General features: G+C 35.3%; 5 protein-coding genes and 1 long non-coding RNA gene across 13 annotated transcripts in view; 4 read left to right on the forward strand and 2 right to left on the reverse strand.

Moving 5' to 3' along the window:
• Positions 1–838: 838 nt before the first annotated feature.
• On the forward strand, positions 839–8850 carry LOC105221170 (uncharacterized). Its single transcript, XM_054229513.1, has one exon. The coding sequence runs from the start codon at positions 1575–1577 to the stop codon at positions 2343–2345; it is 771 nt and encodes a 256-aa protein (XP_054085488.1). The 5' UTR covers positions 839–1574; the 3' UTR covers positions 2346–8850.
• A 15040-nt stretch (positions 8851–23890) lies between these two features.
• Positions 23891–25123, forward strand: Hsp27_0 (heat shock protein 27). Its single transcript, XM_011197636.3, has one exon. It carries the CDS (start codon positions 24223–24225, stop codon positions 24685–24687), a length of 465 nt encoding a protein of 154 aa, XP_011195938.1. The 5' UTR covers positions 23891–24222; the 3' UTR covers positions 24688–25123.
• Positions 25124–32708: 7585 nt separating this feature from the next.
• LOC105221009 (fibrillin-1) lies at positions 32709–44050 on the forward strand. Its single transcript, XM_029046108.2, has 12 exons — positions 32709–32866; positions 33232–33419; positions 36454–36648; positions 37443–37781; positions 37848–38312; positions 38382–38507; positions 39165–40562; positions 41307–42413; positions 42477–43198; positions 43268–43370; positions 43429–43628; positions 43806–44050. The coding sequence occupies exons 2-12, from the start codon at positions 33368–33370 to the stop codon at positions 43914–43916; spliced, it is 4818 nt and encodes a 1605-aa protein (XP_028901941.2). The 5' UTR covers positions 32709–32866; positions 33232–33367; the 3' UTR covers positions 43917–44050.
• On the reverse strand, positions 43942–45033 carry LOC128921462 (uncharacterized). The gene is made up of 2 exons (XR_008470904.1): positions 44577–45033; positions 43942–44463 (listed from the first exon to the last, which is right to left on the reverse strand). It is a non-coding gene; the product is annotated as an uncharacterized LOC128921462 (long non-coding RNA).
• A 5326-nt stretch (positions 45034–50359) lies between these two features.
• Positions 50360–55178, forward strand: LOC105221008 (protein henna). Its single transcript, XM_011197634.3, has 6 exons — positions 50360–50683; positions 53434–53867; positions 53934–54166; positions 54222–54484; positions 54548–54777; positions 54845–55178. Exons 1-6 carry the CDS (start codon positions 50651–50653, stop codon positions 55005–55007), a joined length of 1356 nt encoding a protein of 451 aa, XP_011195936.1. The 5' UTR covers positions 50360–50650; the 3' UTR covers positions 55008–55178.
• Positions 55179–56237: 1059 nt separating this feature from the next.
• Positions 56238–72089, reverse strand: part of LOC105221007 (circadian locomoter output cycles protein kaput) — a 40214-nt gene continuing 24362 nt past the window's right edge. For 4 of the 8 annotated variants that reach the window (XM_029046225.2, XM_029046224.2, XM_054228511.1 and 1 more), the window contains 7 exons: positions 70387–70918; positions 62728–62876; positions 62181–62362; positions 61903–62119; positions 61505–61837; positions 60866–61446; positions 56238–60766 (listed from right to left, as the gene is read on the reverse strand). In XM_029046225.2, coding sequence (XP_028902058.2) covers positions 59045–60766; positions 60866–61446; positions 61505–61837; positions 61903–62119; positions 62181–62362; positions 62728–62876; positions 70387–70424 — 3222 coding nt within the window. In that variant the 5' untranslated portion in view covers positions 70425–70918 and the 3' untranslated portion in view covers positions 56238–59044. The remainder of the gene's footprint in view (positions 60767–60865; positions 61447–61504; positions 61838–61902; positions 62120–62180; positions 62363–62727; positions 62877–70386; positions 70919–72089) is intronic. The other 4 variants (XM_054228512.1, XM_011197633.3, XM_054228510.1 and 1 more) reach the window with 2 other exon arrangements.

Here is a 72089-nt window from a genome sequence, read left to right on the forward strand (position 1 = left end):
TCGATCATGTTGAAAATGAAGACGAAGCTGTGAATTATCCAGTGAAATTTCTAAATTCTTTGCCATTATAATACTTTGTCATTTATTATGCTTCACTATCTTCAAGCAGCTATCGAAAAATGTAATGGTTGACAATCTTTAAAAAGTATGAGAGTAAATTTTTTAGTATATATGGATCATATGTAGTAATCTGTCAAATCTGACATACTTCATTCCAGAATCAGCAAAAAGTCTAAGTATACTATTGTAGAATCCCTTATACTTTCGAAGCATATTTCTATATTAATTTGAGTTTTATTCTTACTAAAAGTTATATAGTACGTCTGGTTTATAAACCTTCGAAATATATTATCTATGAATTGCAGGAGGGATGTATTGTGTGACCTCAATAATGAAAGTCTTTAATGATAATTATTTCTAGATTTATGAGCCATTTAACGAACTTAGATTTGACCCAAACAGGGTTTCAGCTCCTAAGATTTTGAACAGATCAAAGCTTAGTAGATGCTATAGATAAACCTCTTCGAAATCTGTATTAGTTCTCATGAGCGACAATCATATATCATATGTACATTCTATAACACATTTGATTATACTTTTGTACATATTACATTGTTATTGTGTTGTATTTGACAGTTATTCTCTCTGTTCTCTTATTATTATTGACAAAGGCAACTAAAACTGTTGTTGCAACAGCGGTTGCCTCACAGGAATATCCGCAATGCCAAACGAACACACTACAAATATACACGCGAGTAGTAGTTCTGTGCATGGATTGTCCGTTCACTCACGAAGGAGTTTCGTGTGTCGCATGCACATTTTCCCAAGCCAACAGCTTGTGGCAACTTTCAGTTTGTGGCAACCAACGAACGAGAGCAGTTCGCAGCAGCGGGTAGAACAAACGGCATTATAACGGTTCAACAACAACGCACTGGGGCAAACAGCACTTGCTGCAAGCAAGCAAGCAGAAGTGCAGGCCGAGAGCGCAAATTGGGAGCATCAAGGCAACGGAGCTGAAGTAAAACGCTGATAATAATTAAATGTAATAAAGTTAAAGAAAGTGTGCAATAAAATCAAATAGTTTCGTGAAAGTAGTGTAAACAACGAGCATGTTGAGCATGCAGTGCAAATTCGAGCAATAAGCAGAAGCGAATTTGGTGCAAAATAAAAACAGAACAAATTTGACTACAGATACAGACAAAATTTTTGGATTACGACCGAAAAAGTCGCGAAAATCTACCAAACAACATGTGTGAAAAGTATTAAAATAGTTGTGGGAAATATTTAAGTAAGTCACTAAGTGAGCGCTGGGGATTGCGTGCAACGCTTCTGTGAAATTGTTTTCATATCCTTAACGGATGTTTGTGTCTTTGCTGGTTTTCTTGGGAAATTGCCTTCGCTAGTAAATATTTGTGAGACAACGTAAACACAACAAATAGCAGAATCATTGTCAACGCAACCATTGTGGCGGCAGCGGCAGCACAGCCAGCAACACCATAAGCAGCAGGAAAGGCGCCTACAATCCCAACGCAGGCAACAACGACGGCAGCGACGATAACAACCGACGCTTGAAAATGTCAACACTTCCGTTCTTGTTGAGCGTCGCCGATGAGCTCGATAACCTCAACTCACAGTCCTACATGGACGACTTCGGGCTGGGCTTCCATCCGCATCGTCAGTACTATCGCACGCCCACCATACAGCTGTCCTTGCCCGCCAGCACCGACTGGATGGAGAACGAACGTTCGCAACGCTATCGTTCACACAAATTCGTCTTCGACACAAAAAACAATCTAACCGCCACAGCGGAGGGTGATGAGACGGACGCCACCGATGAGGCTGGCAATGGTGGTGGTGGCGCACTCGATGCTGGTGCCGGTGGTATGGGCGGCACAGAGAATGCGTACACAGATCGCTATGGCAGCGGTGCGAGCACGTCAGCGGCCAGTCGCCAGAAGTATACGTCGTTGCTGAATTCCACTGATGAGGATGGCAACAAAAGCGGCGGCGGCATTGGTAAGGGCATGGGTAAGCGTGGTGATGAAGCTGACACCATCGACAATACGGTGCAAATGTATAACTTGTCGAAGAAATGTTGCAAGAATTATTATCGACGCGGTGACGAACCGACGTCAGCCGCTTTGGCGGCCAAAGGAAAATCCGCAGAGGGCAGCTATCGTTTGCATGCCAAGTGCATGGAGGGCGCCAACTCGTCGTCGGACGAGAGTTTGCAGAAGCCCACATCATCTATTGAGTTTTTGACGTGCTTCCTGGTGAAAAAGTCGCGTACACCCAAAGGTGCGGGCATCAGCGGCGGCAGCGGTAGTGGCAAGAAATCGTCGTAGGACACGGTTTCAAAAAGACGCAGCCATTGTTTCTGAATGTGTTGTTGGGGGGTGGAGGATGTGGAGCCGGACGCCGATGTGCGACGCAGTTGCGGGGGTTGGTTGGGTTGTTGGCGCAGTCATTGCTGCGGTGAGCTCGAAAGTCAGTGAAGTAATGGCAGCTGAGGCCAGGCGAAGGCGAGGCGATCGACGATTGACGATTGGCGTTAGACGACGACTGACGTTTTACGCAGTCAGACGGTTTGTAATGCACCACAGCAACAATGCACGGTACCGACAACAAAATGCTACGTTTTCACACTTTGTTTGGCAATGAGTTTGCGAAGCTGTCAAGGGCGAAGCAGCAAGGACTTCGAGTTGCAGGCGTGCTTAGTGGGATTATTACAACAAAATGTTAATGTTGTTGTGGTTGATGAAGGAAATGCGTCGTTATAAAGTGCAATAGGAAGATTTTCATATACTTGTTATGAAAGCAAAGTGTAACATGCAGTCGCATCTAATTTATAAAGCTTGCAAGATAAACATACATATAAGCCTCTTCTGGACATGCAAATGTATCACATATAGCATGTTAAAAAGCAAATTAGTTGTAAGTGAAATAATTAATAAAAGAAAATTTATGTTAAAATAAATGAATTAAACATAAAAAACAACAATAACAATAAAGTTAGTGCGTGTTAAGTGAGTGGTGAAGTATAATATTCAATTGGTGCCTAAATGTTAGTTTCGTAGCGTAAAAAAAACCCAAATTGGCCACAATGCAAATGAACAGTTAGTCAATGGCTGAGCAGTTTTTTGTAAACCTCGTTAGCTTTAGGTGAACATATTTGTAAGAGTCCTTTGCAGTAGTAATTATTAAGAAGCGTTGCATGTTTTGCGTTATATCTATCAAGTCAAGGATTGCTGACTCATCATAGGCCAAGTTAAGGATTTTTTATGCGAATGATAACTTTTTTTTTGAGCAAACGTAATTACAATAAATTAAATTTTTTCTAATAAATACTAAAATTTGAACGTTTAACGTATACAATTAAGACCACTTATAAATTGCATTTGATTTATAATTATATGAGCTTTCAATACTTTATAAATTGTTTTCATTTTTTATGTGGGTTTATCGAGGTCCGATATAATATTCAGGGAATACCTTGACTTCAATATTACGTATATAAATATGCTCTACTCCAAAACACTTTAATAATTCATTCTTAAGCATGGAACATGCTAATTTTCCTGCGACAAAGTCGAAATCCAATAGATCCGTTTATGTTTTTAAACATGTTAGAAAATTTAGTTTAAGTATTATATATATATAAAAAGTCGTATCAGTTTATCTACAGACATTTCAAGGAAAATATTGTATTTACTATACCAGATTTTGTTTGATTTAGGGTCGAGAAATAAGATAATAGAATAAATTAGTTAAAATAGGGATTCTGTAAACCCAAACTGTCAAGACATTCGTGGACCTTTAAACTCACTACTAAATACATCACGGTTCAAAGCGGAATGGGAATTGGAAAATTTAATTTTTAATTTTTAGAGAGTCCAATTGTCAAAATGTGAATTAATTTTTTTTGATATACATGCCCCTGAAGTAGGACTGTGGCAGCCGCTTAGGTTCGAGGGGTTTTTATGAGCTTGGCGATTTTCGTTTGTTAAAAGCTCACACTTCGTTCCTTACTCTTGAATTCTTGGCCAAAAACAATAAAAGATTCCAAAGTCTCCATATTCGCCAGACATGATAAGGTGTGATTTTTTCCACTTTCCAAAAAATAAAGAGAACCTTGAAGGCCGTCGTCTTCCAAGCATACAGAAATCGCTGAAACAGCCACAGATATCCAAAAAAATCGAGTTGGAGAAGTGTTTCGACAATTGGAAGAAGTGCTGACTTAAGTGCATTATATGGGGACTATTTTAAAGATGACAACATTAATGCAGACGAATGATGAAATATTAAAAAAAAGATATAATTCCCGGTATTATTTGAACATATATACTATAGATGTTTCTAAAAATAAAATGTAGTCGCTCAATAGATCAGCAGTGGAGCATATCGTTGACACTATGACTCTTGTTATTACCTTTAATGTTGACTTTCGAAATAATTTGGTTATATCTATCGTAAATACGTTCTCGCAATGTTAAGTCACAGAGTTTTCAGGCCATGTGCTACATTAAATATTCTAATATTTTCAATATTTCCATTGGAAAAGACGCCTTTCTTAAAATAATGTACGAAGAATTGAGAGCTCACTCCCTATCACTTTGGGTGTAAGTGAATTTGATTTAATAACGCTTTAATAGAAAAATTCCTTTTTAATTTTCATACTTTTCAAGCAGTGCATAGAAGGCGTAGTTTTTTCTTATACCTACTTATATAGTATAAGTGTCTAATGTCAATCAACTATATTTAAAGTTTTATCGTGGGTTTTTATGTTTGTTCAATATTTGTATAAGAAGGAACCTTTAAAGCATATTTATTTCCACAAGTTGAACAGTCTTCTTGGTTCTCCTTCAAATATTGTTTTTAATAGCAATATACATATGAAACATTTCCATATATTCCCATGTAATATGTTTGGCCAACTGAAAGGGAAGGTAACATTATTTATATTCTAGCTGATATCATACCTACAAAGTATTTTGGGGATGTGTTGTGCTACGGATAGTTCATTTTCTTCTGTATCCTATGCAGTATTATTAAATATTTCAAAGGCAACCGCCAGCATTGTTAAGGATCCTCTGATTTAAGATCTAAGTTGTTCAGAAGAAGGTTTCAAGTTATGATAAATTCACGATTTTTTCTCGATATTCATACCGAAAAGTCATTTATGGCAAAGGATTCCAGTTCTATTGCTGTACTAACTGGATCTTATACAGTTCCTCCACTTATTCCTATTTAATTTATTTTAACGTTAAGGAGCACAAATGAAATTTTCTCGCTAAATTTTTTATTATATTCGCTGCTGAATAATTAAAAACATTTCCAATAAATACATATATTCTAAAATTAACTGGAGAATTGTTGAAATTGTTAAATTGTGCTTATTCGGAAGGTAATTAAAAACGCCTCAAATAAAGAGATTACAAAGTGCAAGATAAATAATAAACCAAAAGATAAGCATATTTGATATGCGACATTTTTTAAAATAAATCAAACAACTAAAATAAAAACAAAAAAAAATAAAATAATTACAATAAAAAATAATAATTTTTGTACCTTCTTTTATACCAAGAACCAGACACATGTGTTTTTATACTAACAAATAGTAGAATTTAGTGATAAACAATTGCATAGATTTAATTTAAGTCAAGTTTAAGTGCACTCAATGAGAGAAATCTTAGTACTATAAGGAAATATAATAATATAAGGCATATATAATCAAAATGTTGCAGTAGTTGAAATGCCTAGAAATTAGGGTCAATGTAATGCGAGCATTAACATTTAGATAAATTTGCAAGGAAGACAACTTTGTAAGTACACTTGTGTGCAAAAAAAAAAAAAAATATAAATACAAAAGGATTTAAACAATGAAGATCTTAATGGAACATTGCATTGCTTTGAAGGTTGAGGTGTATGTGTGTGGACAGGCAGTTGAAGGAAAGGCAACGGGCTTAACCTTGTTCCCCTTAAGGGACTTTAGTAGATATATATATGTGCATATGTACATATATTGGAATATATATGGATATGTGTATAGGGTCTAATGGGTAATGAGTAATACTGCAACGAGTGTTGTAGCGGTAATTTTATGACTCAATGAAAGCTATGTCAGTACTTTACAGTTGTTCAAAAGCAACAACAAATACAAATGTTAAGCAAATCGCTGTCGCGAAGTGGTCTAGCGCTCGAAAAGTCTATACGTCAGAGAGTCAAGCGTTTGACATTTGTTCGATTTAATGCCAGTAAAATTGCGATTTGACGAAATCAATTTCAAGCACTCAAGCGAAAATATTGTCGTTGTTGTTGTTTTTATTAGTGAATGCAGTGAAGCGCTGCAACTCAGCAAGCGAATCAAACGAAATGCAATCGAGCACTCGGCGGTGACATGGAATCGGTGTCACTATTTTGTAAACAAACGCATACATACATACACACATACACATATACAATGTTATACATATATCTATTTATAGACGCATGTATTGGCATGTATAGTAATTTATGAACTGAAGCAATGCATAAATAATAAATAAATGCTCTAAATAAAGTGAATTAAGTAAATAGAGTAAATCAAAGTGAAATTGCAAACCAATAATGAACAAAAGCAAAAGCAAAGAAAATGCTGATGAATAATATTTATATAGCAAATAGCAAAGCAAAACGATATATACACACACATAGACATGCATTTCAGACAGACAGACACACATATACACTTGCATGGTAGGCTTTCATGCTAACAAGTCAGTGGTAAACCAAAACAAAAGCGCTTAAAGCCGGCTTATCACGGCAACAAATACACACATATTTATAGCAAAAGAGACAAAGAATAATAAAAGAAGAAAAACCAAAAACAAAAACAAAAGTAAACAAGTAAATAAAAGCAATACAGACAATGTTGGGGAAAATGCTTTGGAGCCTATTGAAATATTTAAGCAAATAAAGTGGATTAATGGTAAAGCAAAATGAAGTAAAGCAAAAGCGCAAAACCCGAAATAAAACAAAAGAAAGACATAGACTAAACAAAAACAAAATAAAAAAGAAAAATAAATAGTAAATAAAACATAGACAAAATAATGTTTTTGAAAGATTTTCCATGAAGCTTTGCCTTTTTGTTAAAATGGCATTAAAGCAATTAGCAAAATAAAGAGATAAATATTATTGAAAAATTGCAAAGAAATGCAAAAAGTTAAAGATTAATGGTGAAACACGTATATAAAAATATATGGACATATGTATCTAATACATATAATTTTAGGTGCAATAACCTATTAATTTTTGGGCACAGTGACAACTGAAATTGTGGTTGTTTGTGTTGTAATAAGTTTCATATGAAAAGTTAATGTTAACAGAATTTTTGAAAAAAATTTAACCATACATTTATAAGAAGATAAAATAGAATGATTTAGTAGAATATATCTAATATATACAAATATATCAATGCTTCTACTTTTGAAGGTCACAAACAATTTTTCATGGTAAACATACAAACTAATCATAAAATATTTATATTAGTTTATTTAAATTTTTTCACATATTTTTTTGTTATAATGAGCAAATATTAAAACGTTCTACAGATGATTATCGGACGCATGCGGTTATAAACAATAGGACGACGAAATAAGATCTTACGAAAGCTTTGTGAATAATAAAATTCCATATTTCATTTGAAATACGTGATCTGTTAGAAAAATCCTCATAAGTGTTTTGTTAATCGTTGTGGGCCTCGGTATTAGTTCGAGTTTTGGCGAGCAATTATTCTTTAATTTATGTTAGTAGTTATTAGCAAACAATTTTGAGCGAAAAAATTGTTTTCTTTCGACCATCTTGTCTGTCTGTTAACATGTTATCCGGAGTTACACCTATGTGTATAATAAATACAAATAGGTTCAAGTGATTAATAATTTATTTATTAATTAATTTTTAATTTGAATTTTAGAGTCCTCAATGTGGTAGAGCAAATCATATTCCCTTAAACATAAGACGAAAGTTTCAAAAATGGACAGTTAGATTAGATTAAGAGTTGAGGAACACACTGCGACTTAGAATCTATTGTGCTCTCCTAAAATACCATCCAACCAGTGGCGTTAAGAAAACTTAAAATGTTACAGGGCTGATGGACGCGATTATGTCTCTTTGTGAATATAGAGCCCCATCACTTGACTCCTTTACCTCGCAATCGCCGGGCAGTCAAGGAGTAGATGCTCATCTCTGCTACTAGATCACAGAACCTGCACTGATCCGACTCTCAGTTTGTTTCTTGGGAGCGCTATTAGTTGCTTTAATCTTTTCCGGTTGTACCTCCTAGAAACAGTTTGTAGTGGCGAAGTCCATGCAAGTGCAGCCTGCAGCGGTTTCTAGTTGCGCATTCATCTTCATATGACGACCAACAGTAATGAAGGGCAAAAAAAATCAACAGTTAAAGCTTTCGCTAGTAATCTACCCCTTTTTTTTCTTTTTTCTATAACACTAGCATGTCTTGCTCTATTCAATAACCACATCGACGAAAGAGATATTTATTATACAACAAAAAAGTTATACCGCATAGTTGAGAGCTGCTTTCAGTATAATGATTCACAAGGTGTTTTAGATTAACATAAACTAAATGAAAATCGATTAACGATTTTTGAACATTTACGATTCAAATCTAATAGTAATTATGTTTGACATTGAATGAGAAACCAATGAGAAACATAGTTTTTTATTATTTAATCAACATTTAAGTATATAGTTTGGTTATTAGGGCAAGATAAAATGTATTTACTGAAGATGACAAAAGATTTTAATCTTTGAAACATTGAAAATTAGTAAAGAAATTCAAAGGTGAGCTCTTGATCATAGTGAATATACCACATTCACATATGCCAACATTAACCCTTTCATGCACAATGCTGCCTATAGACAACATGTACTTACCGGCTTCTAATTCTCGTTATTTAAATATTTTTGACCACCGGTTTTTTCAATTATGTAGACTTTTTCTAGGATTCCTTTTTCTGATATGGCAAAAATCGTTTTGCGAAAAAAGTTATTCAAAAGTGGTTATAGAAAAGGTGTTCAAAAACATATAAATAATTATTTTATTTTAAAACAAAGTAAACTATATAAATAAATAAATATAAGAGAAATATTTAAAAAATTCATGAGAAAAGTGTTTAGTTTATTTGTAATAATTTAATTTGTGTCTATAAGCAACATCCTGTAACTAATGAACCCGGATACATAGGACTTTGAAATTTTTATCACCTTATATTTGAGTTAAGACTAATATTATATTTAATTCGGGCATGAGAGGATTAAGGACCGTTTTAAAAAATGTAACTGTTATATTGTTTGGCAGATATTGATGAAATTGGATAAAAATTATGCAATTTTCGAATTGTAATCAAGTAGGAAATGTTGGCAATGTTCTCTTCAGCGGGCACTGTTAAAGCTTAAACTCTACAATAAGTATAGTAATTTAGCGTGGTAACCATTATAAATTTCGTTTAATTTTTGAATTTTGAATTACACAGTGTTCTCATAAATATGAGAATCCCTGCCTTCAGTATTTATCTATATTGACACACAGGAAACTCACAGAAATCAATTTGCTACATCTTTTGTAAATTAATATTTAGTTAAAAACAACCAAGAAGTAGTTCATTAATCTTGGATCAACCACTCATATCATGTTTCAAAATACGTATCATATACATCATATATCATATATTATCATACAGAGAGAGACCATCCATACATACAAACATTAAAAAAAAAACATTTTGTGAAATAAACAAAAAAGAAATATATAACGAATAGTTTTCTTGAAAAATTGTTAACAAATCTTAGTAAATAATGTATCAAACATTATTAATAATAAATATTTAGTGAAATTTAATTACAACCTAGAGTAAATTTTTTAGTGCGTAATTTAGTAAATATTTACATATAATAAATATTAAGAACAGTAACAAGTGTCTATAAAGTAAAACTTCATTTTAGTATTCTAAAGTACATTCTAAATGTTTAATCACATTTATAGAGTATGTGTATGTGTTTGTGTAACGATTTTACTCTTTACAAAGAAAAAAAAAACCAAAAACTAAATAAATTGCTGCGTTTGAAACTTACGATAGTAGATGATTTTCCAAATAGTTTATTAAACTTAACATACATATATACACGCTCAGGCATACTAACTTGAGTATATAGTGTTAATATATATTGTAATGATTTGTATGTTGGCTTGTTGCATAAATTGTATTGGTTGGTATGTGTAAAGCAAGTAAAGTACTTAACGGTATTAGAAGCTTAGAAGTGTTTGACATGCAAGTAAGTATTACATAATTATTATAAAATAAGCAGCTAATTGCTTGAAAAATTAGCATTAAAAAAATAAAACTTAAGTCTTTACTCAAACATAACCTAACAAAATATGTTCTAGTATTTAGCACGAAAGTTAGATATTTATTGTAACAATGTCGGCAATTCTATTTGAGAGTAAAAATATGCATATCAATTAGACACATACTTACGAAACTTCCAAGCGGAAGCTGAAGCGAAGCGCTAAGTTCATTTTTAAATAGAGAGTTAAACTCATATTTAAGCTCATGCCATATACATACCGACATATATACATATATTATATTATAATCCCCACTTTACTCATGTGCACACAAACATACATATTTAAAGCTAGTGTTAAGCTACTAGAAATAACGGTGCACACATCTACTTATGTATATCATATACTATATGTTATCAATGTATGTGTTAAGTGACTACAAAGTCGAAAAAAAATATTAAAATAAAAATCAAAAAAATAACAGCAAAAATATGAAAAAGCCAGAGAATTTGTGATTATTGCGCTGAAAATACACTGAAGAGAAAAAAACGCTGGCAATTGTGCTGACGACAGGCATTTACTAGCTGAATTTCCTTGTCATTTCCGGCCAAAAATTCAAGTGCACCTAAGACTGCAGTTGACGGACGCACGAACAGACTGGCATACACCAACGCGCCACTTGGCGCACACTCACGCTGCAGAAGCTGCCGCTGGCCACAAACACTCACACACACACACACACACACACAAACGCTTACTTGCATATAAATGTCACTTCTTGTTGCAGTTGCAATGTTTACATTTATCATTGGTTTGACTGCAGTCCTTGTGGTGACCGCCAAAAAGCACTTTAAACAATATAAATGGAGACGTGTGTGTCCTTTCGACTTTATGCGAGTAATGAGTAGTAACACTCAATGACACTTGCAAACGAAATTTCGCCTTCTGCAGCATTACATATCTACTCATATGTTCAAAAATGCTTTTAGATCAGGGTTTTGCCGTAACGGTATGCTTCAAGTGTGTGCGTGCTTGGGACAAGTGCAAGTGTCCAGCACTGTTAGTGTAAGTGCCCTAGTGAGTGCCTGCAAACAAGCGTCCGTGCAAGGATGTGTAACTGGCAAGGATGTGCCAATTATGGTGAATATTTTGCACACAAAATTAAAATATGTGGTTGTGAAGAATTTGTTAGAAAGTTTGGAAATATAGTGTGACCTTAAGAATAGCTTGAAGGATGCTCGTTACTAAATTTCTGAATTAATTTTAACATTAATTTAGTTAATTAATTTTAACAATTTAGTACTTTTAATAAATTCTGAAATTTTATTTTTTTTATTTATTTAATTTTAATTTTACTAGTCATTTTTTTAATTTTAATTTTAATTTTAATTTTAATTTTAATTTTAATTTTAATTTTAATTTTAATTTTAATTTTAATTTTAATTTTAATTTTAATTTTAATTTTAATTTTAATTTTAATTTTAATTTTAATTTTAATTTTAATTTTAATTTTAATTTTAATTTTAATTTTAATTTTAATTTTAATTTTAATTTTAATTTTAATTTTAATTTTAATTTTAATTTTAATTTTAATTTTAATTTTAATTTTAATTTTAATTTTAATTTTAATTTTAATTTTAATTTTAATTTTAATTTTAATTTTAATTTTAATTTTAATTTTAATTTTAATTTTAATTTTAATTTTAATTTTAATTTTAATTTTAATTTTAATTTTAATTTTAATTTTAATTTTAATTTTAATTTTAATTTTAATTTTAATTTTAATTTTAATTTTAATTTTAATTTTAATTTTAATTTTAATTTTAATTTTAATTTTAATTTTAATTTTAATTTTAATTTTAATTTTAATTTTAATTTTAAACCTAGGTGGGTTTAGATATCATATTATAAAGTAACATATGCATAATTCTAAAATATCCTCAAAACGAGTTCCATTAGCAAAAGCTTGTCCTTACATGTGCCCACTTCCATGCATATATACAAAGCAACACATATGTATGTGTATAAATATATAAAATAATATATGGATCTAAATGTGTTCCGATTTCCAAATGGGCTAAAAATAACTGCGCTACAATTAGGCACTGCGACAGCTTGGTGCCGATTCCATGCACTCCTAAATAAAGTTGCTGCTGTTACTCACAGCCATTCACGTGTGCAACATGCGCGTATGTGCCGTTGTGCATTGGCGCCTGCAGTTTTATAAATAAGTTCAACTCATATGCAAATTAGACACGTTTGGCACTCAGTGGCCCATTATTCTTAGTAGGCAGTTGTATTGCTTTCACTAGCTGTTGCAGCTGACTCGATGCGGCGGGTTCGGTGCCGACCCAATCGACAGGCATATGACCTCTTTCCTTGCTAAAGACTATGCTAAGCACCGTTAGGCTCCTTTCACTTTGCTGCAATGCAGAGCTGCATCGATGAATCAGCAAAATTTATTGACTACCCAAAAATCGAAAAGGTAAGCGTTCAGTAGTAAGTGCTAATGAAGTCACACAAGTCACTATTGGGAGCGATAAATTGTTGCTTCTGTCAATTGTAGTTAATATTATTATATATTAAAGAACTGAGGATGGTCCGACCCAAGTTCATTGGAACTGTTAATACATAAATCTAAACAAGGGCAGTCTCGATTACGAATCTCGTTGGTGGCTATACTAAAAGTTAATAAATATTAACAATTCGATTCGCTTTTTTCTTGTCATCACTAACAGAAGCGTTTAATGCAATCCGAAGTAGTTTATTTGTCGATTCGACTACGCTGTCGTAACAAGGATTCTACACATGTATACCGGAGACTACGAAACACACGAAAAAATGGACTTCACCCGGCAAACCTATGCTCTAATACAGGTAATTGGGACGATTCAGAAAAGAAGGCCTCTTTGACGAGGCGAAATGTGCTAGTTCGCCATGGTATCAAACCGACTCATATCTCAGTCGTCGGTATGGCCAATCGGAATAGATATTTCACTGATTCTTGAATGAGATGTGACTTAGTGCCAGCCTATTTCATTAATTTCCATATTTCACTCAACTTCTGTCGATTTTCATCGAATGCTTAGAAAACTCTCACTAACTGATTGTCCGTATAGTTTATGATAAATGATTCTCTAGGTTGTATCTTTAAATTAAACAAGGCTCAAACATATTAGTAAACGCTAAATGTATTATGATATACAATAAGGCTTGCCTTCTTACAATATTTGTTGCTATAATTAATCATGGGTATTAAGGTTTTGTCCGAATGTTTTATACAAATACGAAAAATTGCATCCACACGTTCGCTAAACGATTTAATTACTTAACTTCGTTAGTTAAATGAAGTTCAAAATTCATTTTGCATAATTTTAGGCGTAAAGTTTTAAAGCTTGGATTCTAATCTATAAGTAAGCAAGCCTCGTTCGCTTTATGGCTGTTATAAAAGTTTTGTATTACTCATGAATTAAGAATTCTTAAGATTTGGTATAATTTTGTAGCCAAATAAAGTTGAAATTTTTTACAAAGTAATATACAAAATGTGAATTATGGAAGCTATGGAAATATTAAAATATGTTTATTTTTTAATGAATATTTTTTTAATACATTCTTCAGATTGCTGAAGATTGCTTCACATAGATTTCAGAGAACAACGCATCAGTTTATTGTTCTTTATTGAATAACGCAGTTTTAATTTTGTATTTGTGAGTATATTAAAGAGTTTTTAAAATAAAACAGAAACGGTTTGGGTTATCAATGAAATTCCTGTGAAAGTACATTCGATGCCATTTCGTATGGAACTCGATTTCTTTTCCACCACGGACACGCTTGTAGAAGTCCAGACGCTGGATCCAATTTCCGACGGTTTTCAAACATAAATCGGTCGATACGGTCGACAATTTCACCTTCGATATTCGTACGAAGTACGAACAAAACCAAACTTGGTTTTCAATAAATCAATTGTGACATTCGCTGTGTGGCTTGTTGCGCCGTCATGTTGGAACCACACATTGTCCAAGTCCAAATCACATCTCTTCCCAGAACCAGCGAAAGGCCAATGACCCATAAAGCGAACCACTGACTCATGCAGTACGTGTGGATTGCTGCCTGATCAATAACGCATATTTTGCTTATTGGTAAAGCTATTCAGCCAGAAATTAGCCTAATCGCTGAAGATGATTTTTCGATGAAATACCGGATCATTTTCAAGTTGTTGCTCAGCCCTATTCATGTACATACGACGATACTGGTGGTCAAGCGGTTTAAGTTCTTGCGTTAATTTGATCTTGTAAGTATGTCGGCCATGATCTTTTTGCAAAATTCGACGTGTGAGAGACTGATTTCGGTCTTTCTCAATTGATGCGCTAGCGGCAGCAATATTCTGTAGTGTAGAGGCACTTCTTTGTCGCACTGGCACGGGAACATCTTGTACTGTATACCACTTGACGTTCAATTGATGATCTGACATGACGATTATGACAACCGTAAATTGCACACAGCGGTCTTAAAGTTGAGGCCACTGACTCAGAATTTCTGTAGTAAATTTCAATAATTTCGACTCGTTGTTGTATCGTATATCTTTCCATGACAAAATGGCAAACCTTACTGAAGTGAAATGTCAAAAGAGCGGGAAGAAACAAGGCGTCGTTTGCAGTCACTATCGGTCTACTATTGAAAATTCCTATATTTCCCTTTAATTAATTAAAATATTTCAAATATTTTCTCTTTTCTAATCCAAAAAAAAAAAAAAAAAATGTTGAGACACATTGATCGATAATTTGTTTAAGCTAATTTGGTAAAAAAATTGAAGTGGACCTTATCCATATATTTAAATACTTATCTGATTTTATATATTTCAGTAGAGTGAGAGTGTAGAGTGATTTTATATATTTTATAAGTTCAGTAACATAATAAAATTGATTTAAATTAAAACAACATTGCCTGATTATTTAAAAAAATAAAATTGGTCGAATAAAATATTAAGCAATAGTACTTTTTTTTTTGATAGATAAACTGTGGGTTTATGCGGTTGTGGACAGACTATAGCACCCAAGGCAACTTGAAATAAAGTCAACGTTGGGAAATATGTACCAAGGAGATTAATAAGTATATACAACTCTTTATGAATAAATTTGTAAAATAAATATTTTTAATAGTACAAAACTCAAAGGATATTTCAACGACATGGCGTATGAGTAACCTTTCCATTATATGTATATAACATTCTGCAAATAACACGACATTTAAAATCTATTAAAAATTTTAGAAAAAGACACAGTTATTAACAAAAGTTAATACAACAACATGATTAAAGACTTGGTAGTACCTTGAAACTAAACTTCCTACAGGTCTGATTTCATTTCCTGTTTGTGTTTGCTTCCTTCAGCTATGATTCAATTCTCTGTTTGTCAAAGCAACGACACTTTTTGACATTTTTGGCGCAATAATAATTATGTGAAAACGGTTTTAAATGGAAAAACATAATATTAAATGAAATCCATTTATTTTATGTGACAGCATAATGGTGTCTGTGTTATTCACACCCACACATGCGACATGTATGTAGGTGCATGGCTTCGTGTGACATGTTGAGAAAAATGTGAAAAACTAAAGCAATAAATACTGCAAAAAAACAAAAAAAAAAAAAAACAAATTGTTCAACAGTCATAAATTGCCAACAACATACAACTGCACACAACGAAAAGACGCGCAAACTAACAACAACAAAAAAACCACAAGGTGTCAATAACTTATTACGCGCGACAAATCTGTGCTCAAATAAATATGTATAAAGCGACAACAACAACAACTACAACAATTTGAATGGATATTTATATATATAACGTTTCATAGTTTTTCCACCGCGAATTTCTGCCGCTGCCACTAACTTTAGGTGCCTATGGGTGCCTTAAGTACGCAGCATATTTCCATTTTATTTTATATTCGATTTTTTTTTTGTTTTCAATTTTCTTTGGTGGCCAATTTTTGAATGCCGTGACATCCCACCTTCCGTTTTATTAGCTGCCACTTTGGCAGGCTGCCCAAAGCACCACCAGTAGTCGCTCACAATCATGCAGCTAGTCAGCGAGACAATCGCTCTTGTCGCATGTCATTGCATATGTGTATGTGTGTGTGTGTCTGCGAGTGTTTGCCATTGATATGACTAATTTGCGGCGGTGACAACAGGGGCTGTAGCAAATAAAAACGATCTGTTGCCATTTAAATGGAACAAACAGCACATCAGCAAGGCACGTTGGCTCCAAAATATACACGTACTACAACAACAATAACAAATTGGTTGCAACAATTGGAGCAATGAAAGCAATGCTAAGGAATTCGACAAGCAAAGGAACAGGCAATAAACAAAAGTTACATGTGCTACATATGTATTATTTTAGACTCATGTGGTGAGTAATCGTTTTCTAAATTTGTTGCTGCGTTTAATGTGTCGTTGTTTGCGGTTTAATTGCTGTTGTGAGTATTTCTTAAATAAATTATAAACGGCCAGTTTGTTGTACAAATCTTTAGAGAGTGGCGCTGGACAACACAATGACGGAAAACATGTGCAGCTGTCTAGTTGACGAAATAAAAATTATTTAAATTCGTTCGTTTTTGAGGCAAACAAGCAAATTTGTTAAAAATAAAATGTTTGTATTGTTGTTGTGACAGCATACAACTTTCTCCAAATAATATTTAGAGATTTCTCTGAGTTGGCAGCCCTTAGACCATTATAAATCTAAGTTTTTTCTAAATATGTGGACCCGATTTTCGTGGGAAAGTTGTTTTAAAGAGTACATATGCTCAGATCAATTTGGAGCCTCTGACAATGAATATAACAAAAAATAGTGTAAAACAATCGTCTGGGTATTTGACCAAACTATTTTTTCCGGGATATTGAGTCATAAGTAATAAACTAAACTCAATTTTTCGATGTTACCAACCGGACATTTTAAACTCTCGCAATTTATTGATGTAAATTTATTAAGATAACACACAATTTGACCCATATATTCGGCATAAAGTCCAACAGAATAACGAAATCAGCATATAAAGCATATGAGGACTGAGGTAATTCCTTAACCGATTTCTCTAGTATGCACCACCAAGGTAGACTATATTGAAGACTATGCGCTTACTTAATTTTGCTAAGATATCTCACATATTAACCGATACATGCGGGATAACCCACCCCATTTTTGAAAAACCTATAATTAGGTATATGGGAGCTAGGGGAAGTTATGACCCGATTTTAATAATTTTAGAAAAAAAATTTCATCCGAATTGAATTAAAATATCTGAATATTTAACGATATTTTCGCTGACATTACCCTTATGCGCTGAGTTCTTCATGTTTGATATACGGGGCCTTGAAAAAATATAGTCCGATTTTGACAATTTTTCCACAAGTGAAGCCACAGATGATTTGTATAAAATTTTATTCCTCTATCTTCATCGGTTCCTTATGTATAGATTATAAAGTGAACGCCGCGAAGCCACGCCCATTTTCCATTTTGAGAAAAAAAAAATCTGAGTGCAGCTCTCCTCTGCCATTTTTTCTGTAAAATTTTGGGTTTCTGACGTTTTCTTTTAGTAATTTTCAACATAATCTTTGTATGGAAGGGTACGTAAGGGAAATGGTTGCAGAAAGTTTGGTTTATATAGCTTTACTGGTTTGCGAGATATTCACAAAAAACGTTATAAAAAATAACATCCAGATATGCTTCTTCCTAGTGCGATCCTTTATACCAAATTTTACTTTTATAGCTTTATTTAAGCCATAAATGTAATATGTTATGATACTTTATAGGTTTTCGCCATTTTGTAGGCATGGCAATAGTCCCATTTTCCATAACAACCCTCCTATGGTCCCAAGGAACATGTGTACCAAGTTTCGTCAATATACAGAGGTAGTCAAAATTATTTACACATCAGACGTTTTTTTACTCTTTTAATATAGATCTGACACTTCTTAAAAAAGATTATAAAATTGTAATATAACAGCCATACATTGAGAGAAAATTTCTGAATGATATTAACCCAAACTACTTAGTTATACTACCTAACAGAGAATACCTTATGCCACAATTCAACTTTGTTGTACCGTATATAAAGTAATTATAATAAAATTGTATATAATAAAAATTTCACTTAAATTCCATTGACTCTAGTTCGTTTGGCGCGTGCAGTTGCCACATCGAGTAGCTGGGCGTTGTTTTGCATTTTATTATTAACAGTGGGTGTTGTTATTGTTGCCGCAAAGGAATTTTCATTGAGCACTTGATTATGAATTAGATAAAAGTAGAGAATGCAATGCGCTTTTATGAATATAAATAAATGCATTTTCTTTCACCATTTTTGGATTATTCATATTTTAGTTTGTTTCAAATTGCGCTGCAGGAAAATATTCATATGTACACATACAATACTAGTACATATGTATGTATAGATAATTACAAGTATACTATGTATATGTAGAAAATATCTCTTCAGTAAATTTATATTCAGGTCTTATGAGAATAGATTGCAATCGTGAAAGTAGGAAGACAGCTGCCCTGACTTAACTTAGTTATATTATTAATAGTGGATAATTTCCCTGTGGACCACTTGTGTTTATACTCGTGTATACTGGATGTAAGCTTATATTCATCTGAGGGTCATAAAAATATTTCTGTGACTGTTAATTGGTTTGAATATTAATTTTAAATAGCAACATATATGTATAGAAGAAAAATATGGGAAATGGTAATAAAATACTATTTAGTTAAATTTTTGTGAGTGTGAGGTTAAATTATCAGGAGAGTAAAAAGCTTATTTGACTTGAAATTTCGTTAACTCATTACACTATAAAAAACTCGGATATTGGACCAAACTATTTTTCCGGAAGATTGAGTCATAAGAAAAAAAGCCTCCAAAATCGAAATATTTGCCTTCGAAGTTCGAAAAAGCCTTGTTGAAAAGTATTAATACTAATTACAGGATATAGTTACTAAATAATCAAAGATATGGATATAAACTAATTTTATCTGTTATTTTGATGGTTTATAACATTTGTCGATCAATCTTATATGACAGATGCTAAAAAGGGTCAGAGTTGGATGTTCAAAAAATAAAACCTTTGTATTTCGAATACTGGACCAATTTAGAAGATTTCATGCATCTTGAGCAGACCCGGATTTTATGTTCATTTCAGGACTGTCAACTTGGAAACATTTCTCAAAACTATTTGGGTAACTTTTACTACCGATACAACAACAACGTCAGGAGATTTAGTAGAAGAATAGATTGGAATCTTTGGAATATATATTTCCCTATCCTTACAAAATATATTTCGCGCGATTATCGTGATTAGAAAATTAAGCTCTTAATGTGTAGAGAATCCATATCAAACGAAAGCAAACTACCGATTTTTTTTCACATTTTCTCATATTTAAATTGGAATATCTCGAACAATAATAAAGATAATCTGAGCAAATGATAGAATCTATAGATTATATAGAGTCTCTCACTCGATTAACTTTGGTATGCTTTTCTCGAACAAATATAGCATAATGATGCCACCTAGTTATGTTTTAAATATTTTGTAAATTAGTTTTAAATTTATCGGTGCAACTGATGTTCGGTCCCAAGCAATTGAATACATTACATTTAATAAATACTATGAAAATATTATTTTGAAATAAAGGGTGATTTTTTAAGAGCTTGATAACTTTAAAAAAAAAAAAAACGCATAAAATTTGCAAAATCTCATCGGTTCTTTATTTGAAACGTTAGATTGGTTCATGACATTTACTTTTTGAAGATAATTTCATTTAAATGTTGACCGCGGCTGCGTCTTAGGTGGTCCATTCGGAAAGTCCAATTTTGGGCAACTTTTTCGAGCATTTCGGCCGGAATAGCCCGAATTTCTTCGGAAATGTTGTCTTCCAAAGCTGGAATAGTTGCTGGCTTATTTCTGTAGACTTTAGACTTGACGTAGCCCCACAAAAAATAGTCTAAAGGCGTTAAATCGCATGATCTTGGTGGCCAACTTACGGGTCCATTTCTTGAGATGAATTGTTCTCCGAAGTTTTCCCTCAAAATGGCCATAGAATCGCGAGCTGTGTGGCATGTAGCGCCATCTTGTTGAAACCACATGTCAACCAAGTTCAGTTCTTCCATTTTTGGCAACAAAAAGTTTGTTAGCATCGAACGATAGCGATCGCCATTCACCGTAACGTTGCGTCCAACAGCATCTTTGAAAAAATACGGTCCAATAATTCCACCAGCGTACAAACCACACCAAACAGTGCATTTTTCGGGATGCATGGGCAGTTCTTGAACGGCTTCTGGTTGCTCTTCACCCCAAATGCGGCAATTTTGCTTATTTACGTAGCCATTCAACCAGAAATGAGCCTCATCGCTGAACAAAATTTGTCGATAAAAAAGCGGATTTTCTGCCAACTTTTCTAGGGCCCATTCACTGAAAATTCGACGTTGTGGCAGATCGTTCGGCTTCAGTTCTTGCACGAGCTGTATTTTATACGGTTTTACACCAAGATCTTTGCGTAAAATCTTCCATGTGGTCGAATAACACAAACCCAATTGCTGCGAACGGCGACGAATCGACATTTCACGGTCTTCAGCCACACTCTCAGAAACAGACGCAATATTCTCTTCTGTACGCACTGTACGCATTCGTGTGGTTGGTTTAATGTCCAATAAAGTAAACTGAGTGCGAAACTTGGTCACAATCGCATTAATTGTTTGCTCACTTGGTCGATTATGTAGACCATAAATCGGACGTAAAGCGCGAAACACATTTCGAACCGAACACTGATTTTGGTAATAAAATTCAATGATTTGCAAGCGTTGCTCGTTAGTAAGTCTATTCATGATGAAATGTCAAAGCATACTGAGCATCTTTCTCTTTGACACCATGTCTGAAATCCCACGTGATCTGTCAAATACTAATGCATGAAAATCCTAACCTCAAAAAAATCACCCGTTATATCTACATTCATAAAACTTACGTATGTATGTATCTCCAAGCGCCTTTGAAATATTTCAAGGCAGATGCAATGCTTAGCAATAAAAAAATTCTAAACGTTTAAAGCGCAATATCTCAGGTAATTACAATAAAGAAATATTTAATCAGCGCAACCTATATGGCAATGCCAACCCTAATATGTCAAGCGGGGCAACAACACATAACCACTGACAAGTGTCGTCACAACTTTGTTGTGGGCGGGTCACAACCATAAATGTGTAGCTGCCATGAATGGCGATTGACAAACGCTACCGACTTGGCTGGGCGAAATGAGAATGTAAATTAGAATTTTACAATAAATAAATATAAACAAATCCGGTAATAGAAATCACAACAAGCCACTTACAAGTCAGTAATCTCACTGCCGCTCTATATGCATATTAAATAAATTCGCTTTGAAATTTGAAATTGAGTAGTAGGTTTGTTTTCAAATTTATTCGAGCATGTGCGAATGTGCATGCTTAGGAAAATATTTACAACACAGGTAATGCTATGGCTATATTTGTACTATGTACAAATTGCTTTCAATCTGGTTGTGAGAGTTTTTATGACAATGAAGCCACACTCACGTGCAAACCTACAGTTATACAAGAATTCTGGTTTGCTTTGCAATGAATTCTCTCGAAATGACAATGGCTACATAAAATTTCCCTTTTAGCATTGTCTCTTAATTTGCCTAAAATTCGTGTTTCCGCTTAGCTTTATCCAATTTTGGGTTTTACGATGTCTCATTAGCCCTAAATATTGTAATTTGTATAGTTTATATGTTTAGGACTTTTTAAAATGAAATAAGTTTATAAAGAGTAGAATCTCTAGGACCCTCAAAACCGTCTGAATTGATTTATTAAACATATATACAAAATGGCGGCTACTGTGCCAATCTTTGGAATAAAATTTGATGAAAAACTTAGACTAAGCCACTCTTGTGATATTATTACTCTGAAAATTTAAACATATAAATTGAGAAGAAAACTGTTTTTAAGATAATTTTGGTTCCACCGAGGTTTCCAGTCCTAAAAGACCTCCTTATAGATTGTATAGTATAGATAGATAGATTTTATTTCAGGATCGCACTGCTATCTACGGTCTAGGGTGCTCCCTCCTGTTTATCCCAGAATACCATCCAGTCCTGTAGCTCTAAGAAATCTTGGTAATCAGGTGTTGTCGCTGCCAGATCACAGAATCTGCACAGGTACGTTGAGCAGATTCTGAGTTTGTTCAGTTGACGCCTTAGGCTATTGTATAGTATACGAAGATAATCTCTGAGATGAGAGGTGGAAAAACGATATAAAAAAAAAGAAATTATCATACAAATATCAGAACATTCTAGTTTTTCAGAAAAATTTATGAAAGTTAAGTTGGTCTAACTAATCTTAGAAGCCCCAAAGAGACGATTTCATTTTACTTTTCTTCGAGATTCTCGGCGTAAATCTATCATTGTAGACATGTTGGTATGTTGCACATTCTCCGCCTCATGGTATGTGACTTGTCGGTCCAATACCTGAGTTTTGACAATCATAATGGAACTCATAGCTGTCGTCCACATATTTTAACACATACACTATTCTAATCAACCAAGTGCGATGGTATCTGTCCCAAGCAGATTTTATACCCTCGCAACCTATTGCATAGAGAGTATAATACTAAAGTATAATTGTTCACATAACGGTTATTTTTAAGTCCTAAAACTGAAAGACGTTATATATACCAAAGTGATCAGGGTGACGAGTGGAGTATGTCTGTCATCAGGTACAAGCGATGACTTGAGTAAAACTTAAAATATCTTAATGAAATTTGGTACATATATTCCTTGGCACAATGAGAGTGTTGGTATTGCAGATGGGCGAAATCGGACCACAAAATTACGTTAAAGGAATTGCTATAAAGAGCTGTAACTAGCCACAAATATAGCTATGAAATAAAAATTTTGTACAGAGAATCACAATGTTTGCATGTAATTAAAAAAAATGTGCGTGGTCCTACCTGCAAATATGTTTTTTATATATATCTCGAAAACTAAATAAGCTATATAAACCAAACTGCCTGGAAACACCAGAAGCACTAAATTTTACGAAAGAAGTGGCGGAAATAAGCTGCATTAAGATTAAACGAAATTGGAAAATGGGCGTGGCATTGGGACGAATTGTGTTTTAACTGCGAGAGTATAAAGAATGTTTACAGTAATTCCATATGAAGCGAACTTTCTTAAATATTTCATCTATAAATTTTACTAATTTGTATAGAAAATGGAAAGTATCTCTGGTTGTTGTAACTAATACTAATAAGTTTGCTTATTTAAATACAGCTCTATCGAAAGCAACAAAAAATGTATATAAATATATTAAAATGTCCATAATAGAGCCAGAGCAACTTAATTTACGCGCATTTAATTGACATTGAAATAACGAAAAGCGAACACCAATTATATACAACCACAGAGAATTCGTTTTACACATAGCGAAGACCGCACAGCTTCAGCCATTACACAGATAATTGCTTGGTATGTCTATAAAAGCTTGCGCCCAACCTAAGCTGAGTTTATTTGCACAGAGCGGAAATCGTGTTCGGACGTAATCAGCCGTATCCCCGGGAGTCGGAGTGAACGAACGCCATCGAGCGTGAAATTATCGACAGTGAAAAGTGTGTAATTTATTTCAATTAAATCGAAAAGAAGAACTCAAAGAAAGAAGCACATTTTAGCAAGAATATTCGAAGCAACAAGTACGAAATTACAGTGCAAAAGATTTATTTGAGTTAAAGTAGTGAAAAAATAGAAATATCCTTTAAACACATCCTTGTGCAGGGTTCTGTGTGAGAGAAAAGAAAAGAATTTGCTACTTTTTCTGCCTAAGCAATGGCCGTTGTACCGTCGTCTACGAATCTTAACGATTGGGATTATTGGGATTATCGGCGACGCCTTTGGCGTGACTTGGATCTCGTCGACTGGGATCTGCCGTACTGGAAGCGTTTGGCGCGCTTCAACTCATCGCCCGATCTCAGCCGTGTGATTGTGGGCAAGGATGGCTTTGAGGCGAACGTCGATGTGCATCCTTTTAAGCCTTACGAAATACAGGTGAAGACAGTGGGCGACACCGTGGTGGTGGAGGCGAAACACGACAAGCGGCGAGACGGTGACAATTATGTGGGACGGCATATAGTGAAACGTTTCGTCCTGCCACGTGGCTTCTATCCGAATGATGTGCGTTCGGAACTTTCCTCTGATGGCATCTTGACCATCAAGTGTCCACCGCCAGCGCAGGTTGAACGCAGTGTTTATGTGCGACAGGTGGGCCTGCCATATTTGAGCATTAAGAACTGATGTGTGGCTCGAAGTGAAGACGAAAGGATGCTTCTCTATTTCGCAGTTGTTGTAATTAACACCAGCAGACGCGTGTTGCAAATTTTTGTGTTTGCCTGCACAGAAGTTGCGTACAAGGAGCAGCGATAAGCCGTTGCTGTTGTTAATTCTTAATCTTATTTGTACTATGTGCTCGTATTTATATATATGTATACTCGTTTGTATGTATGTCTTATAAGTTAGTGCACTACTAAATTGCGAAGAGTTCTTTGTTGAATTTAATTTTTGATTTCCTTTTTGTGAGCTAAAAAAACACTTCTGTTAAGTTAAGTATTTGTTGTAATACAACAACACGAACGCACCCGATATATTTGCCATTGCTCGACATTTTTGTAATTAACAAATGCAAAATAATATTAAATGTAATTGTAGTTAAATAAAATTAATGTTCCATTGATTTGAAAAACACTATTATTTAATAAGGCTATTTAAAAGGTAAGCAAGGGAATTACGAATTATTATTTACATCGGACATTATATACAAAAAATACGTTTTAGAGGTTATATAAGTTCAAAGATTTCCTGGGACCTTAAGGGGTTACATGGGTTTCGTGGGTTCAAAAAATAGATTTTTTGTTTTTTGGCTTATTAATTTCTACAACTTCTCAAGAATATTATCCTACATTTTCCATTCGAATAATAGTTTCGGAGATACAGCCTTTGGAAGGTGTGCGCTCCAAGTCGGGTATTATTGTTACTCAAAACTTTATACGCGTTAAAAAAAAAAAACAAAATGTCAGGTAAATTTGACCGAAATTTTTATTTTTTTGGAAAAATGTCTGCCAAAATTCCAAAATTCCAAATTTCACTTTTTTGTCTTTCCTTCGTTCAAGCACGAGATTATGGTCTTACCTAAAACACCTAATTTTGTTTTTTTTTTTTTTAATTTTGGATGATCCTGTTAGGAGTTATGCTGACAACGCGGTCGCACCTTTTTTCCGAGGGGTCACTGGAAATGACGTCACAATGGAGGAGTTTTCAATTTCAGAAATTATTCTTTAAATATGTATCTATAAGACAGAAAAAAATTTGAATTAAATAAAAAATTGTTTACATAGAAAAAAAAATATTGAAAATAGGCCACGCGACAAAACCCATTTAACCTTTTAATTTAAAAGTCAATAACTCGTGATTTATTATTAAATCGTATGTGATATCCTAAGCCTGGGTATATCAGCTGTTGGTCGGTCGTTTTCATAGAGACGACTAATCCATCTTATATCTATGGTAAATATGTGATTTCTTTAAATTGTTTTTTTTTTAACTATCAATTCTCCCTTCGAATATATTATATGTATATTGAGTTATCGAAAAAATTCTAACAAAATAAGCTTCTGCCTCAAGCATAGTAATATTACTATGCTATAACTCGCCACTGTTTTAAATGTCTTTTCTCTTATCCATTCATACATTTCATATTCAAAAAGTTCTCAAACTGATTTTCACATTTCAATGCAGAATTCCAAATTTTATTCGATTAATATTATTCTATCTCCATTGTATGCGTACATATTTCGGGAATGTAATTTCCAAAATATTAAGCTTCTCAAATAGATTGTTAAACCTCTATGAATAAGTCGTTCTGTCGTCTGTTGTATTTTTAAGAACATGAAGAATACTACGATTACTTTTTGATAGTGATGCTGGGGTGCCATTATTGAACCGGACAGAAATTTGGATATGGCAATTTGACTTCTGCCGACAGTAGATGGATAATAAAAGAATAGAGGATTATTATTCAAATTATTGGATTCCTTTATAGATAGACATACTTACATACATATGTAAATAGCCGGAAGTAATCAAGACTATTTTCTGTTCTATTAAAGCAGAACGAAACTGCGGGACAATAAAATAGCCTTCATAAAAGGTAACATATCAGATAGCGTAAGTATGAAAAAAGTGTGAAATTGAAACAAAAACAAATACATAAGAACATATTTGTATGTTACCAGCAAACGCGCGCCAAGAAATATTCACATAAGAAGCGACTACTAAATTAAGTTAAGTAGTTTCATTCAAACGCGTAAACGAGATTATTTTCATTCATGCTGTAAATTTCGCAAATTGCGCTTTCAACCTGAATTGTTCTAAATTGAATCGCGTATACGCGTAGGTGGGCGCGCCAGCAGCGCAATAACTACATATTTGGCATTAAACGCGCGCAAAACAAACCCACACACACAGCAGTAGAGGTAATAACAAAATAAATAAAATTGAAATAGAAAACAAACCGAACAACAACTACAACAATAAACAAATTATGTTTACCCAGCAAAATAATTAGAAATGCTGGACTTAGGTGTTTTCGCAACAACAACAAGAAATAGTAAATTCAACTCAAACACTATTTATTTGCGGCACTTCACGCTTGAATGCGAAATAAATTACGCTGGTTAAGGTCAATCATTGATCGTTTGTTGCTTTCGCAGATGAGACACAGCGGAATTGTTAGCGATTTGTTAGTAAACAAAATGTTCTTAGTATGGATTGAACGGAATTTATTAAATTTTCGCTTAGCTTGCAATTTCATGCATCTAAATATGAAAGTTGCACTACTTGTATAAAAGTAAATCCGGGGGTTTACTTGAACCACTCTAGTGGGTTGGTAATAAAAATATTTATGTTTAATATTTTACTTCAGAGATAAAGTGAGATAAAGGGTGAATAGAAACTTTATTTCAATTTAGGCGTGTTCTTTTAGACGTGTGGTTTTCAATGGGGCAATACTGTTTACGTGGTTGCTTTTGTGTTACTTGGTTTATACTCAGTTTGGTTTGCCATTTCTTATTAAGCGAAAGAATGTTTATTGCAGACGGGCCTGATGTCTGATCGAAAAATTTATCGAGCCGCGGCGATCACTTGCCCAAAATAATTTTTCAATAAAACATTATGATAAACCCTTATCTTTATAATAAAGCTAAATTCTTGGACAAAACATGAAACTATATGCGTTTTATTTCTTCTTGAAAATCACCTACAAAATCTCGTTGGTTTTATTGAATGCTTTTATTGTTCTATCTTAAAAATCTTAAATTGTTCTAGTCTTAAAAAATAAATAACATATTTGAAGGCAAGTTCATATATACATATGTGATAAATAAACATTATATAACTTGATTTTCCAGTCTCGTTTGAATCAAAAAATGGTGACACCCTGTATGTTGCATTTATGTTAACGTGGGAAAAAATAAACCTGTTTATAGCATATCAATGAACTGGCGCTGTTCATAAAAGGGAATAAGTACGTTTAATCGTAGGATTAAGACATTACAGTTGTTTAAGTTATGCTTATGTCAATAATACAGCACTCGACATAAATTACCGTTAATTTCTTCGACTTTTAAGATTTACATAATTAAAAGAAACAAGTAAAAAAGGGCTATGATAGGGTGTAACTGAACATTTTATACACTCGCAATTTATTTATTTAATTTTATTAAGGTAACGCACAATTTGAACCGGAGTAAAGTCCATTAAGGCAAGGACATGTTATGAACCGAGTTTCGTTAACATGTGTTTTAATGCAAAGCCAGGTATATATTAAGTAGTTTGGGTTCTATTGTCCTGCTCAGATACATCGGTTTTGAATGAAGTCTCTCGTTTAAGTGATTTGTACTAGATGATACTATCATCCAATGTAGAGGACCGAGTCCGAGTGTGACGATATTTTTTTTTCCAAAAAAGCAGCTTTCATATAACATGACATCACTAAAGGACACTCCGCTTCACTTATTAGGTATGGATAAGTTGAACCAAAACAAGTTAGGAAATGCTAAGTTCGGGTGCAACCGAACATTTTATACTCCTGTAATTCATTGAAACAGTTTTATTAAGATAACACACACTTTGATCCCTATATTCGGCCTAAAGTCCGAAGAATAACGAGGTAATAATAATCACCACCAATGTACACTATATTCAACCGATATATGCGGAATAAAGCCCACCCTATTTTTGAAAAACCTATAATTACATTACATTACAGTATCTGAGAGTTTGATCTATAAATTCGGTGAAAAATTACCCTTAGGCATTGAGTTCTTCTTGTTCAATATTTGGGGCATTGACACGTTATAGTCTGGTCTAGTCAATTCCACAAGTGATGAGTTGTATGGAAAGTAGGCGTGGTTGCGAACCGATTTCGGCCATTTTTCATTTGTGTGCCATACCACGGCTATTTTCCATTTTTTTAATCTGTGTGCAGCTTCTTTCTTCCATTTCTTCTGTAAAATTTAGTTTTACTGGAGTTTTCCGTTAGTGAGTTAATGCACTTTTTGTAATTTTCAACATAACCTTTGTATGGGAGGTGGGCGTGGTTATTAACCGATTTCATCTATTTTTATGATGTGTAATGGAGTACGTAAGGGAAGTGACTGAGAAAGTTTGGTTTATATAGCTTTATTGGTTTGCGAGATATATTAAAGAAACCTATTTTGGGGGCGGGGCTACGCCCACTTTCTCAAAGGAATTACATCCAAATATGCCCCTTTCTAATGCGATCCTTTATACCGATTATTAATTTTATAACTTTATTTATGTCACGTTATAGATTTTGTGGGCGTGGAAATGAGCCGATTTTGCAAGGAACATGTGTACCAAATGTCGTCAAGATATCTTAATTTTTACTCAAGTTTTGCGTTGCACGGACAGACAGACATCTGGATTTCAACTCGTCTCGTCTTCCTGATCATTTTGATATATTATACATAAATCCATATCTAACTCGTTTAGTTTTATGGCTTACTAACAATCGCATTGTGATCAAAACTAAAATACTCTTTTCTTTGCTGCGAGGGTTTAAAAATTAATACAGTTATAAAGCACAACTAACTACGCACGATTTACTTAAATATAATGAAGGGATATACTGCTCCGTTAGAAATATCTTGATGCACAGAATATAACAGTATTTTTATATAATTGAGTCTTCTAGTTTTTAAGTTTCTAAAATTCGACAATGACTCTAGTGGCTATAATGTATGTATATATCTCAAATACGAAAGGAGAAATCTCAACCGAATTCAGTTGTAAAATTAGGCTTCACCGTCTATAAGTGGCAAAATCGTTTCTCTTATTGTGGTATTAGTTCCATGAAACTCCCTAAAGTATGATCGAAACGACGATATACATATAAATAAATTACTTCCTAGATTGTGGACATGATTACACTCATTTTTGGAAGACATTTCATATCTTAAAAACTACTCAACGAATTTGAAATTATTTCTATATATTGAATACGACTCAAGCTGACTTTTCCTTAAATAACTGAATAATCAACGGAAACGTATCTAATTATAATAAGATGTACTGAATAAGAGAGAAATTTTATCTGAACCGCCCCTAAACCCCAATACATAATTCGAGATTTCTTAGCAAAATGATGGAACGCTTTGTAAAATTTAGATTAATAGCAAATATACAAGTGATATTATACTTCCGGTTAATTTTATTCCGTATATATTTACAAATGTATGAGATATCTTAAAAAAAAATTGAGAATGTTATCCGATAATAATGGCTTATAGCCATTAGATGCCTTCGATTTGTCATTCTTTGATTTGTTCTTTTTGTTTTATCAGTTATCTAGCAGAACTCAATATGAGAGATAATATTGGTACTTAATTTTCAGATTTCTTATAACTGCGTAAATGCAGAGATTAATTATTCTGGCTCATTTGATTTATGTCAGTTGCTTTTATGCGATGCGCCAAAATTCAAAGCTCGGCGAATCGAGTAGCTATACAATAAATCATATTTTTATACTCTCGCAACAAAAGTTGCTAAGAGAGTATTATAGTTTTGTTCACCTAACGGTTGTTTGTAAGTCATAAAACTAAACGAGTTAGATATAGGGTTATACATATCAAAATGATCAGGGTGACAAGACGAGTAAAAATCCGAATGTCTGTCTGTCCGTCCGTCCGTCCGTCTTAACGAAACTTGGAACACGTATTCCTTGGCACCCTGAGGAGGTTGCTTTCGAAAATGGGCAAAATCGGACCATTGCCACGCCCACAAAATGACGAAAACCAAAAACTTATAAAGTCTCATAACTAAGCCATAAATAAAGTTATGAAAATAAAATTTGGAACATAGGATCGCATTTGGCAGGGGCACATTTGGATGTAGTTTTTTTTTTGGAAAAGTGGGCGTGACCCCGCCCTCAAATAGGTTTTTTGTATATAACTCGCAAACCAATAAAGCTATATAAACTTTCTGCAGTCGTTTCTTTTAGCCATTTTCTTATACAGTCCAAAAATCCATACAAAGGTTAGGTTGAAAATGACTAAAAGTGGGTTAACTCACTAACGAGAAACGTCAGAAACACTAAATTTTACAGAAGAAATGGCAGAAGGAAGCTGCACTCAGATTTTTTACAAGATGGAAAATGGGCGTGGCATCTCCCACTTATGGGTCCAAAACCATATCTCAGGAACTACTCGACAGATTTCAATGAAATTCGGTATATAATATTTTATTGACACTCTGATGACATGTGTGGAAAATGGATGAAATCGGTTCACAACCACGACTACTTTTTTATAACTCAATTTTGAATTCCATCTGAATCCTTCACTATATAATATATACATTAGGAACCAATGATGATAGCGAAATAAAACTTTACACAAATACGGCATATGATCTGTGGCATCACTTGAGAAAAAATTGTCGAAAACGGACTATAACTTTTCAAGGCCCCTGTTATCGAACATGTTGAACTCCGCGCCTAAGGGTAAATTTGAACCGAAAATATGGATACATCTCTCTGATAATTTAATGTAATTCAGAGGAAATTATTTATTCTAATAGTGGGTCTCGGTTCCAAAAATTATTAAAATCGGATAATAACATCTCCTAGCTCCCATATACCTAATTATAGGCTTTTCAAAAATAAGGTGGGCTTTAATCTGCATATATGTATTGATTAATATGTGAGATATCTTAGCGAAATTAAGTGAGTGTATAGTCTTGGATATAGTGTACCTTGCTGGTGAAAATGAATGAAATCGGTTCAGGAATTTCCTCAGCTCTCATACACTATATAGGACGCTTTTCGTTTTCTATTAAACTTTGTGCCGAATTTATAGGTAAATTTGGGTGTTGTCTTAATAAAATTTCTTCAATAAATTGCGAGAGTATAAAATGTTCGGTTGCACCCGAACTTAGCCTTTCCTTACTTGTTAATAAATTCAGTTGTCGTTATAAAAAATATTTTAAGCACCAAATGAGAAAACTTGTTGAAACTAGGTGGTCGTATTATCTATGTGTTATAGAAATGCAACCAAAACCAAGGAACATATTGCAAATGCAAAGTTTTCTAAAAATGAAATATTATAAATGTGCTAAGCAATTCAACGTATCGAAACACAAAATAATGGGTCATACTACATAATCAAAATCATAATAATACTCATACATCATTATTTGAATTATAGCACAAATACTATAGGGAACTAAAACGACGCACTTGCGGGACCAAAAGTTCATCGCCAGTGTTGGCAGCAACCTGGATACCATAAGGCAAACGCAAATCGCAACGAATGAAGCATTTCCATTATATTATGCTCTGTGCTTAATGACTTTTTTATATCCACTCATATATTTTCCGAACACCGACAACCACTTATTCACTTGTACATATCTACAGACACACTGCTTTATGGCATAAAGCACATACAAACAGACTCGCATTTCCATAGGAAAGTGTTAAAAATAGTTTTGTCGCATAAATAGCGAAACATCTTTGAGATCTTTGGCGCGATCGCCGGCAACACAAACACACAGCCGCACTTATGCACCTTTACGCCGTAGCGCATGGCATAAAGCGCTGAGGGCACCATGCACAACTTGGCGTTGGAAGCTGCGAAAATGTGGAGAGTCAAGGCAGCGGACCGCTGAGAGAAAATCCAAAATCTATGTTGTGAATCATTTTATGATTTTCAGAGACAATGTTTCCTTGTTCTTTCACTTTTGAGGGCGGCAGGCTGCCGATCAAGTGAATGTGTGTGTGTGTGCGTATACTATATAGTAAATGTATAATGTATTCGAAAGAACTAACGGTGGTTGCGGAAGATCGTGTGGCGAAGTAAATCTTTAGTCTTTCCGCGGCCGTGACTAAGTTAAGTTGTGCGTAAGTAAACTGGTGATTTTAAAGATCCTGTGAAAGTGTGAAAATATAAAATTTGTGCTTTGAAGTGTGAAGTGAAAATGAAATATATATATATATTTAATATATACATATATAGTACATTTCATCGGAAAAATCAATTAAATTTTTAATAATAATTATTCATCTAAGGCCTATTACTCATTTCCTATGAAAGCATTATCTCTTTTTTTTCAATAAAATACTGAAGTGTAAATTCATAAGTTGAAGAATTAAGATTTTTTTATATGTGTGTTTAGCAGTTCCCCCTTTTAAGCAGCAGCTATTTTTAATGCCGCAAGTTTAAGAAAATTTATGTGTGTGCTATTTTCATTTTGAAATTTCCTTAGAATTCAAGGTGTCGCCAACAAATCGGACAATGTTTTAAAATAGTTGACAACCACGCATTAAAGTGATTTTTTCCCGAGTGATTTGGCTTTCGCTTGCTAAACTTTGTGATTTGGTTAAGCGCTAAGGATTAGCAGCATGGCAGCACGCTGTCAACTAGTTTGGCTCGCGATCGTGGCATTAATTGGTGGTAAGTGATCGTCTTCCATAATTTTCTACGATTTTTTTAACCCATTGAGTTGTGCGTTGTGGTCCGACAGATATTTTTGAAAAGTATTGTAGTTAATGAATTTTTTGTCCTTACCTATCCTTCCTATTTGAATGTAATAATGTGGGACTTCTGCAGCAGCTGACTCAAAGAGAAGTGAATCAAGTATTTGTGAATGAAAATTCTTAGGTTGAACAAATATTCAGAGAACTTTGTGTAAAATCTTCGAAACTAAATCTAAACGAACAAAATATAATTTAGAAACCCTATTGTTTTATTATTGCCTGTGACAATCTTATTGCTATTGAACAGGAGGAATAAAACTTGAGGAATTCCTGAAATCATTTACATTGAGTAGACGACGAAATAAACGACGAGCAAAATATGCTAAGCAAAATTAACATTTTTATTATATCGCCACATATTCCAAAGATAGTATTATAGTTTTGTTCATACAAAGGATGTTGGTAAACGTGGATATGGACCAAACTGATAACGGTGACGAGTGGAATTCAAATCCGGATGTCTGTCTGTCCATCCGTCCGCAATGGCGAAAACCAAAATATATAAAGTGACATAACTAAGCCATAAATAATCCTTATACAGTCTAAAATTTAAGAAATCGGATTATAACCACGCCTACCTGCTTCAATTGAGTAAGCAAAAACACCAGAAACCATAAATTTCATGGTAAGCATGGTACACAAAATTTTAAATGGGCGTGACTCTGCCCACTTATGGATCAACAACCATATCTCAGAAACTACTCGCCCCATTTCAACAACAGCGGTTCGTAACATTTCCTTGGTATCCCAATAGCATAGTATAAATTAAAATTTAAATTAAAATGGGAGAAATCGTTCACATTCACGAATACTTTCGTTATACCACAATTTTGAAGATCATCTAAATCGTTAACTTAGTAATCTATAAATTAAGCACCAGTAAAGATGAAGAAACAAAACTTTGCACAAATATTGCGTTTGTAGTGTGACATCACATCTTAAAATCACTGAAATCGGATTATAGCCTTTCAAGACCCCAGATTCGGAACATGCGGACCTGAGTGCTTGTGACCTATTTTTTACTGAAAATATACTTAAATCTATTAGATATTCTAAAGAAATTCAAAGGAGATTTATTTTTCTACTAGTGTGCCTCTGTGCCAAAATCGGTTCCTTCCTTCCTGCAGCCCCCATATACCTTATATACGAATTACGGTTAATATGTAAGCTATCCTAGTAAAATTAAGTGAACATATAATATTGGATATGATGTAGGCGGGTGGGGAAAATGAATAAAAACTATATATAGTGATTATCGTTATTCTAGTGGACTTTAAACCGAATATGTGGGTCAAGTTGTGTGTTATCTTAATAAAATTTCATCAATTACTTGCGAGAGTATAAACTGTCCGGTTACACCCGAGCTTAGACCTTTCTTACTTGTTATTGTATAAAATTTTAAAAAGAAAACACTCTTGAGTATACATAGTTGTTTTTATTTAATAAATTATTATTTTTATATTAAAATAATGTTGATTCTATTCAAAATTAAAAAATTGTTTGGTCAAAACTCAAATTTCAATATTTCCTTTTTTCCTTCGTTCAGATGCAAATAATGTTGAAGATACTATAAACTATCTACAGTCTTCAATAAAATAAGTTGATTGCATATTATGTATTGCTAGTTGTTAAGAACCGTATGTGACCCTCTACTAACACTGTTTGTCCTTTGGTGTCAATATAAGTGAGAAATCGTAAATATGCAGTTCTTCGTCCAAGTTATTTGAATGTACAGACTGATGGAAAGTTTACGCTGAACTTTTTGACGGCACTTTTGGTTAATTTGAGATTTCTGTCTACTCCAACTGCAATTAACATATGGAATATGTATTACCGACAGATCGTTATTTCGAATGGAATACGATGAAATACAACCTTATTGCGAGTGTCGACTGGTAGTTGATAAGCGACTTCAAAGCGATTGTAAGTGTTGATCAATCGCTTAACCATCGTCTATGAGTGCATTTCAATCGCTCATTTGTCGGCAAAAATGTATCAATCGTTGGGATTTTTTGAAATTTGTCGATCAAGTTACAAAATAAAATATAAACGACTCAATCGACTGGAGCCTATTATCCTTCCAGACGACACTCGCAATAGGGGAAAGTCGAATAATATATGAAACCAACTGATTACCCAGTCGGATCTTTTGAAATGACTTACCTTGACATTTTGGATAATTGACGAACTCAAACGAACCGAAATTATAGTTATACCTCATAAGGGTAATGGCAAACTCAGAAAAAAGTATTTATTTTGCTATGAGCAGATGAGGCCGCACCCTAAATAAACCTGTGTACAATATTTAAACGATTTTATACAAAATTTAATCGAAAGTCGTGTCCTCTTTGACAATGACATCATTCATGCATTTAACTTCAATTTAATTTTAGATTATATTAAAATCAGAACATAATATAAAACTATTTTCTATACTAAAATTTATTTTTATTTTTGTACACATAAAATCACATAAATAAAGCAACAAAAAATACACGGAATTTCGTTATTTACGATTTGGTCGCTGCAAAGTGAGAAAATCATGTCACCGAATTGAGAGCCGGCCGGCCGGCAAGCAGCACACTTAAAACATTCTAAGTATATAATATATATGTATAGACATATATTGCCCACACTTTCTCAATCAGAAAACATAAAATAATTTTGAAAACATAGATCAAAGTGAAAATTGGCTCGAGAAATTTTAAAATATAAATATGTATATGTATAGATGTCTGAGAGAGCGGAAAAGCCTCGCTAAACTTGTAGAAGAAGAGAGTGTGTAAAGTGCCTCTGATGCCAATGAGTGGGTGTCACACATTATTTTTGTACAGCAATATCTCATTATGTTTATTATTTTTAAGATTATTTGTTAATGCTTTTCGAAAATTAACTTAACCTTAAATCAATATTTATGTTTTTTATATTTTATTTTTATTTGTTTTTTAAAGTATCACTGGCGCAACATGAAGACTGTGAGAATGCTCCTTCTGCAGAACATTCTTCTGTGAAAATAATCAGTGAAGAAAGCATTGTGCGTGCCATATATGAATGTGAGGAGGGCTATGAGTTGAGTGGTAGCAAGGAATTGATTTGTGATGTGGATACGGATCTCTGGGATGTCGAGCCACCAAAATGTTCGAAAGGTATGTAAATATATTGAAGTGTGGCATAGCGGAATCGTTGAAATATGTAAGAGGTCCATTTAAAAAATTTGGTTAATGTCAATTAGATTAGAGTGAGGATCACCATTGATCAGCCATGGGAAATAATGATCTAGTCTCATATGTCCTACAACTGACCCTGACTCTTAAGAGTTCTGAATAAGCTCCAGATCTATTAGTGTTTGCTGATATAGATCTTATACCGTTGATGTGAAAATGATATAATCACAACCTTTGCTTGACCTGAATACCCTGTTCACAGAAAATTAGAAGAGAGAGAAGAAAAAATAGTTTTCAAGGACAATTTATTTCGATCTCGATAGATTCTGAATAGTAAGAAATGGTAAATGATAAGGCTGCCTTCTGGGAGAAATCAGAGCATTTTTATTACTATAATATACAATATTCAAACAACAAGAAACCAAAAACCAGTTTTGGAGTCCCGAAATATTATGTGAGTTAAACCCTACTATCAAGCAATTACGGCACTTTATCATAGTTTTTATAAATCCGTTCGATTGTTGAAATTTCTTCTTAATCTCTTCTACTCCGCCAATACATCGAAAATACTGTCTCCGTCTTCCCGGTTGGCAAATATATATTCAATATGTGAGATATATTTAGGAAATTTATTGGGTGAGCTTTGTAGTCCATTTTGAGATCTGGAATGAAGTCATGACTTCGGTAATTCAGGGAGATACATCAGTGTTGAATGAAATCCGTTTAAATTCCCACATACAAAAAGAGGGGTCTAATCCGAAAACTATTCATTACAGTTGAGTACTCGAACGAGGTAAACGCTGAGCGTGCCAAAAAGAAGAAGCCACAGAATATCATCGAAGACAGACGTATTTCGGCCGATATGGCCGCTTCATTGGATATGTCTTGTGTACAAGCGAAAATAACGGCACCCAATATAAGACATGGCTTTGTGCAGACGTACGATCGCCGACGCAAAGGTGAACAGGTTTTTCTGGTGGCAGTCTATGCCTGTAATGATAACTTCGAATTGGAGGATGCCGACATAACCACATTGTACTGTAGTCAACGTAAGTGGGTAGGCGATTTGCCAACTTGTGTGGCGCTGGGCGAATACACCGATGCGGATGAGGAAGGTGAGTCTGAATGAAATTGCGACACAAAAACAGTACTTATAAGCACCGTACTTTCTATTGTTCTAGAATATGAAGAATACGAAGCTGTAGATGGTGAGGGTGAAGGTGAGGATGAGGAAGACGAAGAAGACGTTGCTGGAGAATCCATCGATAATCACGTAGCGCCACCACCGCCACCACCACCAGCTGTCTCGGAAGTCGTGGAGACAGAGCATGAGATTAGCAATGAGATTGAAACTGCAGTGCATGAAAATACTGCACAAGAAAATGGCAACCCTGTGCAAGAAAGCGAAAGCGCTGCGCCTACCCATGAAGAACCCGTCGTGCCGGTTACCGATGTCAATATTGTTGTTGCGCCCACACAGGATCCATATACGCCACGTTACCTCGACGACAATTGCGGCGCCGACAAAGGCGGCTGCGAACACAAATGCGAACGCTTGCTTTTCCCAGGCGAGAATGAGCCGCGTCTCAAGTGTTCCTGTTTTGAAGGTTTCAGCTTAGACCCCAACGATTACTCAAGCTGTCATGGTGAGTTCGAAGCGTTACTATCAGAAGCTACAATATATATATTGAAACTGAAATTTACTTTTCATTTAGACATAAACGAATGCCAGCTAGACAATGGCGGCTGCGAGCAGCTTTGCAACAATCTACCAGGCTCGTACCAGTGCGCCTGTGAGCAGGGTCTGCAAATCGATACGCTGACGGGCAACACATGCATCGGTGAGTGTCAACTAGCATGCTCGACATTTTAACTGTAATTCTATTGTAGTTTGTAAATGCTTCAATTATCATTTATTTCATACGCCTGCATGCCACATCCGTCACATGCTATACCCACGCCAACTCTTCCATTGTATTGCCTGTAATCATCTGACTAAAATGGTCACACGCGCTCATTCACAACACCCACACACACACATCCAAACTTAACTCAGATATCAACGAATGCCTGTTACGCAACGGTCATGGACCCTGCCAAGACACCTGCCACAATGAATGGCGCGGCTACAGGTGTTCCTGCGAAGGACTCGCCGGCACGCAATTATCACACGATAATCACACCTGCATCGATGCCGGCGAGTGCGCCATCGCCAATGGTGGCTGCTCCCATCAATGCCTCTCATCGATGGGACGCATCTATTGTCTGTGTCCCAGCGGCTGGCTGATGTCAGCGGACGGAAAGAACTGTGAAGGTGGGCTGCGCTCCAAGCTCGGATAGTCGATATGAAAATTGCTTAATAACTAAGAAACTAATTAAAAGAAGAAAGTGTCAAAATTCATGCTAAATGCTTTCCGTACTTACCACATATTATATTAGACACTAATTACTCATAATTAGACTTAATCGAAGATCTCATTAATTTAACTTGTTTCCAGACATCAACGAATGCGAGCAACCGGAGGTGGCGGCACAATGCGCCGGTGGTTGTGAGAATACACATGGTTCCTATCGTTGTATACCGGCGCTGAATACGCCTGAAGAAGGCGCGGAGAAGGCCAACGAGGTTGAAGAAGTAGAGAAAGATGACAAGCCCGTAGAAGAAGAGGAGGACAACGCAGAATCTGTAGACGAAAGTGAAGACGATCAAGGCATACGACGCATATCGGAGAGTGGTCCCATTTGTCCAAATGGTTATCGTGCGGGCGGCGAGAACTTAGACAGTTGCGTTGACATAGATGAATGTGCTGAGGGCACTAGCGGTTGCGAGCACTGCATTAACACCGAGGGTTCTTACGAGTGCACCTGTCCCGGTGGTTATGATCTTGCCGAAGACGAACGCACTTGTGTCGATATCAATGAGTGTGACGTGCTCGTAGAGAATGAAGACGATGGCGAGGCAGTGCCTACTAAGCTGTGCGCAGGCGGTTGTGAGAACACTATTGGCTCGTTTATTTGTACTTGTGGTGCTAATGAGCATCTGTTGGAGGATCGACGCACCTGTGCGGCAGACACTTGTCAAGATGTGAATAATCCACAATTGAATAAGACACGTTGCGCGCATCAATGTGTCGATTTACCGAGTGGCGTTTATGAGTGCGTCTGTCCAGCGGGCTACAAGTTGAGCGATGACTTACATAACTGTGAGGTTGCTGAAAGTGTTTGCGCCGAGGCGGGTGGCTATGAAAGCTGTGCGCCCGGCGTTTGTGTGCCCAATGAGGATAACAGCGCATTCAGCTGCGAATGCCCTGCTGGTTTTGTGCATGAGGCGAATCACTGCCAAGATATCGATGAATGCGCCAACGGTTTGCACGAGTGCTCACATGAGTGCTTCAACAATGTGGGTTCGTATCAATGCGGTTGCCCGGTGGGTTTCGCTTTTGTCGAAGGCAGCAACGAACATATCTGTGCTGACATTGATGAGTGTGTGGCGTCACCGGATGCTTGTGGTACTTTGAATTGCGTCAATAGACCCGGCAGTTTCTCTTGCTTATGCGCCGATGGTAGCGAACCCGATGCCGAAAGCGGTGTTTGTCACATCGCCGATCCCTGCGAAGCGCATCAGTGTTCACACCAATGTATTGCCGAGGGAGTGGGTTTCAAATGCATCTGTCCGGAGGGTATGACGCTCGCTGATGATGGTCTGCACTGCTCGTTTAAGGATGTTTGCGCTGGGCAAAATAATGGCTGCGAACATATTTGCAAGTCGGAGGAAGATGGCGCTTGCGGCTGTCACAGCGGATATGAATTGGCTGCCGATGGCAAATCATGCGTGGACGTTGACGAATGCGAAATCGGAAATGGTGGTTGTCATCAGGTTTGCAAGAATTTTGCAGGTGGGTACGACTGCGCTTGCGAGTTGGGCTTTGAGTTCCTCGATGGTCCGCTCAAATCGTTTTGCTTCGACGTGGACGAGTGCGCTTTGGGGCTGCATAATTGCGGTGCGGGTATGCTTTGCGAGAATCTCAACGGTTCGTACACTTGCATATGTCCGCCAGGGTTTGCATTGGGTTTGCCGCCGGTTTATGCTTCGCTGCGCGCGCTACTCTCATCGATACAACCGGCCAACTCATTTACCACATCCTCATCTTTCATTTCAACACCACGCATTTCAAACATACAAAACTCTTCACCCTCATGCTTAGACATCGACGAATGCTCCATTTCGAACGGAAATTGCTCACATTTCTGTATGAATTTCCCCGGCAGCTTTCAGTGCTCCTGTCCGCCTGGCTTCGTGTTAAGCTCGGTTGACAATCGCACTTGCTTGCTGCAGAATGCTTGCTTACACGATAATGGTGGTTGCACGCATGCGTGTGACTTTGTGTCAGGCGTGGGCGCCCGTTGTCGCTGTCCATTTGGATATGTACTCGCGGCCGACGCGCACACCTGTCTTGACATCGACGAATGTGCGCGCGCAAATGGTGGCTGCCGACAGCGCTGCCACAATACACCTGGCAGCTTTGAGTGTGCTTGCAGCGCGGGTTATGAGATGTCGCCGAATGGTCACGATTGCGTCGATATCGACGAATGCGCCAATGGTTTTGGTAATTGTACTTTTGTTTGCGTCAATCTTCTAGGTTCATACGAATGCGGATGTGAGGGTGGCTTCCAACTGGCTGAGGATCGGCGTACCTGCATCGACGTCGATGAATGTGCGTTGGGCAGACACGACTGCTCGCACGATTGTGTTAATGTGGAGGGTGGTTATGAGTGTATATGTCCAGAGGGTTATCTATTGGGCGAGAACAAAGCCACCTGCTTGGATGTGGATGAGTGCGTAGGTGGCGTGCATGGTTGCAGCCATGCTTGTGACAATAAATTGGGCAGTTACGAGTGTAACTGTCCTCTAGGTCACACATTGGCTGCAGATAAGCGAAACTGCATTGCTACATCTCCTACGGAAGTTGATGTACATGCCAAAGAGTTTGATTCATTGGACACAGCTATAATAGATGTTTGTTTACGAGAAAATGGCGGCTGCTCACATATTTGTAATCCGGAGACCGGTTGCGCTTGCCCCAGCGGGCTCGAACTCTCCGTTGACGGCAAGAACTGTGTGGACATCGACGAATGTGCTTATAATAATGGCGGTTGTGCCCATCAATGTCACAATACCGTTGGTGGTTTCCATTGTCGTTGCTCGGATGGCGTAACTCCCGATGACGGTGTAAGTTGTGTAACACTTTGTCCGCCCGGTTTTACAGTGAGCTCTGTGGATCCCAACAAGTGTGTGGATATCGACGAATGCGCCACACCTGGACTTTGTCAGTATAGCTGTGTGAATACCAACGGTTCCTACGAATGTGTTTGTCCTCAAGGTTATGCGCTCCGTAATGGACGCGATTGTGAAGATATTAACGAATGCTTGCTGAACAATGGCGGCTGTGTTGGCGGTCAGTGCATTAATCACATTGGGAGCTTTCAGTGCAAGTGCGCGCTGGGCTATCGTCTAGCCAGCGATCGTCGCACATGCGAACGTTTGCTTGAAACGCGCGATCAATGTACGCCATTCACTGCGCCGGCTAACGGTGACTTCCACTGCACGAAATATCGTCACAAGCGAAAGCATTTCTATAACACGCGCTGCAAAGTGTGGTGCAACCAGGGTTACCGCTTGGAAGGACCGACTCATCGCTACTGCAATGCTTCCGGCCAATGGGATAACTTTGAAAGCAGTTGCGTGCGTAAGTATTGCGGATAGCAGACATTTCGATAAGGTATTTATTTACGTTTCTACATTTTTACAGCTACCATTTGTCCCCGTCTGACGCCGCCAATTAATGGCGAGATCATACCTGCTGCTTGTACAACCGGCAGTGTAGCTATTGGTGAACGTTGTGAGCTGCGTTGTCTACATGGCTATGTGCCTGTCGGCTTGAGTATTGGAATCTGCACAGCTGAGCTGACTTGGTCAAACAACGGTACCTTTGAATGTGCGCCAGTGGCGCCATCACCATTGCTACCCACCTTACCAGTTGCTGGCTCGCGTCTACTTCCTTCTAGTGGATTTAACGACTTCTTCAGTCGACCAATTGTACCACAAGTGAGACCACAAAGTGTGTTTGGCGGTTCCGTTGCTTCACAACGTCCTTATATCAAATGTCCCCGCAATACCACCGTTTTTCTGGCCAATGGCGCGAGCACGGCCCATATTATATTGCAAAATCCCATCAGCAATATGGATTATCGTTACATTGAGTCTTCACCGGCTTGGACGCACAATATGCAAGCTCATTTAGGCGTTGGTCAACATGTAGTGACATTCCGCGGTCAAGATCCCGTTTCGGGTAGACGTGCCAGATGTCGTACAGTCATCAAAGTGGAACGTCCTGTCTCGCCTAGCGTGAACTTTTGCACGCGCTCATTTGAGGTATCGTTAAGCCCGAATCAGTTGCAACGTTCGATAAAGTGGGAGGAACCGCGTTTCGAAAGCACACTGGGACCGCTTAAAAAACTCTACAAATCGAGGGTTAGTTCTTCATAGTTATGCAACGACGTACTTTCTACGGACTAATTACTGTTTTCTCTGCTGTTATAGATACCTGGCGAGCTCTTCAAAGCCGGTGTGCACCCAGTATACTATGAAGCAACAAATGAGCAAGGCATTACCGCGCGTTGCGAATTCCAAATAATTGTGAAAGGTAAGCGCCTGAATAACGATTAATATTATGATAATAAATATATTAAATTTCTCTTTAGAAGCTAACTCCGCATCCGTTAATAACTTGCCTACATTAGAAGTAAGCTATCCAACAGCAGTACCAACTGCTCAGGTAGCGGCCGCACCTTTGATACGTCAACCAACTCCCAGGGGCATACAGGCCAAAATACTACCCGGTCACGAGTCCTTCGTTGTTTGTCCTGGTCGGGCGCCCGTTAAGGTCACCAATTCCCAATCTGTAAGTTATTTCCACCCCGAATGGCTGATTCGTGTGCGCTACGCTTGGTATAAACGTCCTGCATGAATTGCAATGGCTGAAAACTCTGCTTGCTTTCATATTGCTGATTTCCCAATCACATTTGCTACATGATGCATTTGCGAGTATATTATTTTAATTATATTTTATAATGAACAGGTGACTCTAGAGTTCGGCTGCGTTTTGAAGAACATACGCCACAAGGCGACGCGTCATCACGCCCATCGCCGTTTGATCACCACAAATTGGTCTGATTTCACTGCCTTTTAAGCGACGATATAACCTAAGTTTGAGCCTTTTATAATGCATTTTATATTATGTACTTACTCGTTAGTTAAGTCAGCGATGACCAGAAATGTGTATTTAAAAAACAACAACTTTTGTATTTTAATCTTAAATTTGTAATTGTAATCATAAAGTTTGTATTCAATAAAGAGAATAATCGTATTTTAAATGTATTTGAGGATCATTTCCCTGTAGCGCTATTTCCTAATGCTTTCAATGTAGAGGATTGACAACGTCCACGGTTTTGAGAACGGAAGCTCTCGGGCATATCTCGACTGTGCCACAGAGTAGTCGTTGTATAAAAAATCTTCAGATCAAACATGGCGAAATAAAGCTTGGCGATTTTTGTTTGTTAAAAGCTCACACTTCGTTGCTTGTTTATGAATCCTTTGCCAAAAGAATAAATACTGTAACGATGCCCCAGGCTCCATATTCGTCAGACATGACTCTGTGTGGCTTTTTCCTTTTTCCAAAAATTAAGAGAACTTTAATGGGATCATCCCTTGTGTTGGCATTTTTTTTAGAATTTTTTCTAAAAGTCAGTAAATAGATAGAGCTTTAAGTTTATTATCATTTATTAACATATATATCGACAGTATAAATATACATTTTGAAGCTAAAAATATTGTGTAGAAGGTGACTTACAGTTTTCTGAACACCGCCGCCTAGAAAAAATGGGTTCCCACATCCTCCACGATTCCGATTGGAAACAATCTGTGTGCTTATATACACGGAATGCGTATTTGAAAAAAAATTTGGAATTTTTTTAATTTTTGTGTTTTTTTTTTAGTTTTTTGCTATAAAAAATCGAGTTTTTGGGAATATCTGATTGATAATAGAGAGTTTCATGCGTTTATATGTGCTGAGTGCATCCAACAAGTATCGGTCAAGCCGTTTTTGAGATACCAAGGAGGAAAGTTTGAAAAATACAGTTTTGAGAAAAACGCGTTCAAAGTTTTCACCTGCCAACTCAGCGCTTCGAAGAGGTCCTTCTTCTAACTAGCTGTATCTTTAAAACGACTTCGATTTTTTAAAAAGCACTTCACTACCGTATTCTAGACATATTAAGAAAGCAATTTATGATAAAAAAAATATTTTTCAGCCCATCACATGGACCATCACATCGACCCTTAAAGAGTCGTCGTTTTAAGCAAACGAGAAATCACTGAACTGTTTGAGAAGTGTTTCGATGATTGGAAAAAATGTTGACATAAGCGCATAATATCGAATGGGGACTATTTTGAAGGTATACACCTCGTACATATATATATATATTTAAAATGTTTCCACTCAAAAGTATGTTAAGGAAATATTGCTGATATTTGCCTAAAATTCTGTAGCATATTTTTAGGCGCAACGAAGATCTCTTAATTTTCAGTGACTCTTATCTATTAAATGTAGCGTTTGACTTATTTCGTATGTTGAGTATACATACATACATATATAGATACATACATTTATATAGTCATAGGTATGATGATAAATGCTGCGGAAAATTGCATCAGCTTTTGTTCAAACCAAAACAAACCATTAATTGGCGCTTAATTATGTTAGCTGCTTAATTGCCACGTTTAGTATTGTCTTAAGAAATATACATATGTACAGATCTGTATATATATATTAATATACATATATGTTGAGTATATGTATGTATATATGTTAATTCTTTGGCTTAATTAATTTTTTTTTTCAATGAACAGTTTGGCAACTGTTTATCTAATTTCGGAAGTATTTAGAGTAGTAACATATTGTTTGTCGCGAATGGCTTATGTACTTGTAGATAATTGTTCATACGCGCGTATACATATACATACATACATATATATTTGTATATAAATATTAATATATACATATGTTATCAATAGAGTTCATTAATCCTTCATTGCTTAGTATTATCTGTTGTCTGCTATTTTAAAAATAGGTGTGCACTTTAAATAGGGCATGCAAATAATTAGTATTAATAAATATATATTTATAAATAGAATTATATTAATATTAAAATAATTATAAAATATAAGAAATATAAAATTTATGTTAATATGTATTTATATATATGTACATATAAGTTGGAGATCGTCGTTTTCTTAGGTTGTAGCTGAAAATTTACAGAAAAGTTGAAATACTTAAGAAATTATTTTTATGAACAAATTGTGTATTTATTTATTAATGTATTAATATAAAAAGCCTTACATCATGTGTCCATTTAATTGTTTATATATTTCTTGTCATTAACCCCCTTGAGACTTTTGATAATAAATGTAATAAAGAAGTATAATATATTTTGATGAATATGGAGATTAGAGGTGAAATGGCGGTAGCTATCAATAGCGTCATACTCTGCTTCCGGCTTGAGTTGTATTTTTTCGGGATTCAAATAATGAATTTCACTTTAAAAAAGTTCATATATCAAGGAAATAATATGAATTTAACCCAATATTTTTCCGTCGGCATATAACATTCCAACTTTTTATTAAATTTATTTTACGATTTCGAAGATTTGAAGATTCATACAATTTCTATAAAAATTGTGAACACTAGTATAACATTAAAAACATTTTTATATTTTTATAAAATTACATCATGATTTAATAAATAATGATTGTTTAATGATTATATGGGTGTGAATCCTGGTCACTGACATCAGCGCTCACTTGGAAACTCCAAACTTTCGTCAACTCCTGTCTCAATCCGGTGGGCCCGCACCATTTCAACCCAAGACCTGCATAAATTGACCAACGATCTTCCAAACGAGACAACCATTCAACGAAGACATTTTGGCTGGATTGGTCATATCCTTCGTAAAAACGCTGATAAAATCTGTCGAAGTGTTCTCTGGTGGAATTCACAAGGGACGAGAAGCCGCGGGAGACCGAAAACCACCTGGCGGCGCATGGTTGAATCAGATCTAAGGAACGCAAACACCAACTGGAATAATTTAAAATCTTTGTCAAATAACCGGAATGACTTTAGTGGCTTGTTTTGGCCCTACGCTCCAACAGGGTATAAATCTATATTTTACAGCTTGTAGTATGGATTATGGTGATTCGAGTTAGAGAAGTTCCACTGTATATCAATGAACGCGTCATTGAGGTTCTATTGTGTTGGAGACTCTATAGGAATTGGATAGTCTAATCTAGTACTACTGTACTTTCGTAATTCTGATATTTTCTCTGTTCAAAGAAGAATTAGGGATATTAAATTTTTTATAAATACATATTCGTGTTATATTGTCTCTTTTATCAGAAGTGAGATCCATCTTAAATTTTGTTTTTTGAGTTTGTAAAAAATTCATTACAATTTTTAAGAAGGAGAATTCATGTTGTCTCATTTTGAAAATGCAATGTAAGAACAAATTGTTGGTTTTGTATGAATATTATTGTAAATCTTAAAACTTAACGTTCTAGACGCATGGATGCAATTATGCATGTACTGAACTATCATTGATTCTTTTGGTGGTTCTTTTAATGGTTCTAATTTGAAAACTTCTTGTAAAAATGCAAATATGGTTAACTTTCATAATAAAAAATAAATTTTAAACAATGTTTTTGAGAATTTTGTAGACGAGAGTTAAAGAAAAAACCTGTTGCCACAAGTACATATTGAAATTATATTTAATAACAGTAGTTGAATCGGTGTTTTCAGTCGTTATTACTACTTAAAAAAATATATATATTTATTAACTGTTGATTGTTGTTGTTGTCATTCCGAATGTTGGGATGCTTCTCAGGTTAATCGTTAGTCCAGATATTTGATTAGTCTAAAATAAAAACTATAATCTATTAAATAATGGTTTATTACTAATTAATTAATACTCCGTTTATGCATTTCATAAGATCTCGGGACAGGAAAAGGTCTCTGGCGGCAAGACACGGTGAAGACACTGTTCACGTTCACTTATTTCAAATAGGTCCATTTATTGCGATTTCATCCTCCAAGAGCTATGTAATGTAAAGATAGTCGATGATATTAAGATTTGGATTTCTTTCAACGAGCGTCAATTGGACTTCGGAAATAAGTGATGAAGACATTCGCTTCAACTCTAAATATCGCTGAAAACCATCATGTTGTTGTAAATTCAGTAATTTATCTAGTCTCTGCTTAGTCACTTTAACCACCAACTGATGATTGGTTTTATAGTTTGTCAATTCAACATGAATCTCTCAGCTAAAGACCAGCGACAGCTCGACTTGAGGTTATTTTACTGCATTATTAATTATACGTTGAGCCGCTTTGAGATTATTAATGCGTAAAATATATTTTATTGCTTCCAAAACACAAATGTATAAGCTTCTGCGTGGAAGAGTATAACTACCATGGTGCCTAAACAAGTAGTTTTATGGGTCGTTCTGAATATTTTAATCTCAAAATAATTCGAAAACTTGGCTACGTGCCTTAAGAGACGTAGACAAGTGCGGGGTCGTAAAAATAACCAAGCGCTGGGTTCTTCAAAACAAATTTTTTACTGGGTCATTCCAATTCATAGAAGATTCGTAATAACATTAACAAATTGCGTCATCAGCAGTATTAATGAATGTTCAGTTTATTTAATTTTTCCGTGAGCTTATATGTTCCTAGAGCAACACTGAATATTATCTCGAACGATTTAATACGAACTGTGTTTTCAGAACACGCGATCTTTCGACTTTCTTTTGGCTGAGGAGAATTCAATTCAATACGAACATGTCTGGTGTTTCCGAAGGCCTGGAATTTCGGCTTTTCTGTTATTGAATTCGGCACTGTCATTTTTTTGCCAGCTTTTTGAACCGATTAGATGACGAAATAATTAATTAATCAATCTCAGGCCCTATAAAGTATATATATAAATTATCAGTATGTTGAACTGAGTCGATTTAGCCATGTCCGTCTGACTGTCCCTCCGTCCGTCTGTCTATATATATACGAACTAGTCCTTCAGTTTTTAAGGTATCGTTTTGAAATTTCGCAGATGTTACTTTCACTTCAAGAAGCTGCTCATTTGTCGGTACTGCCGATATCGGACCACTATAACATATAGCTGCCATACAAACTGAACGATCGGAATCAAGGGCTTGTTTGGAAAACTTCCGCATTTTTCTACATATCTTCACGAAATTTGGTGTGAGTTATTGTTCATAGAAATAATTTAATCTCCGAAAAAATTGTTCAGATCGGTTCACTATAGCATATAGCTATCATACAAACCGAACGATCGAAATCAATGGCTTGTATGGAAAATCTTCGTATTTGACGTGGTATCTTCACGAAATTTGACATGGATTACATGACATGGATCTATTTTCTTTATTTAATAACCTTAATGTTTCTAGCAAACAACCCGGCTACAAGGAATTAGTAAAATGTTTTCTTTCTTTTTTACTTACTTTTTCTTACGTCTTTAGATTTGCTTAAACACATAGTTACTAAAAGAAATGCACCTGTGAAGGGTATACTAGCTTCGGTACAGCCCAAGTTAACGTTTTTTCTTGTTTTATAGGAGATAATCGGAAAAATATTGATCTGTGATCACGGGATTCAACTTTAAACCTCGAAAACACCATTATTTTCGCCAATCATAAAACTTTGGCCAAATTAAAACAAGGAGTCTTTTTTTCAATAAAAAAACATTTTAAAATTTGCCGGTATAGAATCAGCTGATATACCGCCACCATTGGACCCCCAGCAGAGAAAGCGATATTTTTTTGCAACGTAATTCTTGCAATAACTTTCGACAACGTGTTTTTGTTTTGATATGAAAATTTCCAGCTTAAAATCAGCGATTCAAAATATGTTTTTGTTGTGATAACAATGCTCAGCCTCACCTTTGCGTCACATGTGCAAAAACAACACAGCACTTTTTGAATTTGTGATACAAATTCTACTAATGAGATTGAAAGCTATTATTTTTTATGAATTAAATTTTTCTTTTTTTAGTTGTACGCAACTCGTATGCATACTATATTTATATATGATTTTGTTGTAGACAAAATAATAACGTGATAATGATAAACATGGTATGAACTTATACTCAAACGACAGATTTGGGCCGCACTTTTGTGCCGCTATCGAGTAAAATTTCGTTTTCTTGAAATAAATGTGATTTCAACCACTTTTGCTCAGCACCATTTGGATTTTCATTTGAACTATAGATATTTGCAACACTTTTGTAAATTTTTGGTAAAAAAAAAGCTTCTTGGGCGCTCACGAGTTTCGCACGTACAACTGTTATGACGCAAACAAGCGCACTCCAACCGTTAGTGTAATTGCTTCAATGCGGCATTTATGGCATATAAAATTTACTTATATATTCATGTCTGTATTTAAACATAAGCTTGAAACTGTTGATAACCTTTGCAGCGCTCGATGGTAGATAACCAGCTCTTAGCTGCAAGCGCTTGCCGTATTTTAGTTTTGTTTCATACCAAAATCTATTTAAGCGTGTGCCCGCTTCGAGTAAGACTTCAGTTCTCGCAAGAAGACTTGTATTGTAGTACCTGTTAGTTTCGCGCGCGTGCGCTTTAGCGGATATTTTTTTTGTGAAATAGTGTTCCACTGGAGTAGTGATTTGTGTAAAGTTTGACTATTGACAGTTTGAGTGTGAAAAATAATTGAGAGTTGAAAACTTTATGGATATTCCCAAAATCTTAATACTTGAAAATTTATTTTAAAAGTTGGAACTTCAAACTAAATACGTCTAATAAATAATAAATAAAAGTTTTAATATAAATAAAACAACGAGCAAAATGATGTACGATCGTCAGACGTCTTTTGACAAGGTTAGTGAATCGAGAAAGATAATAAAAAGTTTTGAATATTATTTTAATAAAAGTTTAAAATACTAACCAAGAAGTCACTATATTATTAAATAATCACAATATTGTTTAGAATTATATTTGCAACCTTTGAGCAATCGTTGTGTTACAAAATATGTCGGTCTTGAGATCGTACGAGTATTGAGGAGATCACTTTCGTAAATGAAGGGATGTTGTATTAAGGTTATCTAATTTGTGCCGTTAAATTTTCAAATATTTGTAATGGAGTAATTAATATTTCACCAAGATTCTAGTAAGACTTACTTATACATTTTCAAAACTTTAAAAAATCATTATCGAAAAAATATTCCAAAATTTAGTGTTCCAACAATCGTTCCTAATTTTATGTTTCATAATCTCTGTATAAATCATTGCTATTTTTATATTTTATTACTGCGGTTTTAATAACAAGCCCGGATATGTATTTAGTACTTTGATCTTTCAACTGTTCTCAATAAAAAATAGCGCTAAAAACTATTTTTGTCTAGCAAAATTTTCAAAGACGCACTGCAATAAGTTCGACTACTTTTTCTGATTAATGGATCACAACAAATCAAGGTCAGATTGAAAGTACTCGCGCAATGTCTCTGCTATTGCTTCGTCATTTTCTTCTATATACACTACGCTTCACTTGAATAGGTACAGTGGTCTCAATACAAGAATTTATTTAGATAAACCATACAAGTGTAAATGTTTAGTATAATTACACAAATTAATGCTTTTAGTATTTAGTAGTGCCTACTTTATTAAGGATAATTGAAAAAATTATATTCGAAAGGCTATCATAAAGTCTTTTAAGTAGTCCAAAGATATCTCACTCCTTGCTGTTTATATCTTCGTTATAAGGACTCCCGATCATCGAATTGACTGCCAGACTGATTAACCACCACCAAAGGTTTTCCTTTATATTATGGTCAGAAGAATAAACTCATATTTTACGCTTTAATCATAGATTTTATTACTTTTACGATGTGGATCGGAACATTATTCTGTTGTTATGTCCAGAGAAAGGGTCCAAATATATTATAAAATGGCGGAAATGCAAAATCGAGTAATTGTTTGTGTCAAAATGCAATATTTTTTTAGTAGCTTAATTGTTCCATAATGACATACTAATCAACCGGTCATTAATTATTTTCGTCGGGACCGTCGAAATTTTCTCCTGAAAACTTGATCGATTTTTTTTTACTTTTCCAATAAATTTGATTATAGCAAAACTGCAGCTTTGAGTTCTTCCGTTCATCATTTAAAGGTATTTGTTGCGCACCAAAAGCTCACAATTTTGTATTACTCTTCTTACAGTAAAAATTCTGGACACCACTTTTTCCCTTTATTTTTGCTGCAGAGTCACTCGAATTGGAAGTTTTGTTCAAAATATACTGCATTTCCGCTTTCGTGTTATTCTTTATTGTCTTCCTTTCATCTTTTTTTCATATGACGTCGGATGCCATAAAAAATTTAAGGCGACAATTGCACTTCTATTAGTTTTGGAAGCAATAACTCGTGCATAAAGTCCTTAATCCGCAGATGCTTCAAATTTGGTCTTTTCGACTTCAAAAAGTGCGTCTATCTCCTCGTCTCATATTCAGTCAAAAAACCTGATATCGTTCCAAAATGTTCTTAAGTACCACAAATAACAATTTTATTCATTCTAAATCTTCTAAATCGATCACAATGCCGCAATACGATATGTACCTATTCAAGTGACGCTAATTATATAGCACATTTTTGGACTTGTTTATTAAAATACCCCATATAAACCAAATTATCAAATTATATTATTCATTTTCACTGCATTTGTTCAAAATAGACCGATCTTTAAAACAAAGCTTAAATGAAGCTTCAGTGATGTCTAAATGTAGAGATATATGGTCGTAACTTAAAATGAAAATATGTACCCATTCAAGTGAAGCGGGGTGTATATATTATTATCAACAAAAAAATTTTAATGTTCAAAACGCGGATGACGCGTGTCTCGTTTTATTGCTTTTTACCAACAAATTAATAATATTATTAATTTTTTAATTTATTACATGAAATGTGATAATTTAATGACGTCTTGAAATAAATCTTGTAAAACATACGCAGTTTGAGAGATTATTTTTGAGCTTCACAATTTTGTTCATAAGATTAAGATTGGCATCGGTAACGATTTCCAGTGAAACATGGTTTTCATACTCGTATTATCGACAGCTTTCAGAAAAACTAATCGGAAAGCTTTCAACCCAAAGAATAATAGTCAGAAGCTTTAAAAGCTTTCAATTTCATTTCTTTCTATCGATATATGTGGATCAATCTGCTAGAATATAGTATTACGTTTTAGCAGATTTCTTGACCCTAAATTACCTAGGCAAATGCTATCTGAACAGCCCACAAAGTTGTTTTACGTATAACAAGTGTCGGGATCCCTTTCAACTCATTTCATTGCCTTCCACAGTAAGTTTTTCACTTATTTCCGCTTTATAAATATAAAAATTCAATTTCACATTCGTTTGTTATTGACGATTTTCAATAAACTCTGATTTGAACTCGCAAAAAATACTTATCAGCTACGTGAAGTAAATACTATAAGTCAAGTTGATAAGAAATTTGCAAAGCAACAACAATATGAACTTTAAAATGTAACTATATACTGACAGCCATAATAATAACTGATAAACCCAATCACCCAATCTGTCATATTGATTTGTGTTCTCATGTGCTTGATCTTTTAGCCGACGCGTTTGGATGGTACTTCGTACATCGCCGAAGGCATCGACAAGAATGAGTCGCGTAATACGTACCTTTTGTACTCACTGAAAGATCAAAGTAGCGGTTCGCTAGCGAAGAGTTTGAAGATCTTCACGCGACACAACGTCAATCTGCTGCACATCGAATCGCGTTCATCGGTGCGTGTGCCCGGTTATGAGTTCTTTGTGGAATGCGACACCACTGCCGGTGCACTTGGCAAGGCCATCGATGAGTTGCGTGAGGAGTGCAGTTATTTCAATATAATTTCACGTGATTACAAGGACAATAGCGCGGCGGTGCCATGGTTCCCACGCAGAATAAGAGATCTTGATCGGTTCGCTAATCAGATTTTGAGTTATGGCTCGGAATTGGATTCGGATCATCCCGGTTTCACTGATCCTGTTTACCGTCAGAGAAGGTATGTGGCAAAGTTTTAGTATATAGTATATTGCTTATATGAACTATTTGAAATACTGCATTGCAGGAAGTACTTTGCCGATATTGCTTACAACTATAAACATGGCGAACCTTTGCCACGCGTCGACTATACCAAAGAAGAGACTGAGACTTGGGGCATAATTTTCAGAAACCTAACTAAATTGTACAAGACACACGCTTGCCGTGAATACAATCACGTGTTTCCATTGCTGGTTGATAATTGCGGTTTCAGAGAGGACAATATACCACAATTGGAGGATGTTTCGAACTTTTTGAAAGGTGGGTAGCAATATAAGAAAAAGGGGATGTACTGATTTGTAGAAATTTCTTTCAGATTGTACTGGTTTCACTTTACGTCCAGTCGCTGGTTTACTCTCTTCACGCGATTTCCTTGCCGGTCTCGCTTTCCGCGTCTTCCACTCTACTCAGTATATACGTCATCCCAGCAAACCGATGTACACACCTGAACCCGATGTTTGTCACGAACTTATGGGCCACGTACCGTTATTCGCTGATCCCGCGTTTGCACAATTCAGTCAAGAAATCGGCTTAGCGTCGTTGGGCGCACCCGATGACTATATCGAGAAGCTGGCGACTGTGAGTATATATTTTTCAAGTTGTTTGAATTAATATGAATAATAATTTGTTGACTTTTCGCAGATTTTCTGGTTCACCGTTGAATATGGCATGTGTCGTCAAGATGGCGATCTTAAAGCTTACGGCGCTGGTCTACTCTCTTCCTACGGCGAATTGGAATACTGTCTTACCGATAAGCCAGAATTGCGTGAGTTCGATCCTGAGGTTACCGGTGTTACCAAATACCCAATTACACAGTTCCAAGAGGTATACTATGTGTCGGAGAGTTTCGAGAGCGCCAAAGAGAAGACAATGTAGGTTACACATGTTATTTTATAAATTCCGTATGCTTCAATATAACTATTTCTTTATATTATTTAGCAAATTTGCCAACTCTATACCACGTCCCTTCGGTGTACGCTACAACGCCTACACACAGAGTATCGAAGTTCTGGATTCGAAGAAACAGATTCGCAATCTGATGGACGATATCAACTCAGAGTTCCAGATTCTACAAAACGCCGTGGAGAAGTTGAAAGTGTAGAATTTTCTAATTTTTTATGGAAAATATATATACAGTTACATATGTATATATGCATTTATTAGCCACTTACTTATCGATAGCTTTACTATATATATATATTTTGTAAATATTTACTGTTATGAGATATTCTTGAAAAGAAGAGATTAAAAATAAAATAATACTTTTTTTGGATTTTTTGCATTTCATTTTTATTATTTTTTTCAACTCCACTCATTTCTTTTAGTAGGTTATCTGCATTATATATATAAAAATTGGCTATACGCTATATTTCTTATTATTTTATACTTTCTAGTATTAGTTATATATATTATTAAAGTAGATTACAACTATTTATAGAAATTTATTTATATACAAGTACTACATATATATCTATATATATATTTGCTAATTAAAAAGTTATATATTGATTTAAAATATTATTTACACAAACAAGGTTGCTATTCGCATTTACTTATATATAATACATATGTACATACAAAATAAACAGTTTTCATTTTATATAATTTATAACATACTTAATACAAGTTTTAGGAATATTTAATTTATAAAGCTAGCTTTCGATGATTAATTTATAAATTAATTAAGATATTAATAAGTGAAGTATAATTATATACTCTCGTGGGGAAACCGTGAAGGTATTATGGAAATACTAAAACACTTTCTCAACGGTCTTACTCATGAGGAGAATTAGTTTAATGATGACATATGTAATGTGTGTATTCAACCTCTCCTTTCAAACGATCTACCAAAAAGTTTATCCAACTGTAGAATTTCCAAAAATAAAAATGCAAAAATATCTAGTGCAGTTCTGCAATGGTGGTAGACCCACTAAACCACTAGTTTCTATAAAGTGCAATGTTTCCATGTTGGAAATTATATTTTCTTAACCAAAATTTAATTCTAAACTAAAATTGATTTCTAACCTTACCTTTATTAATTGATTAAGCAACATGTGTTATAAAACCTGAGTATAACAGATATTCTAACCTATATTATTTACTGTTTTTTAATAACTGTATATATACAATATTTGAACTCGAGCGTTTTACTATACATACTAAACTTCAGTGGGTTATTACTACAGCAAAAAAAGTTAACAAACATTAAATTTCCCTTAAATTAAATCACAAGAGAATTTAAGTTTCGAAAATGCTCTATAGATTATAATTCAATTTTTTTTTTTTCTAAAAAAATATATTTAATAAAGAGACAAATATATTATTTTTCTAAAAAAAAATCCGTATTCTATATTTTAAAGTGCAGAAACGTTGTGGATTATTCTCAGATTCAATAAAGTATTTCAAAAGTGATCCTTACAGTACAGAAATCAAACAATGAAAATGCATAATAAGTTTGTAGAATGCTCTCAAGGTCACAAAAAAACTAATTTCTAAAGTTGTTCCTTCGACAAAACAATGTCGAGAACGGTGGCTTAGTGAAATGAATTTTGTGTCAAGAAGACCAATATCTGAATCAAATTAACAAAGAGACAAAATAAATGTCTTCAGTGACTAAACAGTCGGAATCAGATCTCGGTCAAACTCTTGTAAAGTATGCATTTTGAATTGTTTAATTTAGAGTCCGACTAAATACGAGTAGTTTGTTCCACTTAACTATCAAAGCTTTTAAGGTCTAAAAGAATCGATAAGTATAATTTTGCGACTTTTATTATAAAGTCAAGTGTCTCTTATATACATCCCTATATCGCTCAACCAACGACTGTGAATGATTTTCAATCGCTTATTTGTCGACAGATATTTTTCAATCATTGGAAATTTTTCAATGTTGTCGATCAAGTTACACAATAGCAAATTATAATATAATCTACTCAATCGGCTGGAGTCTAATCTACTGAACACTCGCAATAGCGGGATAGAAAAGAATTTTACTTGGCAATTTTCCTAAAACTTGAAAATAATTCTTCGATGTACCTCAACAATACTTATATTTTGCTGCACTGATTTATTTAGAGGATTTGATGAAACTTGTAAACGCATATTCAGTTCATTCCGAACAAAATTTTTCAAAAACAATATACTCTTTTAAAAAAGCATTTAAAAAAATATATTTGTATAAATAAATCTGTTATTTTTTGAAAGAAATTTGAAAACTTTTTAAATTAATCAAACAGATATGTATGTTAAACATCAGTAAGTAAGCTCTACTTTAAATATAAGTGCGTTGCTGGAGTTTTGAAGCTTGAGTTTTCACTATGGATCTACATAAAATATTTTATGGAAAACATACGAACAAAAAAAAAACTAAAAACATTTTCAATAATGGTTATATTAAATACAGTTTACTCTTTGCCATAATTTGCTATCACACAATCCAACAAAAAACAATAATAAAGAGCTGCCTTATAAGTTTAAATTATTATATGAACCTACTTATAAATAAATTTATTTAAAAAAAAAACATATTTTTATATTTACTTAAATATAATTAATTTTTTTTTATTTCACAAGACCGTATCAATTCAAATTTTGGCAAGCAGATCACACACGAAAGTGTTTCAATGAATTAAAAAAAAACACTTTCCTTTAAGGAAATTTAGTTCCAATTAATCTTTTACATATTTACTAAAATAATATATCTTTTACTAAGTCTACAAAAATATAAAACACATTCTCAAACAAACAAGCATCCATATGACATGCTCTAACAATTTAGCCTCTACGAACCTGCAGTCGAGAACCACATAGACCAGCATAAAATGGTTGAACCATAACTTAAAACAGCGATGTTCAGTTGCAGCCGAACACCATATACTGAACTCTTACAATTTGTAAGGATTGATAGTGTGAAAGATTTCCAGGAGGAATTCGGTATTCGTTGGTAGATAAAATCGAAAAAATCTTGTCCTGATTTTTGCATATTTTTTTTTTTAATTTTAAAAATTTAATGTATTCGCTCATTTTGTATCAGAAATCTGCATTTTAAAAACAACTCAATGATTAATGTTCTATATCTATACCGTAAAATATCAATTTTACCACAGCAAAAAATAGCAATAAATTTTACGAAGATATCTTGATGTGATCTATATGATCAATATGGATATATGAACGATAGAAGTTCGAATTAGCAAATATAATCTATATTTTGGTATTGAGCCATACCATATCTCATATCGTCTTACCAACCATTGAATAAATCAGAGAGGGTCATTGAATTAAACAGACCAGAATTCGATATAATTGGTGTTAAAGGTCTGGAGCAAGATCTCAACCGATTTAATTCATAGTTGATCTTGAACTACAATATTTTGAAGGAAACATGTCCATCTATATTATATTATAGTCATTATACTGAAGTGGTAACTAGGAAAGACCTATAGCGGTTTCCTCTAATTTCGAGATTGGCTAAATATATACTTCTGTATAGAATAGCAATTACCTTTTTCGGTATATGAGTTCTACAAAAGATTTCGTTCGATTTCGATCTGTGAAAATAGCTTTCGACTAAAATGATGTTGTATGAAAATCAGGCTTGGTAGTATGTACTCCCAATACGAACATTTCTACACCATAACATAAGGATGCAAAGCAGATTTCGGGTTGGTCGTAATGTTTATTTTTTTAAGTTATATGAGAAGCTAGGGGCGATTATGATGATTGAGAAATGATCAAAAGTAATTTAGTCCGATTATTATGGGTCGAACCGACTGTCAAAAGTATATGGACATAAAAGTAGCTATAGGAAAAATTGAAGATCTGTTATCTTCCAGGGCAACATATAGAATAGTTGGTTGGTTGGTTTAAGGAAAGTCAAATTGCAACATTTCTAAGCATCTTCTATTCTAGTTGTCCAATTTCCCTTAGATTGGAATATGGGAGGCGTGGAACACATAGAATAATCAAAAGGCAACCAGACTACAATCGTGGACTTTCCTGCAGGGTTTGTACTTACTCACTACGCCTACCATAAACTCGACGAACGCATACAAATACATATACATATTTACACACATACATACATACAAATAAAACTAATTAAAAGCTTATGATTAAACTAATTCGAATTGCGACTTAAGGCTATTGACTATTTCTCGAGGATTGCGGTGAGTTGAAGAGGTTCTGTGACTGCTCCTGCGACATCTGATAGGGCAGTATTTCCAGATCGTTAGGTAATTGATTTGTGTTCGCCTGATTGCCGAGCGCTTCGAATGGATTGTTCGGAAAGAAGTTATTGTTACGTTGTTGTTGTTGCTGCTGCTGTTGCTGCTGCTGTTGCTGTTGTTGTTGCTGTTGATGTGTTAACACCTGATGTTGTTGCTGCTGCTGTGGTTGCATTACTTGATTGCTGCCAATCAATTTACCATCGATGCGATCACTCTGCGATTCGGAACCATCTTCGCTAATGCCCATCGGAAAGTTGAGCGTCGAACTGGACTCGGTGGCCATTTGCATGTAGGTGAGTAGCGAATCCTCATTGGTCGCTTGTGGTGCGCTGGTGTTGTTGAGGAAATTCTGATTCATACCGCTCTGTTGTTGTTGGCCGTTGCTGGAGCTCACCGCATTATTGTTGTTGTTGTTCCGCGGATTATGATTCGACTGTGAGCTGCCCATGGTTTGCAGCGGCGAGAGATTGAAGAAGGCGTCGATGTCTTCGTGACCGAATTGCGCCAGATCAGGTACACTGCGTGAGAGAAGATTCAATTGCTGTTGCTGCTGTTGTTGTTGTTGCTGCTGCTGCGCTTGTTCCTGCGACTGCTGCTGTGGTTGTTGTTGTGGCTGCTGTTGTTGTTGCAGCGCCTGCAGGTGTTGCAGCTGCGACTGATTTTGTTGCGGATTCTGATGATGATGATGCTGCTGTTGATGGTGATTGCTTTGTTGCGCTGTTTGTTGTTGCTGCTGTTGCTGATGATTATGAGTATGCAGTTGTTGTTGTTGTGTTTGCATATGCTGCGTCGGCTGCTGCTGCTGTTGCATATTATGTTGCTGTTGCGACTGCGCGTGTTGTTGCTGCTGCTGTTGTTGTTGTTGTTGCAACATCATTTGCTGCGCCGTCTGATCCACCAGCTGCTCATTGGTGTTCATGGTAAAGCCAAATTGATTGAATTGCTGCTCCATCGTATTCGCGCTGCTGAAGTTGTAATTGCCACGAGCACTATTCGGGGGCGTATTATAGTTCATGGGCATCATCGGCTGCAGTAGCGTGTAGCGCGCCAGCAACAGCTGCTCGGAGACCATGCGCAATTCGTCCTGCTGTTGCATTATCAGCTTTTGCAGTTCGTCGTGCTTGCGTTGCAGCTGATCCTGCAGCTGTGTCTGGGTCGATGTCATCACCACCGCGCCGGACAGCATATCTGTTTGGCTTTGCAGCGGATCGAATGTACCGTTCGTCGGTTGTGTGGCCGCTTTCCAAGGTGGCGCCGCACTCATATTCACTGGCAGCGGTGAGAGCACCGGCGCGACCGGAAATTGCGCGATCACCGGCTGCACCGGTATGGCGGCAAGATATTGCGACGGCTCCAGGAATGTGGGACCAACGATTTGCGAGCTGCGTATCGGAAAGGAGGGCTGCGTGAATTGACATGGATTGTTGGCCACCATTTGCGCCTGCGCCATGGTGTGTTGCGGTAGCATCGGTAGGATCTTTTGTTGGTTCTGCATTTGGTTCATCTGCAACGGCGTGTTCTGCTGCGACTGGTGGTGATTGTGCAGCCCGTGTTGGTTGGCGGCATTAAGCTGTTGCATATGCGTTGTACTCTGTGGCATTTGCATACCCGAACTGTGGCCGTGACGTTGGCGACTCTGCGTTAGAATAAATAAGGTATTAGTAAAATTTGTATAAGTACTTTCCAGAGAGGTCAACTCAACCTTACTTCTGACCATTATACAATTACGACTCACCGAACTCAAATGTGTCATAAGCGATTGTTTGCTCGTAACCGAGTCCGCAGACATAGACGTCGAATCCGATTCGTTGCCCGGCCTGTGTGGGAAATAACGTTTTCGTTTAGCTGTCGGTGAGATTCCAGTAGAGCTAATATTGCCATAGCTCGAAGCGGGTCGGGATGTCTTAAACGTTGTTGACGTTATGCCAGTGGCTGAGGAAGCATTCGGCCAAATCGGTGAAGTGTCCAGCCTAGGCGAGGCTTCATTCAATATGCCCATTATCACATTGCCGCTATCGCTCGCCGAAAGCGTAGAGGGATCCAGACTTTGACTGGTATTTTCAATATCTCTCAATGTCATTGTGGATGACTTGCTAGTGCTATTGTTGATCGAAGGAGTTTTATCCAACTTATTGCCCGCCTTACTTTGGCGTATCACATCTGCGTAGCTGACAACTTTGTGCGTACACACAACGTAGTCGGGTTTCGAGCTGAATTGGTGGTAGGACACGTAGAATTCTGTCTGCAGCCAGATCCATTGCTGTCCTTTCGTGAGGAAACGATAATAGCACGACTTGCATTCGCCTTTCTGCATCACTGTGGAGAGAACAGTTTAGTATCAGAAGGTGAAAATCTAATTGAATCAAATACTTACACTCCTCATGACACGCAACAATGCTATCCAGATCATCGAAATGGTAATAATCATAACCAGAAGTGCCGAGCACTTCAAAAGGCATATAACCGATGATCGGCGGCGCACGATGATCCAGAAATAGGAACTTCCATTCCATGCTATGCTTCGAGGTGAACTCGTTACATGTCGGATCTATGGCGGACATCTCGCGTATCAGCTGCGGCGTCTGTATGCGTCCAGTGCCAACGAAAATCAACTTCTTGTCCACCTCTGCACTGGGATTCATTTGGAAGATACGTGGCAAGGCAAGCGTGTTCTGTGATTGTATGCTATCAAGATTCACATCATTTCCTGTGTTGATATTTTTGAGATAGATTACAGTTATCATTTAAGGTGATATATAACGTTCTACTTACGAAAATAACCTACAAATTTAACTAACTCGTACGCATTGGCATCCACTTTGTCGATACCGCCACGCCGTAAATGCAAATAGAATGTAATTTGATTACTTGAGTTGATATCAGTCTGTAGTGGCTCGATCACTGGTTTGGGATTTAGAAATATATTTAATAGGCTTTCATGATCCATTTCGTAGGTCAAATCGAAAATAGTCATATTCACTAGGTCGCTCTGTCCAAAGAATAACAGAAATGAATAGTTTGCATAAACATTTTATTTGTTGTTTACTCACCGGCAGGTAACCAAGTAGTGGTGTAATACTTTCGGAGGCATAACATATGGAACCAATACCGCTAAACACTATTATGAAGCCATCCAAGGATTCTAACATGAGATGTGTAAACTCGTCGTTGGTAAGAAATGTTGGTTTCCAGTCTTGCTGTATTTCGAAAACTTTCGAACGATCGGTGGCCTCTGCAATATATATAGAAAATTAATATTAAGGGTGTTATGAAGTTTGGATGAAATCCAATTGTGACTTGGAAATAAAATATTATTATTAGAACTCAAGTTAATTTCGTCGGTGGAGTCTTATCAAGCTAAGAACTAACAGGCGCACAAGAATTCGCGTAAGTCTTCTCCGAAGCCTGCTCTATTACTTTTGAAACCATTTTTTCGAAATATTTGTAAAATATAGCACAAACTTAAGGAATACCTTTAGGACTCTTCATTCTTTAAACCCAATAAAATTTATTAGAGGTCTGTGAAGTCGACAACACTTTTCGTTCATAAATACTATGCTGTACGATAAAGACGAAAACTCCATTCTTATCACTTACCGTTGTGATGTTTCAGAAATGCTATTGTCGATTTGAGCACTGTCGATTTATCCATTTTTCGATTTGATGTCGATATCAACGCGCTCAAATCATTCACCAGCGTATTAAATTGATCTCGCCTCTTCTTTTCGCTGAGATTTCGAGATTTTCTGAAAAAAATAAAACGATTAATTAATAAATAATTCAATTTCAATTAATATTAGGTTCATGTGTGTTTATGTCCTTAATAGTGGCTTACTGAAAGCTTAGTAGATCGATGGCAAAATATATTTGCAGATTTTCATATATGGAGGAATGGAAATAATAATACAATAATCCCCACTTAAGCGTGCTTTAAGTGCCTTTCCCGCTTAAGTCTCTCAAAAATCTTGCATGTTAACAAGGGGCACTTAAGCGGGGATTACTGTATTTCTATGTTTAGTGTTACTAAAGCATTGCAACATAAATTACACATAGATTGTTGCATCGAGTGCTTTCTAAAACTGAACTGAAACGTTGGTAGGCCTTTCTACTAACTACAGCAACTGCCGATAGAAAAAAAGTTATTTTTTATTAAGATAACACACAATTTGATCCATTTATTTGGCATAAAGGCCACTAGAATGGAAGCTGGGGTAATTCCTTTACCGATTTAAACAATTAACAAAGTCACCAAGCTACATTAAAACCAATATTTTACGTTCACTTAATTATGTTAAGCCATCTCACAAATAAAACATATATACTCGTATTCGAAATATACCATATATTGGTATATGTGCGCTAGGGAAGCATTTGCCAGATTTTACCTCTTTTCGACATAGAGATTCATTATAATAAAAAAAGATTCCTTCTGAATTTCCGTAAAATATCAGAGAGATTTACCAATATTTTTGATAAGTAATACACAGAAGCCATTATGTTCGATATCTGAGGCTTTGAAAGGTTAACAACGATTTCGTATCTCTAATGCTTTCTATACGTAAAGCTGAATTTGATATTTTCATTGGTTCTTTACTTATATACTAGCAGACCGGAAAAGAAAACATTTTACTAATTCTTTTTAGCCAGGTTGTTTGCTAGAAACATTAAGGTTATATAGTTAACCGATCTGAACAATTTCTTCGGAGATTATATTATTATCTTAAACAGTAATCCATGTCAAATTTCGTGAAGATACCACGTCAAATGCGAAAATTTTTCATACAAGCCATTAATTCACATCGTTCGGATTGTATGGCAGCTATATGCTATAGTAAACTGATCTGAACAATTTTATTTCTATGAACAATAACTCACACCAAATTTCGTGAAAATATGTATTAAAATGCGGAAGTTTTCCATACAAGCCCTTGATTCCGATCGCTCAGTTTGTATGGCAGCTGTATGATATAGTGGTCCGATATCGGCAGTTCCGACAAATGAGCAGCTTCTTGAAGAGAAAATAACATCTGCAAAATTTCAAAACGATATCTTAAAAACTGAAGGACTAGTTCGTATATATACAGACCGACAGACGGACGGACAGATAGACATACGGACATGGCTAAATCGACTCAGTTCAACATACTGATCATATATATACACTTTGTAGAGCCTCCGACGCTTCCTTCTAGGTGTTACAAACTTCGTGCCAAACTTAAAATACCCTGTTCAGGGTATAAAAAGTAATATGAGGAAAATTCGAACATGAAATTATATTTTATTTGCAATGAGTTAAATCTTGATTTCGACCTCTAGTCTTTGGTGTCCGTTGTCTTTCTCTCTGATTATGAAGGCGTTGGGAACACTCAGAGTTCGACGCCCTAGTGCGAGCTTGTATATTTCTAATACTTTGTTCTTCAAGCCGCTGTACTCCGTACTCGACTCCCAAGTGCGTACTTGGGAGGCTTTAAAATTCTCTTCAGCAAGCAGCTGCGAGCGTTCGCTACTCGACTCTCTGGCACGCGATCGCGATGCGAAGAGAATGACTTGCAAGACGATTTCAAGTTTCAGATTAAGATTCTCCATCACGGAATCTTTTTGATACCCTCACCGGGGAACTATTTCCAGAAAGTTGAGATTCTAGCAATAAATATAGCCTATGTTACTCGGGGTGAATGTAGCTTTCCAATGGTGAAAGAATTTTTTAAATCGGTACAGTAGTTTTCGAGTTTATTCAAAACAAACATACAAACACATCTTTCCTCTTTATGGTAGTAGTATAATATCAAGAAAATATTATGTATCAAATTTCAACCAAATTAATCGAGAAGTTCCTGTGAAATGGGTTTGTAACAGAAGTGGTCGACGCCACGCTCATTATTTTGTACCATTTCTCCATATATTTTGTAAAATTTAGTGTTTATGGCCTTTTTCATTAGTGAGTTAATGCACTTTTAGTAATATTCAATATAACCTATGATGACTGGTTAGTACCTGATTGCAATAATTTCAAAAAATTTCTTCCAAATATGCCCCTTCCAAGTGTGATCCTCTGCACAAATTTGCATTTTTTCTGCTTTATTTAGGATTAGTTATAGCACATTATAGCATTATGGTATTGGCAGTGAGGAGAACATCAGTGGCAAATATTTAATTAAATAATAATAAAAAATTAAGTATTAATGAATATCAGAAGAAACATGTTCCTGAATTAATGGATCCTGTTAATTATTTAAAACTGAGGTTTCCTCTATTAGATGTGAAATATGGGTTTGTTATATATGGAAATTATTTGCCAATTTATGAGTAATCTGAAGGAGTTTAGGTGAGTATCTTTTTATAAGTCGGTTTAGTACATCCTTATGTGGATAATCTGGTGATTTGCAAACTCTTGTTTGAATTTATTCATATATTACACAAACGGCAAATCGACTTTTTTTCGGGTATTGAACGAAATCTTGTTTTCCGAGAGATTGAGTCATATGTAAAAAAGAATCTTCTCCGTTCTACGAAGTAAGCTCCAAAAAATATTCCCCTTCGAATTTCGAAAATAATTCTGTTTGATATTTTGGTAACAGTTGAAAATATTTCTTTGGCTTAGACCACGATTTATGTATAAGTTTCTTCGATAACAGATGGGACAGCTCACTTTTATTAAAATGAAATGAAGTTAGTACTGCTAAATTATTAACAAAGGCTCCTTAAAAATAACACGTTTTTCGATAAATGTACGTATCATGTTGAAGTTTTCCAAAAATTCTACTTTCTTATTCATATTTTCTAATTGCAATATGTACTATATGGTTCATAAAATTATCTTTTCTCTCAATATTTTACAACCGTAAATTGTCCATTGGACTGTGCACTTCATTGTTTTAATAAAATGTATTAATAACAAAGCCATATAGACACACATGTACACATATACATATATAAATAGGTATGTGCGTATGCATGAATGCCCATTTTTAAACAAGAGACTTATATGTATGTGTTTTTATTTGTTTACCTTTCTAAATTTGGTACTGCCACTATCACTCCTACGCTTATTCCAGGAAAAAAAACACATACTCACACATAGATTTTACACACATCCACACATATGGATCTTCATCATCTCATACAATGCGGAGCAACCACTTTCTGGGCTCTAACGCTCAGAGGTTTCATCGCATCTCCACATTTCAGGTGAAAAACGACATGCGATGCGCTGTTGTCGTTTGCATTTATCTCGCTACAATAGGTCGCACTTATGTATGTATTTGACAGCTTATGTCAAAGTATAAAATTTTCATGCGCTTTGCATGTTTGGCATTATGAAATCGCAAAGCGCGGGTGACCAGCAATCCCTTGTCACTCCAACATACCTAATTCATGAAGTACCTTCTTCACAATACTTACGAATTTCGTTGGAGAAGTAGTAAAAAATTGTTGTTGCCAAGCAATATTTTTCCTATTTACTACTTATTAATCTATCCGATTGCCTCCTTTGTGGTTATACACACACATACACACACCTTTTGCATATCAATATGTCATATGCGGTATCTGGCGGTTTGTGTAGTTAATTATGTAATTTAATTAAATCAAAGCTGTTCGATTTCTGTTAATCGTATCCGTTACAAGTTATTTACATTTGGCGTGAATTCGGTTTCGATTTGAAATGGATATGCAATTTGTTTGTTTTGATAAAGTGATTCTGTTATATTAATTACATAACTCCAATAAATGGGCAAAATAATTCCTTGTCTGTCGTGACAAATTAAGATTTTGTGACATCTTTTCACACATATAAACAAATTAATTGTCTATTGTCTGTTGGGATATGAATTTTCTTATTACATAATTTCATGTAAGAATAATATATTACAATGAATACTTTAATTTTAAGGTGTATTAAACATTTTGGAAAGCTAGAGTTGCTTTTGCAGGCTCTGCCCGACGGAAGGCGTGACTTCAAATGGTTTCGGAATTTGTCTACACTATAGGTACATTATATTTGTCAAACGTTGTAGATTTGCGAATCGAATAATCAACTGGTATACATCGAAGAGACTGTTATAACAAAATATGGTTAGTTGACAGCCTTATTTTTTCCCTTTTTGTTGCACACATGTGTGACGGGAGAAAAGAGCTCAATAAAGGGAGAGAAATGGCGAGTCGAAGAAACTAATTTAATTAAACAAATATAGTAACAATGAATCTTTCTAAATCTATCTATCTAGTAATCTGTATGAGGACGATATCGGGCGTGAAAAAAAAAAAACCTTTAACTTCGGCTGTACCGAAGCTAATATACCCTTCACAGGTGCATTTCTTCGTTCAGTTTGTATGGCAGTTATATGCTATAGTGAACCGATCTGAACAATTTTTTCGGAGATATTATTTCTATGAACACTAACTCACACCAAATTTCGTGAAGATATGTAGAAAAATGCGAACGTTTTCCATACAAGCCCTTGATTCCGATCGTTCAGTTTGTATGGCAGCTATATAATATAGTGGTCCGATATTGGCAGTTCCGACAAATGAGCAGATTCTTGAAGAGAAAATAACATCTGCAAAATTTCAAAACGATATCTTAAAAACTGAAGAACTAGTTCGTATATATACAGACGGACAGACAGACGGACATGGCTAAATCGACTCAGCTCAACATACTGATAATTTATATATATACTTTATAGGGTCTCCGACGCTTCCTTCTGGATGTTACAAACATCGTGACAAACTTAATATACCCTGTCTGTTCAGTGAAATATGGACACCAAACAAAAAGTAATATGCCATATTTTACAGTACTTCTTCGATAAAGACGAAAACATAAGACCAGTGGTTGACAGTAACTATGGCCATTTAGAATCATTTTAATAAATTTCTCATTGTATGGGTACCACACAAATTAAAACCTTATGGACTGAATTTACATCTATGAATAGCTGCTAAGTCGTAACAAAATCCATATATTTTTATTTTGGTTACTGGTGAAAAATATGGTTCACTTACGACAACGTAAAGCGGGGATGGTCGAACCGCGATGAGCCGGCTCAAACGTAGCCAAGCCAAGATTGATGGCCTTGCTATGTCTTTTGTGGTATTCTTAATACTGACCTGTACTGTCAACAATTAGAGCATCAGAAGGAAGCAAATGCTCCGAATAGGCCAACTTTGGCAGATAAGAAAGTAGTTGTGTTCCAACAGTACAACGCCAGATTACGCAAATCGATAGTGACTTGCCAGAAGCTCCGTGTGATTTATTGAAATGTTCTTGTGCATCCATCTTAAAGTCCGGATCTAGTTATTAATACACACCCCTGTCTATGGCAAATGATTTCGGTGGTGAAATATTTAATAAAACCTTCAATTTAATGCAAAAATCAAGGATTTATTTTTACTAAACCCCACGGTGACTTACTTCGATTCAGATCTACGCATCCAAACAGTAATATCAGTGTTGATTAAAAATCAAGATGAGCAAAGATATTGGATTTTTGACCGATGGATTTCAAATATCTTAAAATGTTCTTAAAGAATTAAGTCTTTAATAAAACATTTCATACATCATCTTAAACTAGGAATCAAATTTGATATTCACAAACTGCATTCTTTCTTTCTTGCTATTTCTATTTCTGATAATGAGTTAATCGATCGAAGTAAATCATTTAGATCTCATTCCTAAGAAATCTAAACCTTAAAGTACAACTTATTACTCCGAATAATATTTTCTTTCAACAGTTTTTGTGAACAGCTGTAATTTTCAAGCTTGTGTATACATATGGTAACACAGCTACACAAAAAAAAACAATTTTTTATGACCTGGGGGTTTTACTATGTGTAATATATGTTTTTGGGAAAAAAAATATGGCGGACAACGATTTTTCAAATTCATCAGATTCGTTTAAAACTTGCTACTCGAGGGTTTTCGTGGTCGCTAAATACGAATCCGGTGTCCGATTTTCAAAATTTAAAATTAAGGATCCAATATGGCGGACGTTTTTTGAAAAATTCATCGGAATCGCTTGAATTTCGTAACTCGGATTTTTTCGGGGTCGCTAATTATGACTCCGGTGTCTGTTATTTAAAATTCATAATGGTGGATGCAATTCGGCGAATTTTTAAAATATGTCCCCCATATTGGTTCGAAATTTTGAATTTTTAAAAAGTAAGGCACTACCCCGAGTAGCGAGTTTCAAGCGAATCCGATGAATTTTAACAGTCACTATTCGCCATATTGGTTTTCTGGGGTTATCTGGTTAAATGGACCTCGGATTCGGATTGGGAGACCCGAAAAACATACAGTACGCTTGCTAAGATTCCCAGGTCATAACAAATTTTTTTTGTGTGGCTGTGTAATTAACTAGAGTTTTCTCAAATTATAACTTTTAGACATCAATAATACTTTACGTCTAACTGATTATCAGTTACCAACACCAATTTGTCACATGCAAAGAAGATGGTTTATGTGGATAGTTGTAAGCTTATTACTTGATCAGAATCGAATTGATGAAGTATAATGGAGTCTAGAGAGTTCCCTCAGGCTTTTTCCCATTTCAAAACTACAGTTACGATAAATTTGCTACAATTTTATACGGGTGTAGGTCCATATCGGGTAACTCCGTAATATTTGAGATCGATTTGCCCACGCTCATTTTTTAACGTTTATTCATTACGGATCGAAGTGCTATGCCTTTTTTAATGTTTGATCAGGTTAAAATCTTTGAACTCTGACATGACAAAGTATTCTGGGCATAATAATCTTACCTAGGAAACTTTATATTTCTAAAACCAATATACATACACGACTGAATGGTCCCAAATTGTGTTGTTTATTTCGATGATGTTCATTTGTTGAATGGTTTCACAAGTCTTAAGTGCGGTATAGAAATAATATTATTAAAATTTGAGCGGATTCAATTACTCCCTTAAAGAAAAAATCTATAACTTAAGATTTTGTTTCGACCGTGAGTTGAAATCACAGAAAAAAAGTTACAAACACTTTAAGTAACCGAGTTTCTGGCTTAAATCAGCTAAATTCAGTAGAAAAGTTAAATTATTGTCTACTTATATTACCACTGTTGTAGGTATTTATCACTTGGGGTTTCAAAACTTTCCGTATTAATGCAATTATAATTGAAAGAAATGTTGTATGTATGTACATATGTGTACATGTAATTATGTTTGTATGTAAATATTGATGCCGATGTAGTAATTGTTGAATAATATCATTATGAAATTCAATACGACTTGCCGACATACCTTTTTGTGTCGTCCTTGTCGTCACTCTCGTCCTCCATTTTGAAATGCGTTAGATAATCCAATTTTCAATATGGCTGCAAACGAATGGCGTTGCGTCAATGACGAACGCAAAACACGAAGTTGTTTTACAAGCGAAAATTTTCCACTGTCACCAGAAAAAAAAAATTGCCTGGCAGATTTTTTCAATGCACTAATCGCTGGTTTTCTTCGTTTCAATAAAATATAAATTATGAAAATTTGTTTTACACTGTTGTAGATACACAGTATCACTCTTTATTTATATAATTATTTATTTTTTATTTTAAGCTTGCTTTTGCAATTTTTAAACACAAGATTTCCTTATGGCATTTTGTAAAATTTTTTTCTCAAATCGTAATTATTTTATTTAAGTAATATCCACTTTGAAGAAGAGTTCAAAATCATTTGTTGCAAACATTTTCCTCAGCATACACACAGCTGCTTGGCACAGACGAATTTTCTTATATTAAAATAATGCTTTGTTGTTGTAGAACATTTTCAAACACATATTATTCTATAAAATAAATTTTTTTCAAAAAAATTAGTAAAATGCACTTTTCTAATATTTTTTTTTTTGTTTAAATAAATTTATTTATTTCTTTTTCAGTAGTATATTTTTTTCTCAAAAATAATTTTTCCTCACTTTCACTCGCGCACGATCTCGTTTTCCGTTTACCGTTATTTGTCCGTATGCAACAAGTGCACAGTTAAATCTGGCCGGTGTCGCCTCAAAGGATTTGTCAAAACGTCGTCAACTCACATACACCCACAACCAATCAGTCAAACACACACATACATACCGGTACATTCACCAACGCAACCTGTTTGCACGGATTTGATCATTGCAACACAAATTCACCTTCCGATGGACACACCCACACATACTCACATCCATATTTGCCACACACTCTCAACACGCTTTGTGTTTGCCCGCCCGCAAAAGTATGCTACGGTTGTGCAAATTACGTAAAACGGACAATGGACCAATGCGCATGCTCAGCTTTGTCTTAGCGCCGACCCGCTAGGAATTCACTTGCCGCGTTACACCAATGACTGCAGCAATGCAATTTCAACCCTTAACGGCACTTGTGACTGTGAGTGGATAACAACAACAACAGCGGTCAGCTACGCAACGCACGCATACACACCCTCGCATACATACATACGCGCCTGCATTGGCACATAACAACAATTGTCAACACACTCAATTATAAAGCGTCGCTAACTCCACGCCGCATGTGGCATGTGGCAAGTGGCGACCAGTTATCGGCGTCGCAGCTGTGACACAACCAACAGCATATTGTTGTAGCGAGTACTTCCACTCAATGATTGTAATATTTTGCGCTCAATTAGCTTGTTTGCCAAACGATTAATACTTTATCGAAGCAACAACAACAACAATAGCAACCCTCAATCAGTATGATGTGTATTGTGCGGCGGCTGGGAGCAGCTGCTGCTGTGTATGTGAGTGTGTGTGAGAGTGTCCTTTGTGCACCTTCGTGTGCGTTTCTGGCGCCAAGGTTATTGCGGTGCTAAATTTAGCAACAATTGCATAATTTGCTCCTTGTTATCACATTGCAATTGATTTCTCTCAATAGTTTTTTAGTTGCATATCAACATGCTAGTATAAGAACCTATAATATAAATCATTGTTATATTTAATAATTGAAATTGCTAATATTTCG

The sequence above is a fragment of the Zeugodacus cucurbitae genome, chromosome 4 (assembly GCF_028554725.1).
Source record: "Zeugodacus cucurbitae isolate PBARC_wt_2022May chromosome 4, idZeuCucr1.2, whole genome shotgun sequence".
In the NCBI taxonomy this organism is placed as follows: Eukaryota; Metazoa; Arthropoda; class Insecta; order Diptera; family Tephritidae; genus Zeugodacus; species Zeugodacus cucurbitae.

Bases quoted from the DNA above. Each gene is read 5' to 3' on its own strand.
- LOC105221009 (XM_029046108.2), top strand. From the start codon at position 33,368: ATGGCAGCACGCTGTCAACTAGTTTGGCTCGCGATCGTGGCATTAATT. The intron at 36,649-37,442 runs GTATGTAAATAT...TATTCATTACAG, and splicing joins GCCACCAAAATGTTCGAAAG to TTGAGTACTCGAACGAGGTA. The intron at 43,199-43,267 runs GTTAGTTCTTCA...CTGCTGTTATAG, and splicing joins AAAAACTCTACAAATCGAGG to ATACCTGGCGAGCTCTTCAA.
- Hsp27_0 (XM_011197636.3), top strand. From the start codon at position 24,223: ATGGCCGTTGTACCGTCGTCTACGAATCTTAACGATTGGGATTATTGG.
- LOC105221008 (XM_011197634.3), top strand. From the start codon at position 50,651: ATGATGTACGATCGTCAGACGTCTTTTGACAAG. The intron at 54,167-54,221 runs GTGGGTAGCAAT...AATTTCTTTCAG, and splicing joins TGTTTCGAACTTTTTGAAAG to ATTGTACTGGTTTCACTTTA. The intron at 54,485-54,547 runs GTGAGTATATAT...GACTTTTCGCAG, and splicing joins ATATCGAGAAGCTGGCGACT to ATTTTCTGGTTCACCGTTGA.
- LOC105221170 (XM_054229513.1), top strand. From the start codon at position 1,575: ATGTCAACACTTCCGTTCTTGTTGAGCGTCGCCGATGAGCTCGATAAC.